Source organism: Myotis nattereri (assembly GCF_964212035.1).
Source record: "Myotis nattereri genome assembly, chromosome: 3".
Lineage (NCBI taxonomy): Eukaryota > Metazoa > Chordata > Mammalia > Chiroptera > Vespertilionidae > Myotis > Myotis nattereri.
This window is the reverse complement of record NC_138077.1, coordinates 94659626-94731714: the sequence shown is the minus strand read 5'-3', so window position 1 is coordinate 94731714 and position 72089 is coordinate 94659626.

Here is a 72089-nt window from a genome sequence, read left to right as displayed (position 1 = left end):
ATTTTCAGTAACACATATTTTATGCTTTTTTAGAAAAAAAAAACAAATGCATAAATTGTCTAAAAAATTTCTCAACACTAAATGAGGGGAATGAATAAAGCATTTAGACACATACTGAAGAAAAATACACAATACACACAACTATGGGGTTATATTTTTTCAATGAAATTTATAACAAGAAAATATTTTTATTTTAAATATTGTTAAAAATCACCATTTTGTCACTAATTGAGTATGATTTTCTAGGACTCAGTAACATTCATTAAGAGTTTATGAACTGTTTAAAAAACATTTCTAGGCAAACCGAAAAGGGCTATAGAACAAGACTTGTGGCTGCTCTGAGTGCTCATTAGTATGATTCAAAAAATGTCTGGATAACAAACCTTTTGGGGTAGTTCCTGAACGAAGTTCAAAAAAGTCCTTGGGTCCACTGTTAGCCAGTGTAAACTGAGAGAGATAAATAAAGGCTGACTTCATATCTGTGTGTGCTGTACCCATGGTACTCTGTAGTGCTAATGTATATCTTATAACCAGAAGATTGAAGTAGTCCTTGGCACAAGAGCAGATCCATCTCTGTGTTGAATTTCATCACCATAATGCAGGCCACGTTGGGCATGATGGTAGCAATGGAGCATCCAGATGGCTGAAATAATCTTAATGTCTCAGACTATGATCCACCAGCTTGCATCTCATGGTCATGCTCTTTTGGGCCTAGAAAATTGGCCTCTCGTGTAGAGAATGTTTTTGATCATGCTGTCTTGTCTCCTGACCATGCTGATTGTCCTCTGACTCTTTATGCATATAGCCCTTATTTTATTTACTCTTACAGTATCTACATCTCTCCCTTTTAGCAATATGAATTCACGATGAAATTTTTCCCATGCAGTAGTCATGCATTTTAGCCCTAAAAAGAGAAAAGGAAGATCTTTGTTTATCATAAAAAATGTCAATTACTAACTCCAGATCATACAGATGACAAGTTATGAAATAATAAGAATACATTTTCTCCTCTTATCATTGTTTTATATTCTACTTTCTATTTCAATTAGTTTTGGTCTTTAGAAAAGAATGGGTATATCTGCTGTTATCCACAAGATGACAAGAAAAAAATTTAAACATGTTAATAAAAGGAACCAAAATATACCACACTTCAAGTGCAAATGCCCTTTCAAGCCCAGAATATTCTGTACTATTTGAAGTGTACTCTTGTGAGTTCTATTCTATCTAGAGTAATTCAGCATTGGAGAAATATGTATTTCCCAGAGAAAGTAAAGCAACCTTGCACACAGAGAGGAACCTTTGGAGATAAGAGGTGTAGCTTCCTAAATAAGCCATCCTGCTGAGACTCTGTCTGATATGGAACATGTTCTTGAATATCTAGGCTTGTCCTTTTTTTTTTTTTAATTATGACAGAGGAATATTATGAATATAATACATTGGGAGTATGTCTTTGTGCACTTCAAACCTCTGGTCACTCTGTTCTCATCTGGCTTCTAATGTTGTGTGTTAAAGTCTGAGACCAGTCTGGTCCTTTGTTCCTAGGAGGTTCTTTAAAATATGTTAATTCTAGTGGAATTGTATTTTACTTATGCTCAAAATTCCTATGTTCACTAGATTGATTTTATATCTGAATCTCTTAATTATATCTTATACTTGGTAAGCTCTATATTCAGAATCTAGTATTTTTGTAAGTACAGGAATTCTGTCTTTTACTATATATTTAATAATTGAGTTTTTTGGCTTCTTTTTTATTTTTAGCATGAACACTAATATTATGAATTTTGGATTTCTGCTTTTATATATCCCTATCATCTCTTTTGTCATCATTTTTTATTCTTATGTTTTCCATTTCTTTAATTTTCAATGGAGTTTCTGTATTTTTCATCTTTTAGGGGAAATGTTAATTATGTGATTTATTTGTAATCTATAATAATACAAGCATAATATGCTAATTAGACCAGACAGCCAAACGACCTTCCAGACATCATTCTGGACATCCTTCTAAATGAAGCTGCAACCACGGGGGTCGAAGCAGAGGTGGTTAGGGGCAATCATGCAGGCAGGCAAGTGGTTAGGAGCCAGTGGTCCTGGATTGCAAGAGGGGTGCCCAACTGCTGGTTTAGTCCCAATCCCACAGGGATCCCTGCAACATCGGGCCAAAACTAGCAATCTGACTTTCCCGGGGGGTTCTGGGTTGCGAGAGGGTGCAGGCCAGGCTGAGGGACCTCCACCCCCCCACCCCCGCCAGGGGCCACTCCCATGCACAAATTTCATGCACCAGGCCTCTAGTTTTCTTATATAAACCCAACTTTCCCTAAGAATAAAGTCTGATTACATGTTGATGTTGCCTATCTGGTCTAGTAGGCGTTTGAGTTTAGAATCACAGGGTAGGCTTCCTATTTATATAAGAAGGTTCAGCAACTTTAATTATGATCCATCTGGAGGGTCAGCATACTCCATTCATCCAGATATATTTTGGTCTTATAAGTAGTTTAAATTTCTCCCAGATTTTAGCAAAATTGTGACCTTTAGTATTAGTGCTCAATATTATTCTAATCATGTCTTATTTTGAGATACTATAGGTTTTTAGTTGGAAAATAAATTAAGTAATAAATTGAAAAAGCATATTTGCACTTTGCTCTCCAGGCAAATAATTTGATTCCTAGAAATGCCTTTCAGTTCAATCTCTTCATTTTATGGGTGTGTTTCAAGGATTACTTTTAAAAGATTATATTGGTTGTTTACAGTAGACTTCAAACAAGAAGCCAATATGCTTTCCAAACTACTTTGCACATTCCAAATATTCCATATTGAACCTGATATTTTGTGAGTCTTTGACAAGATTTCTACTTTTATATTCTCTTCATCTTAATTTTTTTCTTGCCCTAAGGGCACTCATGAAAACCATCATTTGAAAATTCATATAATTCTGATAAAATAAAAATAATTTTAGACAGCCATTTTTAAAATTTTTAGATTTACATTCTAAACGCCAGTACCAACGTTAAGTAATGAATGAATGAATTAATTTATTTATGTTTACCTAAAGTGCCTTAGCATCCCTCTCTTCATGATCATTGAGATACTCCGTAGGCTGTCAAACATATTTCTCTTAAACATATCATCTTTACTCCTAATTTGTTTTCTAATCAGAGCATTTTGAATTCTTGTTTTTTTCCCAAGCACAAAGCTCCCACTTCTTATTTGTGACCTTCAAAATTAAACCATTCACTTTACTACTTTAAGAAATTTACAGAAAGTTTGCTTATAGCAACCAACAGTTGAATTTATAAAGTCAGAGGTACAGGAATGAGTCAATCTAAATTATATTTCTTTATTATTCTTAATTTTTGTAAAACATTTTTTACATTAAGAACTCAAAATTAAAAACATTTTAAGCTAATTTGTATTCCCAATACATCTTTGTTAACAACAAAGTAATTGAGATACTGTCCTCATAAGATAGAAACACATATACAGGAATTAAAATGAAAGCAATTCTTAATTTTTATAAGTTGAGCCTTTTCTTTATTTGAGCATATATGATGTTTTTCCCTCTAATGTTTCTGACAGCAAATTACTGCTAATATCTGTTTCCAAATAATGGGACATTTTGGGTGCTTTCAAGAATAATTGTCAACTTCATTTAAGGGCTTTATTGATACCTGATTTATTTTCTCTCTAGAGCAAGTGTCATTTTTAACCCATTCTTTACTGTTTAATTACATTCTTTGCAATAGGTGCATACTATCTATTTGTAAGCTTATTAAGCAGTAGTCTTAGATCTTTGAGGTTATGTGTTATGTCCAACATTTTAACATAGTGGTGAAAAACTCAGGGATACATCTTCAAATATGCTTAATTATTGGGATTGGTGTTCACAAAAGTGTTCATAATTAATTAGTATATATTTTAGTTCCACTAGATAGATATCTGGTTTCTCCAAACTAAGCTTAGAGAAGATGTTGATACTTTATATTATATGGAAATACTCATTGACTATTTAATCATTATGATATTGAGTATTACATCTCTTAAATCTACATGTACCCTAAGGCTTTGAATATTTTGAACTGATAGACTTTTGAGTGGGTAAAAGATTTGTATAGTATCCCTGAACTCTGCTATGCTATTCTTTCTTAATTTATTACTTCCTCTTAGCTACTGGAGGTAAAATCTGACAAGACTAAATTCTTAAATATCTATTGCAATTGATAGGACCAATAAAAGAGATGACTAGGTATTCATATACAGGTTACACCAAGGTCAAAATATAAATTACTTACAATAATAGATTTAAATACTCTATTTTTAATTTATCTACAGTTAAATTTCTCATTTATTTATGCTATTTGCTAAATCTTATGTTGTGAACTTTTAATAAAATTAGAAAAAAACTGGCCTTCTCCGTAGCTCATTAAGTTCATTCCATTCCACTCAGAGGTATCATTTAAATGTACTTTATACTCAATAGTATTCTCACTAGTTCTGACTAGTTCAACTCAAAGCCTGAGAGCCCAGGGCTTATTTCATAACAATTTCCCTCTGTCCTGCATTTGTATATCTCTATAAAGGAGTGTAGTTATAGATCCACAACTATGCTGCAAAGCCTTATTAGTATTTCAATTTTGCCTATTCCATTAACTCCACAAATGCCTGTTTTCACATGTTTGTATAATATTAAGGACATACTAGAAGTTATACACTCAAATAACCACTATAAAACAAAAACTTCCTTTTGTCCTAAAATGTATCTCGAGGCTTAATGATCAAATGTCTGTTGTACCAACCAGAGACAGACTGTAAGAAATATAACATTGTAATTGTTTTTTTTTTTTTTTTACTTCTTTCTCTCACCCATTAATACCAGACAACAAGGAAATATTTAGCTTCTACAGATTAACCTGGACATTAATGTGTCTTCAATTAAGAGTTTGATGGCTATCTGTTATATCACTAATTTTCAAAGTGGGAGTTAAAACCCTCTAAAACCTGCTGTAATTTAGATTTATTTGTGCCTCCCTAGAGCACACTCTTATCTCTGACCTCGAAACTATGCCTCCCTGTCTCTGGAGTTTGAGAACACTTCAATGTCATCTCTTTCAAAGTTGTTATTGCTCATGAAAGATCATCTAAAGTAAATTTTGAGTGATTTTCACTTTTTTTTAAAAAAAAATAATATGTGACAAATCTTAGACACTGTAACCTGGAATAATTAGGAAAGGAACTATTTATAGGGATAAAGTGTCTGTTGAAAAGAGCAGAAAGCAACATTTTTCCCCCTCGGGGGGAAAAATGAGTTATAAGAGAAAACAAAAGTTTGATTAATTTGATATACTAGAATAATCAAGGAATTTTTCAAATATAAAAATATTCCAAAAATTTGTAAAAATCTTGGAAATGAGCAAATGAGATTTAATGGGTTTTCTTTCAATTAAATTCTGGGTATGGTCTACTGAATTCTAGGTTTTTCTGATAATGTAGAATGTGTACCTTTATAGGTCTTTGACCAAGTTATATTATCTTATAATTCTATAGAGATAGAAATTAACTTGTAGAAAACTGAAAATAATATAATTTTTTCCTATGCATAGTAATGGAATGGTTCTTATTTATGCTTATACACAATCATTATTCTGTTAGAAAGTGTAAATATCTGTGATTCAAATCTTTATGTTACTGATATAAAACTCTTGCTGGTTCCCTCATCAATTAGTGAGTTAAGAAAATATTCAACATATGTTTATTTTATATTTGTATGAAGCTAATGGATTAACTTTTTGAAAGTTATACTTTAACATAAAAATTACAAAATTACATATATAATATATATTTAATAAAATTAAAATTAAGAAAGGTTCTATTTAGCACTTAGTGTGAAAAAGTTATTTGCCAAATCTTGTCACTATAGGCAGTCCAAGTCAAAACTGTAAACAGATAATGTTTGAGAAGCCCTGGCTCTAATGAACTAAGTTGTGCTATATTATAATATAAGTTATTATTCATATTGGAAGCAAAATTTAATTTTGTACATTATCTATTGCCTTTGAAATCTCCTTTCATCCAGTTTCCTTCTGTCCAAAGTGGTGCCTTCACAGTCTTTTTTTTCCCCCCAATATATTTTTATTGATTTCAGAGAGGAAGGGAGAGGGAGAGAGAGATAGAAACATCAATGATGAGAGAGAGTCATTGATTGGCTGCCTCCTGCATGCCCCACACTGGGGATAGAGCTGGCAACTCAGGCATGTGCCCTTGACTGGAATTGAACCCGGGACCCTTCAGTCCACAAGCTGATGCTGCATCCACTGAGTCAAACCGGCTAGGGCCCTTCACAGTCTCTATTGCTTTGATGGATCTGTGTCTGCCTGTGTTGAGGAAAGCTATTCAAGAAAGATGAGCACTGAGTGCCAATGTCAGGAAACAAGAGGAAGGCCATACAGTCTGGACTTCCAGTGGTCCTGCTGGTAGCCTTGAGAATGGTACCAAGTGTAAGACCAGTGGGGTCAGAAGGGACTTGAGTTCAGCAACTGTGATACTTGAGTTCTGGCTAGGAAAGAAATCAGAGCCAAAACTCAAACTGTAAGAGAACATTTATTTAGAACATCACAGAGGTAGAAGTAATTCATAGAAGAAATGGGCTTAGGAAACAAGTTATAGAGGCAAAAGAAGGGCCCTTGGAGCTTAGAAGTGAGGAAAGTCATGGTGACCTAGGGGGAGCAGGGAGGAAAGGCACAGGCTGGGTCCTCTGTTCACAGGGTTTTAAAGGTGCAGAATGTGGGGAGGCCACAGGGGAAGATTTCAATGGGATATTCAGCAGCTTTCTAGGTGTATCCTTCCAGGGTTGGTGTCTCCACTGATTGATTGGTCGACACCATGGCAGGGAGTCATTATTCAATGCAGCTGACCATAGGTCAGTCTTGGCTTCCATTATCTGGTTTTGCTGCTTTCTGAACCTGGAGCTGAAATGCAGCTGAGGCCTAGATGTTATCTCTAGGGAAGAATGGTCAGGGGGTCCAAACCACATGACTAGCAATATGCTAGGGGAGGAAAGATCACCACGGCCCATTGTCCTTGCTCTGCTCATATTTGTCTAACTGCCTACTATAGTCCAAAGTCAACTTGTTTTGGCAGATTCAAATGTATGCTCCAAATTTTGTTCTTCATTCAGTTTTATTTAAAGCTGGGAAAACAAGACTTTGAATAATGATAATAACGAAGGGAGCAAAACTTTTCCGTTATTTTCTGTTATTTGAAAAGGTTCGGTAGAAAGGAGGTACATGTTAGAATGGCTGTTGTTAAATAAGTGTTGGGGAGGATGTGGAGAAAATAGAACCCTCCTTGTGCACTGTTGGTGGGAATGTAAATTGTCACAGCTACTATGAAAAATATAGCAATTCCTCAAAAAATTCAAAAAAGAACTACCATGTGATCCATCAATTTCATTTCTGGGTATATATCCAAAGGAAATGAAATCAGTATTTGGAGGAGAAACTGCATCCCCATGTTCACTGCAGTATTATTCACAATCAAGATATGGGGACAGCCCAGCTGGTGTGGCTCAGTGGTTGAGCATCGACCTATAAACCAGTAGGTCCTGGTTCAATTCCCAATCAGGGCATATGCCAGGTTGCGGGTTCGATCCCCAGTGTGGGGCGTGCAGGAGGCAGCCAATCAATGATTCTCTCATCATTGATGTTTCTCTCTTTCTCCCTTCCTCTTTGAAATCAATAAAAAATATTATAAATAAAAATATATGGGGACAGCCTAAGCATTCCTCGACAGATAAATGGATAAAGTAATTGGGACACACACACACACACACTGAAGTTTTATTCAGTAAAAAAAAAAAAAAAAAAAAAAAAAGAATCCTGCCGTTTGTAACAACATGGATAAATCTTGAGAACATTATGCTAAGCAAAATAAGTTAGACAAAAAAATACAAATACTATACATCACACTTATAGTGGAATGTAAGAAAGTCAAACTCATAGAAACAGAGTATATCAGTGGTTTTAGGGGCTGGGGAGGTCGGGGGAAATGGGGAGATGGTCAAAGGGTACAAACTTTCAGTTATAAGATGGTAAGTTCTTGGGATCTAATATACAGCATGCAAAATATAATTAAAATACTATTTATATATTTGAAAGTAGCTAAGAAAGTAGATTTTAAATATTTTCACCATGCACACAAAAAGAGAGTAACTATATGAGGTGATGGATGTGTTGATTAACCTATTGTGGTAATCATTTCCAAATATTAAATCATCCTGTGGTACAGCTCAAGAATATATGATACTAGAGGCCCGGTGCACAAAAATTTGTGCACTCCGGGGGGTCCCTCAGCCCGGCCTATGCCCTCTTGCAGTCTGGGACCCCTCAGAGGATGTCCATCTGCTGGCTTAGGACCAGTCCCTGGAGGATCGGGCCCAAGCCTGCAGTCAGACATCCCTCTGGCAGCCTGGCAGCCCTTGGGGGATGTCCACTTGCCAGCAGGGAGCAGACCTAAGCTGCATTCAGACATCCTTAGTGCTGCTGAGGAGGCAGGAGAGGCTCCCGCCACCGCTGTGCTGGCAGCCATCAGCCTGGCTTGTGGCTGAGCAGAGCTCCCCCTGTGGGAGCACACTGACCACCAGGGGGAAGCTCCTGCATTGAGCATCTGCCCCCTGGTGGTCAGTGTGTGTCATAGTGGCCAGTCATTCCCAGTGGTTCTGCTGTTAGGGTCAATTTGCATATTACCCTTTTATTATATAGAGTAGAGGCCTGGTGCACGGGTGGGGGCCAACTGGTTTGCCCTGAAGGGTGTCCTGGATCAGGGTGGGGGTCCCACTGGGGTGCCTGGCCAGCCTGGGTGAGGGGCTGATGGCTGTTTTCAGACTGACCAAGCCCCCTGGCGACCGGAACTCCTAGACTTTCCTTTTTTTTTTTTTGTGTGTGTGTGTGTGTGTGTGTGTGTGTGTGTGTGTGTTTTAATTCGCTCCAGCTCCCTGGCCATGGCAACTGGGAGCAGATATCTGGGGTTTATTTACCTTCTATAATTGAAACTTTGTTTTCTTGAGAGGAGGCAGCAGCAGGTCGGGAAGCGTGACTTCTTCTATCATTGGGGCACCCAAGCCTCCTGCTCGCTCCAGCTCTGTGGCTGCCGGCCGCCTTCTTGGATGGGTTAATTTGCATATAGTTGCTCTGATTGGCTGGTGAGTGTGGCTTAAGGCGTAGCAAAGGTATGGTTAATTTGCATGTTTGTCTTTTATTAGTGTAGATATGTCAATTATATCTCCATAAAGGTGGGGAGGGGAGAAAAATAAATGAGGTGCTGTCCTGGCAGGTGGTCAGCAGCACCTCCTAGCAAAGTTAAGTTGGGCAGCTGGAGAGGAATGGGACAGCTCCTTTTCTCAGACTCCACTGACAACTGAAACATCACTGATGGAAGGAGGGAATCTCAAAGGAAAGCCTGCGGTTTGCCAGGTAAATATGGGTTTTATCCTTCTGATCTCTTTTGTTTTCATAAACTTCTAAGAGTGAAGGACAATCCTTGAGATTATGGCAAAGGCCTGGAGATAGTACTACAGGAGTCTATGTGCATTACAGTGGACGAGTTCCATAGACTCCTTTGATTTAAATAAAATAGCTTTTATTAAAAACCATTTCCAATTACTAATATTTTCCCTCAAAAGTTGTTTCTCTTATCCACTATCAAAGTTCCTATTTTTAGTTGCAGAGGTTCAAATCAATAATGTTGCTTTGTTGAATGTTTTTTGTTTTTTTCTTTCTATATTTGAGGTACATGAACAAACTTTTATAATTTTTAAATTTTTTTTTGTGTTGGGCCTGGTAGCATTTATTTATTTATTTATCCATTCTGAAGTATTTTTATTACTCAGCATGAAATCCAAGAGCTTGGTAGCATTTACGTGAGGGATGAGAGTAAGAGAGATAATGGCTTGAAATAATTTGAGGAATCCAAAATTGTAGGCAAATATACAGAATTAATATTTTGTTACATAAATCAATTTTATTTATTTTTATATTTTTATCCATTAAAAACTAAAATAACACAAAGTTTTATATCTGTATTATTTTCTTTAGAAAAAAATCATTTCTTGACCCCTTCCTGTGATAATTCTTAGGTTTAATTTTAGCTACATTAACAAAGAATTTAACTTAGTTCCAATAATTAAGTATATCAAGTTGCATATAATGGATAAGATATTGTGACTTAGATTCTTAAGTGAGTTGCTTCATATTTTTTGTGGAATGCCTTTTATATTTGCATTATATAAATAGCTGGCAAAATATATTTGTGATTTGAAACAAGTTATTTGCAATTTATGATCAGATTATTCATGTATTCACACGACATATTTTTATTAAGCTCTACTCTGCCAGGCATTTTTTCTCTGCCTGTGAGGCAGGGAAAAGGTAAGGAGAGTAGAAAAGTATGTAGTTGGGTCTTCAAGACCTTGTAATTTTGTGGTAAAGATGGAGATACATGTTCATACTGTATTTCAAACCATTCTGTGTGTAATACATTAGAAAAATGGAAACCAGAGTACTATAAAACTACAAAGAAGAAAGAAATTAATTCCAACTGGGATAATGTATAAAGACTTCAAAGAATAAAGGGCATTTTATCTGAGCTGTCAGATAGGAAAGAGCTGTGAATATAGTTAGAGATAGCAGAAAGGTAGGAAGGTAGATGAGTAGGCAGAGATATGGCACAGAGAGTGAGTCATAACAATACACAGGTAACAGAGAGATGAGTAAGAATTTCAGGATGGCTGGAAGTTGCACCTGTATATAATAAGAGGACAGATGTGGTGTGCAGTGCTATATGTGGCCGGAAGACTAGATTACTGAGAAATGCTGATAAAATTAGTGAACAGTGAGGAGCCACTAATCTGTTGTTCCATTGTGAAATAATATAACAGAGCCTCTCATTTGCATTGTTAAGAGGTTTATAATGATGGTATTATCCTCACAAGAATGAATGACTAATAATTAGAAAATAGTAAATGACAAAGTGGGTAGTAGATCCCCGATCTTGATTCTACATCAATTTTAGTCAAAAATTGTGAAAGTTTCTTAAGTACCAGGCATTTTATTTGGGTTTGTATTTTTATCTTTAAAAATAGGTTAAGAAAAGATTGTTGAGAATAATGTCAAAAATTATTTTAAAATGTATTGTTTTGGAGTTATTTCTTGCAGATTAATTGGAAGTGCTTACAGATAAAAGTGCAATAGAAATATTCAATAATACTGACAAGTACAATAAGAATATAATAAAATCCACCCTATCTATATATATAAAGGTCGCCCCATTGTAACCGAATGGACGACTGAATGGACAACTGAACAGGCTGAGTGGGGCGACAAAGCCGGCAGAGGGGTTAGTGAGGGATGACCAAATGACTGAGCAGCAGGATGTGTGAGGCAACCAGGCCAGCTGGGGGGTTAGTGAGGGGTGACCAAACAACTGAGCAGCAGGCTCCATGGGGCGACCAGACTGGCACGGGACGGGGGTTAGTGAGAGACGACCAAATGACTAAGCAACAGACTGTGTGGGGCAACCAGACTGGCAGGGGGGGAAGTGAAGGGTGACCAGGCTGGCAGGGGGGGCAGTGAGGGGCAACCAGCCCGGCATGGGGGGAAGTTAGGCAACCAGGCTGGCGGGGCTGTGCAGTTAGGGGCAACCAGGCTGGAGGGGGGAGCAGTTGGGGGGCGACCTGGCCAGCAGGCAGAGGTGGTTAGGGGTGATCATGCTGGCAGGGGGCCCAGTAGGGGCGATAAGGAAGGCAGGCAGGTGAGCAGTTAGGAGCCAGAGGTCCAGAATTGTGAGAGAGATGTCCAACTGCTGGTTTAGAAATCAAGGCAGTCGGAAATCCCCTGAGGGGTCCTGGATTGGAGAGGGTGCAGACTGGGCTGAGAGAATCCCCCCCGCCCCCCGCAATGCACAAACTTCATGCACCAGGCCTCTAGTTTTAAATAAATTGTCAAGTATATGAAAAGGTTATATTTAAGCATAAAATAAGTTTGTGAGTCTTCAAACTATTAGATATACTTAATATATATTATCTGCATTTTAAGTATACTAATTTATAACTTAATTTTCAATTTGCTAAAATGCAACACCCTTGGTAAAATTATATAACATATAAGTACATTCTATATAAAAAAATATCTTAACCTAAGAGTTTAGCTTTAAATTTTATGTTAGAACTAGAGGCCCAGTGCACAAAAATTTGTGCACTCCGGGGGGTCCCTCAGCCTGGCCTGTGCCCTCTCGCAGTCTGGGACCCCTCAGGGGATGTCCACCTGCTGGCTTAGGCCTGCTCCCGGGGGATCGGGCCTAAGCTGGCAGTCAGACATCCCTCTGGCAGCCCAGGAGCCCTCAGGGGATGTCCACTTGCCAGCGGGGAGCAGGCCTAAGCTGCAGTCGGACATCCTTAGCACTGCTGAGGAGGCGGGAGAGGCTCCCACCACCACCGCTGTACTGGCAGCCATCAGCCTGGCTTGTGGTTGAGCAGAGCTCCCCCTGTGGGAGCACACTGACCACCAGAGTGCAGCTCCTGCATTGAGCATCTGCCCCCTGGTGGTGAGTGTGTGTCATGGTGACCAGTCATTCCCAGTGGTTCTGCTGTTAGGGTCAATTTGCATATTACCCTTTTATTATATAGGATGAAAAGTTGTTAATAAGATATACCTAAAGTTTCTTAGGCATTTTAATGTTTCTATAAAGTCTATTATACAGATAGGTCTAAAGAAAAAAACAAAACAAAAAAAAAACCCTTCAAGCTAGAGTTTATGGCTATTTCCATCACAATGAAATGTCAACTGAACTACAGATTTGAACCATAGATATGTGTTCCCTACTTTGAAATAGTATTATGAAGTCTGCTACTATATCATTATGATGCTCTTTGACCTCTACATAAGCAGCCTTTTTGTGACAATAATATTCAATCTGCAAAACTAGCCCAGTCATTTGAAAGTGCTCAATAGGCAGGGAAGCATTTAAGTATTTTGTGTTGGTGTTTATAGAGGGCTTTGTGGTGACCAGACTGGGACCTTCCATTTTTCTCTTTTAGCAGTTGGGTTGTTGATCTCACAAATCATATTTCGGTTGGAAATGAAAGGTGCACCGCTGCCAGCATTTTGTTAGAAATAATGACACACTTTACTACCTGTAAGTGCTGACCGAGTGCTTCTGCCTTTTCTCCCCAAGGTGACTGTAACACAGATTGATGAAAGATTGTGCGGGACGACAAAGGTTAAAGATGCAGACCCGGAGCTGGAAGCCAGGCTGACACTGATGGAGTGGAGTGCAATGAGAATGCCCACATTATTGTCCTATCCTCTGATAACCAATGTAATATGAAAACTGACTGCAGAAGAGGGAACAAATTAAATCCATTAATCAAGCATATCTCTGCTAAACACTTGTTCTAAAGAGAAAACAAATGAAAAATTTACTGTTTGTTTTCATGCTCACAAGGATTGGGGAAGAAAATTAATTATAAGGTACTGATCACACTATTAGTTAAGTTTTTCTTGAGGAAACCACTTATTGCTTTGTCAAAGCACTAATGAACCTCATTACAGAGTTTAGTTTCAGTTGGTAGTTTTGCATTAAGACAAACTAATAATGCGCCCTTCAAAAGATACCCTAAGTAAAATTATGAAAACAGAAAATCCATCTTTTACCTCTTAATTTATAAACTGTTCAAAAATGACCATTCTATTTCCTATCATGAAACCAGAAGGAAATCGGATGTAGTTCCACTTTTCACTCAAGTGCCTGAAGGAGAACTATTTCAGCGTGGGCTCTTTGCAAGCCTTGTGATGATGAACTTGTGAAATCAGGGGTTATAGCTTGGCCACGCGTTTTGCTTTTATGTTGAAGCATGTCAAGCAGAGTTCCAGGCCAAAAGCAATTTTTGATAAGCTCTTATGAAATCCTTTTCTTTTCGAATGTTAAGTGCCCTGGACAAATAGCAAGCTGACATCTGGTATTCTGAATTCCCCTTCAGTCTACACAGTGCAAGGCGGGGAAAGGAAAGCACTGCTCTGCTCCCAGCCCTGTCTGGCCAGTGGACTGAGGCTCTGGAGCCAGCCAGTGAGTGCAGTTCAGCTTCAGTGTCCCTTTAACCTCAGCCTTCTGTGCAGGCAGCTAACAGGGGGCAATTCCAGCTCTGTGTGAGCAAGAAGTGCTAGGCCGCAGACATCTGCCTTCCTAACCCCGAGTGATACCAGACTCATCCCAGAGTGTATAAATCAGCTGTGAAGTAGAACGGCTTTTTCGGATTCAACTGACCTGGGCCAGATTCTAATCGCTGACCCAGAAAGGTAAGGCTCGGCATATCCCATTACCAATCCTGTGAGCCGTTGAAGACGTCCTCATCTAATTCTGATTTGCTTTTATTTATAGGAGTCTTGCTTTTGATTATGAGAATGCAAGCCAAATTGACATTCATTTACTATATTTGTTTGGTTTATTGGTTTAACTTCCCTAAATTTTCAGCAGCTTTAGGGGCGTGGCAGGTGAGCGAATCAGGTCAAAATGGCATCCAAGTTCACGGCTTCAGCTCCTAAGCTCTGTTACTAGGAATGATAGAGGCAGAGTTTTAAAATACTTTTCTTAAATAAAACTAAAGGTTTTCTTTATACATGTAATTTCATGACATCAAAAAAAAAAAAGTTTCAGCTTCTTTTTTCTTAAAGAAAGCTATAGGAATCTATAGCAGCATTTCCCTCTGGTTACCCTGCTGGCCTGTGCTGATTGAGGAGCTTTCAGAATTAGCTAAGGGCTTTCTTTCCTCAAAATAAGTGTGCCGCCTTGAGGTGTGGATCCAGGTTGTGTGGTGCTTTAAGGTTACACAAAATAGAAGGCCCTTTTAAGTAAGAAGAGTATAAATTTGCCAATACAAAACTAGATGTCTTAGTTTGGTTTTTCAAAAGCAAACTGGAGGAGAAGAGCATGGGTGTGATTCACTTCTGTGGTAAGTAACTGTAAGCACAGTGAGGAAGTGAGGTTATGATATGAAGAAGGGAGAAAGTAAATAAAGAGGCATAAGCAATAGAGTCACCACTTGGAACATTGGGGGCTCAACCTCGCCGCAGGTCTTCTGGGAGACGTTTTACCACCTAATGCCACGCTAAGCGGGAAGGGACCTGAGGTCTGTACCACTCCTTGTCTACATTGGTTGAGGGCTCCTCCCAGGGGCAGTGATTCTCTGCCATTTCTGCCTCCTCTGTGCTTATGTGTGTGAAACACTCAGGCAGCCAGAGGGAGCCCTCAGGAAGAGCTGGGCTTGAGGGGGCACCCCTGAAAGTAAAGGAACTGCTCAGCAGAGCCCCCTAGTGGAGCTCCAGGGTGAGCTTCCTTCAGGCTAGGAATACTGGAAGAATATTGACAGCACTAGACTAAGTACAACCGTGGGTATTTAATTTAGTGATCAAATAAGTCATGGCAAATCGCAAATTAAAAAGGTGACAACTATGGTCATTCCAGTGCTACCTAACATAAGAGTAAGTAAGACAGAGGGGCAGTCAGAGTGGAGTGGGAGGACAGTCTTAAATGACTGCTGCTAAGCATCTTATTGTTGCAATAGTGTAATTGCTAATAATCATAATAATAATGCCAGATCTTTCCCAACATCTCACAAGGAACTGCCTTTAATGAGGGCCGATATTTTCTTGGTAAATTGACTATGATTGCTATTACTGAATTTTTCTTATATTCCCATGTGTGTAGTCCAGAAATTAAGTTGAGCACCACCTGTCAAAATCTTTCTGAATGATAAAAAGAACAACAAAATTGGCAAAATAACTCAAAACACAAACATTTGAGATAATTGATAAACTGGGATTAATTACAGCCTGGCTTCACAACCATATTACTATTGAAACTATGGGTGGGATCATTCTTTGTGGGGGATGAGTTACCCTGTGTATTTTAGAACAAATTGAAAAAAAAAATTAATTTGCTCACATATCTTAAATCTGTGCCACTGTATGGGTAAAACAATCCTCTTATTCAATTTTTAAGTATTCACACAAAATATTTAGTTATTGTGTGAATGAGAAAATGTTCTTAATGACTAAACCATAAAATATTATTGAAGATTACTAGGAAATAAAGATACTTTAAGGAGCTATCTAGTCATCCCACATTATTTGACACTCTAGATGGGTAACATATCTCTTCTTTTTAAACAATTCTAGGGTAGAAAGCAAATGTTCTATAAATTATTTAATTTTTATGTAAAAATGATGGCAAAATATAAAATTAAACCTTTTTGTATAAGAAGCATTTATGATCTATGACACAGGTGCAAAAGGTGTTAAACTTAAGATATTGATTGATAAAGAATAACCTTCTTCTTAAAAAACCATAAGAGCATGGGAAAATTTCCATTCAATTTAACTATCATTTAACAAACAAGTACCATATACTATAAAACTTTGCCACACTCTTAAAGGTGAACAAGTATAAACAAGATAAACTTTTGCTTATAAGAATTGAAAATCAAGTAAAGAAAAAAATATATAGTAGATAATTGTTGCATAATTACTTAGTTAATAAGTGTAACAAAGCCATGTCAAATTATACTATTCCTCCCAAATAGTATGCTGTGCATGAGTAATCCTAGGAGAGATGAGGCAGTTTACACACATACACACAAGTTGCTTAATTTTGATAACTATTGGATGGTGTATTCCTAGAGACATCTACATCCTATATAATAAAAGCCTAATATGCTAAGTGTCTGGTCGACTGCTTGGCCATTCAACCAATCAAAGTGTAATATGCTAATGATATGCTAAGGCTGCTCAACCGCTCACTATGACATGTACTGACCACCAGGAGACAGACAGTCAACCAGTTGACCAGTCGCTATGATGTGCACTGACCACCAGGGGGCAGATGCTCTGACCGGTAGGTTAGCTTGCTGCTGGGGTCTTGCCTGTCGGGACTGAGCAAGATGGGCCAGACATGCCCTGGAGTCCTCCTGCAGTCCTTCCCCAGCTGGTCAACCTCCCATGTCCCTCCCTGGCCTTGATCATGCACCGATGGGGTCCCGCATCCTGGCCTGTGCCCTTTTGCAATCCAGGACCCTTTGGGGGATGTCAGAGAGATGGTTTCAGCCCAATGCCACAGAACAGACTGAGGGACCCCACATGAATTTGTGCACCGGGCCTCTAGTTATTATATAAAAGCCTCTGAAAGGTTTGTCAGGAAAAAAAAAACAAACCTATCAAAGTACACATAATCCAACATTTTACAAACCAATTTGTATAGAAAACAATTCTTTCACAAAAAGATCAAATTTGGTGGGGCATCAAATCAGAAAAGTTGTGTTAGATAATTTAATTTCCAACACAAAATGAGAACAAGCATAATAAAATGCAATTGAAGTGGGGGAAAGTTTTCCCATAGAGGAATGTGGATAGAGACCATGGAGGTATAAGAAACACCAAAAGTAAAAAATGCAGGTCATATCAGAATGCAGCCCAACTCAAGTAGAAATGCACGTGGAATCTGTTCCAGCAGATATAAAATCTCAGCAGTGCAGGGCAAGTGCTTCTGAAAGTTCAGGCTGAGGTCAATGGGTTCCTGGTATATGCACTTTGTTCTCCAGGCCATGTAGAGACACTGATGCTTTGTGAGTAGAACATGCAATCTGTGTAGCAATTTAAAATTGGAGGATGGAAAAATTAAATGCAAAAAATTAAAGTAGAAAGCAAGTTACATAGGTAAAGAAAGAATTAACAGCATTTATTCTACAACCATATCTTGAGAAATATAAGCAAGTAAACAGTTCCAACCAAATTTCTCACTGGCCCCTTTCACTTAGCCTGATCCATCGCCTAATATTTAAGGCCTTGAACTTGCCCCTTTCTGCTTATTTAGTAGCTATCCTTTTCATTCTTATCTCATATTCCTCTTTTTTTGTACAATTTCTACACCAGTCTAACTGAACTACTTTACTGTTCAAATAGTTTGGTCCACGAATCAGAAAGGAAATTAAGAATACAGATGTCGCCGAAACCGGTTTGGCTCAGTGGATAGAGCGTCAGCCTGCGGACTGAAAGGTCCCAGGTTCGATTCCGGTCAAGGGCATGTACCTGCGTTGCGGGCACATCCCCAGTAGGAGATGTGCAGGAGGCAGCTAATCGATGTTTCTCTCTCATCAATGTTTCTAACTCTCTCTCTCCCTTCCTCTCTGTAAAAAAATCAATAAAATATATTTTAAAAAAAAGAATACAGATGTCCACAAGAGATATAAATCAGTTATGTTAAATAATTCTTTCAAAAAGGTTACCACACAACATTTAAATATACTCTGATACTGACTCATAGCAATAATATCAGATATTATCCTGTTACTGTCTTGAAATTGCTAAGTTCAGGTGCTGGCTATCTCAGTGACTGGCTTTGTGAATCTGACCGGTCATCTAACCCTTCTGTTCACAGCTTCCTTGATTCTTAAATGGAGATTGTTACAGAATTTACCTCCAGGGTTTTTCATGAGGATTAAAGAATTAATTGATATAATATATTTAGTACAAGGTTTTGGATATTCTAAGCCAGCAGTCACCAACCTTTTGGATCTCACGAACTACTAAATCCATAATTTTAAATCCTGTGGACCACTAATATGATTTTTTTTAAAAAAGATAATACATTTGTAAAATAATGATCAGAGAACTTCCATTTTATTAATATGAAATGCACCTATTCAATATAACTATAAATACTTATTTAATCATAACAAAATCTTCAAAGGTTGTTTAATTGTAACAAATTTATTAAAATAAGTTTAATTTTATGAAATAATTGAAGCTTATTTAAGTATTACACATTTTGAGAGTGTGATGTTTGCTTGAAATAATTTTATGGATTTTTGGCTCCAATGACGTTTCTGCAAGACGGAGAGCCGTATTTCTTTCAAGCCTAGACTGGTACCGAGTTTTAATTGCATGACAGATGAAAATGTTTTTTTCACACAAATATGTTGAGAATTGAATAAAAATTTTCATTGCTTTTTCACTCAGTAATGGGTATTCACTTTTAATGGAGATCCCAAAATGTGGTCTTGATAAGGATGACTGGAATTTAGCTTTGAGACTGTGGTCGGATGAGGCTTTCTTTTTCATTCATGCCTCAATTGCTATTTTCAATGTTTGCTGCAAATGGATCTATTATCCACATGTTGCCATGCCTGGGATCTTCTTCCTTTGGGTAATGACGACCAAAAGATCCCGAGAGTGGTTGTAAGTGCTGTTGAACGATGGTTACCACCTGCCGGTTGACATCCTTCTGTCTCATGTATTCATCAAAGTTTGAAAACATCTGCGGATCTTCTTCAGCTAACCGCGTTTGCCACAGTAATATTTCCTTTTGAAAAGCATCCATTCTACCTCGTAGTGTGAACACGTCCTTAAGTTGTCCTTGCAAGAATATGTTTAGTTCATTGAATAGCAAAGAAATATCTGCCAGGTGTGCAAGCCTGGCTACCCACTCATCCTCGGGGAAGAGCTCTTGTAATTTCGGATTATTTTGCCGCAGGAAAAATATTTTCACTTCTTCGCGCAGGGCGAACAGTCGGGTTAGGATCTTGCTCCTCGACAGCCGTCTCAACTCAGCGTGAAGAAGGGGAGTGTACTGGGAGCCCATCTCTTTGCGAAGTGCCTCAAATATTCGAGAATTGAGCGCTTTGTGTCGAATTTCATTTATAATTTTAATAACATCTGATAATACTTGGTGTAGTTCTGGGGACATTTTTTTCGCCTCAAGTTGCTCACGACCTATAATGCAGCGTGTAGAGAACCTTTTCCACCTTTGCAACAGTTCCTGAAAGATGCCCAGTCATGTTCGCCGCACCGTCTGTACATATCCCGATACATTTTTTCCATTCAATTCCGTGTTCCAGGGAATAACTATTAAGTGCTTCAAAAATCTCAGAGCTCGCTGTTCCACCGGCATAGCTGAGCGAACAAAGTAGTTCTTCCTGTAGCTCACTCAACCCTCACAAAACAAAGGAGAAGTGCCTTGTTACTTATGTCCATTGATTCGCCAAATTGAATTGAATAAAATGGTGAATTTTTCACCATTTTTATAACTTGATTTTTTAAATCTTCAGCCATGTCTTCAATTCTGCGGTTGACAGTGTTAGCAGACATAGGAATTGCTTTCAGTTTCCGGGCAGCCTGCCTTTCCAAAAACCTCTTCACAGGCTTGTAACAGGAAAGGCTTAATTAATTCTTCTCCAATCATATATGGCTTTTTATTTTTCGTGATCTGAAGTGCTATGAGATAAGAAGCCTTTAATAAGGATTTATCTATAACAGTCATTTTTATTAGATCAATTACTTGCTTTTGCGTATTTTCACGCATTCTTTGAAAATATTCAAGTGTTTTTGTTATCTAAATCCGGGTGTGTTGATTGCAAGTGTCTTTCAAGTTTCAAAGGTTTCATGGCATCATTGGATAAACTCTCAGAATGCACAACACAAAGCAGCTGTGGATCCAGTTCACTACCAGGTTCTTGAACAAATACGAATTTCAAATAGTTCGAATCATGTTTTCTTAATACTTGGAGCTTTCTTCTCTTCACCTCCAGTTTGAATGTTCTTCCTGATGGTGCCTGACAAGGACTGTGGAGACTCTGATTCATTAATCAGCTCACTGTTAAGTGAAGTACACATATTACAATTGTTACTATTATCATTAGTTACACTATCTTTTGTATTACTAAAGAAATCCAAAATATTCCTTTACTCTTTTTCACTCATTATGGGTTTATTTTATTTGAATCTAAAACCAAACAAGAAATGATAGTTATTAAAGTCAAACTATTCGATGCCATCTATAATAATAAAAGCATAATATGCTAATTAGAGCCAATGTCCTTCCGGACGTCCTTCTGGACGACCTTCCAGACAAAGCTGATACTGCAAAGGAAGACTGGGTCTCAGGTGCCAGAGGGAAGCCGGTGCCAGAGGGAAGCCGGTGCCAGCAGCCAGGGAAAGGAAGGCCTACTCTTGTACAAATTTCGTGCATCAACCCTCTAGTTAAATATAAGAGTTAAAGAGAATACACAGTTACATACAATACACAAATAAAATAAAACAATTGGATGAGAATGGGTAATCGAGGAAAGAAGACTGCTGTAATAGTGGAAACAATACTGAAGGCGCTTGCACCTCTCTTGTTTCCCCCTCTCTAGTTGCTAGAAAGGGGAATTCATGAAATGTATTAGACTCTAGTACATTTCATGAATTTAGTGCAATGTAAAGGAGAAATTGACATTCAGTCAAAATATAAGAATTTCTTAGAATATTTTTTGTTTTATTATTTATTAAGATTAATAAAACATAAAAAATGCAAATAATATCCAAATTTTTCTATGGACCAAAATTTTCTCACGGACCGCCAGTAGTTCGTGGACCACCGGTTGGTGACTGCTGTTCTAAATAACCTATTAATGGAGTTGTAGAAGTCTGAAGATGATAGAAAGAATAAAAGGATAGTTAATCATTTTCTCCTCTACACCGACTCTAATCCTTATACACAATCTTATTAAAGCATTTCTTAAAACAATTTTTAATGTGTTTGTTTAGGCTCTGTCTCCCTATTGGCCTGACTGTATATTAGGGCTGTTACTATTCATTTTTCATCTTTAATTCTGAATGTAATGTTTAACATATTATCATGGCCTAATTAATATTTAGTAAATAAATGAATGCATGTATTTTAACAATTTCTATACAACTATTTTGGAAACATCATTTTTTCATTAACAGTTGGAGACTATTGGGACAAAATTGAATTATGTAAACATAAATTAGGTAATCCATATAGATTGTTTAAAATCAAATGAAGAAATATAATAAGCTAAGAGCATAGTGGAATTTTTTCCAACTTTAAGTGGGAGATCGAGGGTGCAAAAGGAATGTCCTCAATTGCCCTGTTCATAGGTATTTTGGAGAAAGGCTTTTCTTCCTTACACGGCTACAATTAAAACATGTTTTTATCTTAGAGAAACACAATGGATGATGCAAACTGATGATTATTTATTTCATTTCTGAGCATAATATTGGAAGTCATAAAATGCTTTCCCTTCATCAGGGGTGCAATGTGGCAAAATAGGGGTGGCAGTGCAAACTCAGCTCAATCTTTCCAGCAATTTAACTGGATGCCATTCATTCGGTACTGTCTCTGTGGAGCATTTCTCATAAGAAAAAGATTATTTTCTGTGACCTCCAATGCAGTGAAAACTATTTGGCTCAAATTGTATCTTTTCCTGAGGAGCAGATCTAAAGAGAAATTACAAAAGAAATGTAAAGGCATTTTTACTTCTTTCTGCTGGAGGGGTTTGCTTTTAAACTTACAATTTTACAAAAACCAATTTTCTTTAAGAGGCCATTGCCACTCAAATCAGCAGCATAATAAACTTGCCAGGATCATGCTATATGTTGAATAATGAAAAAAATCGCTACAATTTTATAAAGCAGAATGATTTGCTTTGTGGTATTACTTATTTATTTCACTATATAATACATGTTACAACTGAGATGAAATGGCTGTTTCTGGTTTAAGTTCAATGCTTGCTCCACAATTTGGTGAACACAAAAGCAGGTACTCTATTATACTTTCAGAACAGGTAGTGTTATAAGGGTGAATACTCAGACATCTGAGTCTGACAGCCTGGATTCAAACCTCAGTTCTGCAGTTTCCTAGCTAAATAAAATTATGTAGCTTCTCTGTGCCTCACTCTTTTTCTGTAAAATAACAATTATATATATATATATATATATATATATATATATATATATATATATATGTATATCTTCATATAAATATACATATACTCTGACATTTGTTGTGTGTGCGCACTGATACATCAATCCCAATTATAGTATATTCAGAAGCTAGTAAATATCCACCAGATTGGTCCACAGAGCCACTGGAACCACTGGACTTTGGCAGCTATAATTGCATAATGAAGAACTGAATTGAGCTGTTTGTCACCCATCTTCCAGAAAGAACTATTCTAAGAGGAGGGCCATAATGACATTGCAGGTTCAGGTTCAACTCAAATTCTGCATGTGGTAATTCTCCAAAGTATTGCTCTTTCTTTAGTGAACAGTCACCCGAGCAATCCCCTTTCACTCTTACCAATCACCTTGATCATGAACTAATTCCTTACTTTTACCTGAAATAACTGATTATTAAGGTTTGGTGAAAATGTGCTTCACCCTTTGTTTTCCTTCAACCCCAGAATCATGACTACCTCTTCTTTTCACTCTATTTTCTGGCTTCTATAACCTAACACCCTTACCCCTATGTTGCTCCCAAACCTGGGTTAAGTTTCCCAATCCTGGTTTCCTCTATGACGCCATGTTGCTCCTCTGCTCATGGTTCCAGTCCAAATACTGTAAACATTGCCAGCAAGAGCATGTCACATAAGAACACATAAAATGCCCGCCTTTCCGTCCAGTTGTTCTCTACTGCTGAGTGCATTAAGTGTTCCCCTGCGGCATCAATAAAAGCCACTTATGTACTGTGCTTACATGTGATTTTATAAAAGACATGCTCTCTTATGTTCTTATTTTCTCACTATCACCCTCTCAATTGGTCTTTAAGATTACCACCACCATCTACATTTTTTGCTCTGGCTGCCAAAACAAAAACTGGCTGAAAATTCACAATACTCTGAGGCATTAGAAAAATACATGACATTTAATTTTAACTGAATGCTAGTTTCTGCTCAAATATTTTAAGCCCAAGAATACTCCACTGGTGACTGTTTCATACCATTATGATTTTCCAAATCTTTTTATATGACATCATAGTCGCACAATGTACAGATTTAGCAGTCCATTATCTTCCTTTTGAATTGAACTCTATCATTATGAAATATCCCTCTGTAGATTTACTTATGTATTAGGACAGGCCTCTGTATTGGTAGGACTCCATCAATTTCTGGCATACTCTATTCCTAAGGCATTATCTTCTTTGGGGGGGCTTATTTTTAAATATTCAATTACATTTGACATACAATGTTATAGTAGTTGCAGGTGTACAACATAGTGATTAATATACCTTATGGAGTGATCATTCCATAAGTCTAGTACCCATATGAGCTGAGATCTTATGGATATTTATCACCTCATCACTGCAAGACTGTAGAATACTAGTCTTGCCCTTCAGAGTCTTTTAGCTCAGCTCTTTAATATTTTATGGTCCACAGCTTCAAAATTTGGTAAATGCTCTGAGGTAAAGAATGTGTGTGTATTTAAGGTCTCTGGTTTACCACTTTAGCCCCATATGAAGGTTAAAATGCCTCCTCATTCTCTGTCCCCCAGCTTGTTTTTTTTTTTTTTTTTTTTTTTTTTTGTTTTTTTTTTTACCAGAACCATTCCTGGGCTCTTAGGCCCTAAAAAGCCCCAAAATAAGTACGCACAGGAGAAAAGTAGCTCTAAGTCCCCATTGTCAGCTCACCCCTTCCTTTAATGCTATGTTATCTAACCTCTCATTCTCATGTTCCTTCCTCCAGGTGAGTAGGCCTTTCTTTCTAATCACTTTGAGAAACCGAATCATTTCACTTACCCTTTTGGATTCAGAAAATGTTTGGAACAGAAACTAACCCAGGCCCCAAGTCTCCAATTTCGTCACTGTTGTTACCCATACCACCACACAAACTTTAGGTGATTCAGTTCGGACCCAGCAGGAGACCTTAGCCTGGTCCATGCTCATATCTGCAGCCCATGCCCAGCACCAGCAAATGCTTACATGAAAAAATAGACCCTACCAACTGTCAGCTCACATGTGAACACCTCCCTTCTCCAGAATCCCTGTTCATTTTAGTCCTGCCACTGCTTCCTCTGCTCTTGGACACTTTAAAGATACAGTTTTTGGAACTTATCCAGGCTTCCCTAGTGGTTGTCAGAGAAAGCATTTTCCTGCCAAGACTAACTCCAAAGCAAGAGTTTTATTTTGTTTTAATGCACAATTTGTTCCATTTGTCCTCTAGTTTTCTTCCCTGTAAGTTGAAATTTCTATCTGATCCCACTTAATACAATCTCCAGTACCCATGAAAACTATCTTCTTTTTGGCAAGACTCACCTTCAGGTCTTCTATTTCAAATGTGGAATCAGTAATTCCACTAAGCCTGCTGGTTCTTTTAGTGAAGAATAGCATTAAGTCATTAGAAGCCAAAATCAGGCACTGAAGTTATATTTCAGATTGTTTCATGAGACGTTGGGAAAATTATACCAGAAACCCAATTGTTATGAAAAATTACCCCTTAACTGATGGATGCGAGTTATTTCTAAATTACTTACAAATATTATAATAGAGTTTATTGAACTATTTTCTCCTTTCCAATAAAACTGAATGTACTATTTGATGATATTATAATATACATTTAATTTACCAAATATCCACTTTTTTCTTTACTTTAGTTCTTGCATTAAGTGTCCAGGGGTTGCTTATAAGATAAGAAAGTAGATAACCATTGTCAAAATCACATTAGTATCAATTATCCAGAAAACAAAATATTTTCTAGTCTTTTCCTAAAAACAAATACATATTAACAATTTCACTAACCTAGCAGGTATATATTTCATATAAAGCTACAATTAAGGAAATAGACCAATATATGCTTATAAAACAGACCAATGTAACATTTTGTTTTCATTTTTTGTTTTCCTAAAACTCAAATTCTTTCTCTGACATTAATGCCATTATTTACTTAGTTAATTGCTCTGATATGATAAGATAACAAGCATTCTTTTATCTCCCAAAGATAGTCAAATAATTTTAGGCCAGACTAGGTCCCCAGATTAAGCTTCCAAGTGCCAAGAGATAGGAATGCTCTGTTCCTAGGTATTTACATTTCAAAAGAAGTACCTATAAACCTGAGACATCTCTAGATTACTGGAGTAGGCAAAAGCAGGTTTATAGTTATAATACAAATAAATAATATAATACATAATAAATAATAATACAAGAATAAACTAAGTGTTTTATGTACTGACAACTATAAACTTACTTTTGCCTGCCCCTGTATAAAAACCAGAGAAAGCAGGCGTAGAAAGATGTGTTTACATTCTGAAAAGATAGTGTAAGAACCCAAAATTGTATCTGTCAAAGGAGCAAAGGTGTTTTCATTCCTTCAGGAATATACACACACATCCTATATAATAAAGAGGTAATAAGCAAATTGACCCTCACACCCCTACATCCCAAGATGGCCGCCCCCCACATGGTCCCAGGATGGCCTCCCCCACATCATCACAAGATGGCCGCCCCCACGTTGTCACTAGATGGCCGCCCCATGTCATCACAAGATGGCCACCCCCACATCAAGACAAGATGGCCACTCTCATGTCATTGTAAGATGACCGCCCCCACATAATCACAAGATGGCCAGCAGGGGAGGGCAGTTGGGGGCAACCAGGCCTGCAGGGAGGGCAGTTGGGGCAATCGAGGCCAGCAGGAGAGTGGTTAGGGGGTGATCAGGCTGGCAGGCAGAAGCGGTTAGGGGCAATCAGGCAGGCAGGCCAGTGAGTGGTTAGAAGCGAGTGGTCCCAGATTGTGAGAGGGATGTCCGACTGCCGGTTTAGGCCTGATCCCTGTGATTATGCCTAAACTGGCAGTCGGACATCCTCCAAGAGGTCCCAGATTGGAGAGGGTGCAGGCCAGGATGAGGGAAACCACCCCCAGGGCATGAATTTCATGTACTGGGACTCTAGTATATTATGTATATGTGTGTGTGTATGTGTGTGTGTGTGTGTGTGTGTGTGTATGCTTATGCATGTATATGCATATATAATACATGCATACATATGTAAATGTATGTATATCCTATATAATGAAAGTCTAATATGCTACGAGTAAGTGTCCATTCATCCATTTGCCCATTCAACCAATCAAAGCATAATACGCTAATGATATGCTAAAGCCACTCAGCTGCTCGCTATGATGTGCACTGACCACCAGGAGGCAGACACTCTGACTGGTAGGTTAGCTTGCTGCTGGAGACTGGCCAATCGGGACTGAGCGAGATGGGCTGGATATGCCCTGGAGCCCTCTCACAATCCATCCCCAGCTGGCTAAACTCCTGTGTCCCTCCTCATCCCCAATTGTGCACTGGTGGGTTCCATCAGCCTGGCCCAGCCGTGGGCAAACGATGGCCTGTGGGCCAGATCCGCCCCGTTTGAAATGAATAAAACTAAAAAAAAAAAAAGACCTTACCCTTTTATGTAATGATGTTTACTTTGAATTTATATTAGTTCACACAAACACTCCATCCATGCTTTTGTTCCGGCCCTCTGGTCCAGTTTAAGAACCCATTGTGGCCCTCGAATCAAAAAGTTTGCCCACCCCTGGCCTGGCCTGTGCCCTCTCACAACCTTGGACCCCTCAGGGCATGTCAGAGAGCTAGTTTCATCCCAATCCCACAGGCCAGGCCGAAGGTGCATGAATTCGTGCACTTGGCTTCTAATCTATCTATCTATCTATCTATCTATCTATCTATCTAATCTCCTATATAATTAAGAGGTAATATGCAAATTGACCATCACTCCAACACACAAGATGGCCACCCCCATGTGGTCAAGGATGGCCAGCACAAGATGGCTGGCAGGGGAGGGCAGTTGTGGGCAACCAGGCCTGCAGGGGAGGGCAGTTAGGGGTGACCAGGCCAGCAGGGGAGGGCAGTTGGGAGGGACAAGGCCTGCAGGGGAGGGTAGTTGGGGGGGGGGCAAGGCTTGCAGGTGAGGACAGTTGGGGGGGCCAGGCCTGCAGGGGAGGGCAGTTAGAGGTGACCAGGCCAGCAGGAGAGCAGTTAGGCAACAATCAGGCTTGCAGGACAGTTGTTAGCGGGTGATCAGGCTGGCAGGCAGAAGTGGTTAGGGGCAATCAGGCAGGCAGGCAGGCAAGTGGATGGGAGCCAGCAGTCCTGGATTGTGAGAGGGGTCCCAGATTGGAGAGGTTGCAGGCTGGGCTCAGGGACACAACCTCCAGTGCACGAAATTTGTGCACCGGGCCTCTAGTGTGTGTGTGTGTGTGTGTGTGTGTGTGTGTCCTATCTAATAAAAGAGAAACATGATAATTGGACGTACCTCCACTACCCTTCCCATTGGCTAATCAGGGCGATATGCAAATTAACTGCCAACCAAGATGGCGGCCGGCAGCCAGGCAACTAATAAGAACATGAGGCTTGCTTGCTCCAGTGACGGAGGAAGCCAGGTTCCCCGCCTGCCTCCTCGCCTGCCGCTGCCGGCCTCTGAGCTCCTGAAGCAACAGCTCCAAAAGATACAATGTTTCAATTATAGAAGCTAAAAGATGGTGGTTAATTTGTATATACTAGCTGCGAGCGAAGACTGACGACAACGTGAAGGCCAAGCAGTACAGAAGGGAGCCAAGTAGAGGCCGCAAGGACAGAAACGGAGCCGCAGCCCCTGTGAGCGGGAGGGACAGTGGCTTGGAGGGGAAGGGGCAGCAGCTGGGAGCGGGAGGGAAATCCCAGCCACAGTGGAGAGGAAGGTGGCAGCGGCTGGGAGTGGGAAGACAAGCCCAACCACTGTGGCTGGGAGCATAAGGGGCAGTGGCTGGGAGCGGAAGGGGCAGAGGCTTGGAGTGGGAGGGGCAGAGGCTGGGAGCAGGAGGGCAAGCTCAGCCCCAGGGGATGGGTGCAGGAGGGCAAGCCCAGCCCCAGCCACTGGGATCAGAGGGCGAGCCCAGCGCCAGCAACTGGGAGCGAGAGGGCAAGCCCAACCACTGTGGCTGGGAGCATAGGGGGCAGCGGCAGTGGGGGGGGGGTAGTGGCTGGGAGCAGGAGGGCAAGCCCAGCCCCAGCAGCTAGGAGTGGGAGGGCAAGCCCAGCCACAGGGGATGGGGGTGGGAGGGCAAGCCCAGCCCCAGCAACTGGGAGTGGGAGGGCAAGCCCAGCCACAGGGGATGGGGGTGGGAGGGCAAGCCCAGCCCCAGCAGCTAGGAGTGGGAGGGCAAGCCCAGCCACAGGGGTTGGGGGTGGGAGGGCAAGCCCAGCCCCAGCAACTGGGAGTGGGAGGGCAAGCCCAGCCACAGGGGATGGGGGTGGGAGGGCAAGCCCAGCCCCAGCAACTGGGAGTGGGAGGGCAAGCCCAGCCACAGGGGATGGGGGTGGGAGGGCAAGCCCAGTCACAGGAGATGGGGGTGGGAGGGCAAGCCCAGCCCAGCAACTGGGAGTGGGAGGACAAGCCCAGCCCCAGCAGCTGGGAGCGGGAGGGCAAGCCCAGCCACAGGGGATGGGGGTGGGAGGGCAAGCCCAGCCCCAGCAACTGGGAGTGGGAGGACAAGCCCAGCCCCAGCAACTGGGAGTGGGAGGACAAGCCCAGCCCCAGCAGCTGGGAGCGGGAGGGCAAGCCCAGCCACAGGGGATGGGGGTGGGAGGGCAAGCCCAGCCCCAGCAACTGGGAGTGGGAGGACAAGCCCAGCCCCAGCAGCTGGGAGCGGGAGGGCAAGCCCAGCCACAGGGGATGGGGGTGGGAGGGCAAGCCCAGCCCCAGCAACTGGGAGTGGGAGGACAAGCCCAGCCCCAGCAACTGGGAGTGGGAGGGCAAGCCCAGCCACAGGGGATGGGGGTGGGAGGGCAAGCCCAGCCCCAGCAACTGGGAGTGGGAGGACAAGCCCAGCCCCAGCAGCTGGGAGCGGGAGGGCAAGCCCAGCCACAGGGGATGGGGGTGGGAGGGCAAGCCCAGCCCCAGCAACTGGGAGTGGGAGGACAAGCCCAGCCCCAGCAACTGGGAGTGGGAGGGCAAGCCCAGCTGCAGGGGATGGGGGTGGGAGGGCAAGCCCAGCCCCAGCAACTGGGAGTGGGAGGACAAGCCCAGCCCCAGCAACTGGGAGTGGGAGGGCAAGCCCAGCTGCAGGGGATGGGGGTGGGAGGGCAAGCCCAGCCCCAGCAACTGGGAGTGGGAGGGCAAGCCCAGCCCCAGCAACTGGGAGTGGGAGGGCAAGCCCAGCCACAGGGGATGGGGGTGGGAGGGCAAGCCCAGCCCCAGCAACTGGGAGTGGGAGGACAAGCCCAGCCCCAGCAACTGGGAGTGGGAGGACAAGCCCAGCCCCAGCAACTGGGAGTGGGAGGGCAAGCCCAGCTGCAGGGGATGGGGGTGGGAGGGCAAGCCCAGCCCCAGCAACTGGGAGTGGGAGGACAAGCCCAGCCCCAGCAACTGGGAGTGGGAGGACAAGCCCAGCCCCAGCAGATGGGAGTGGGAGGGCTAGCTCAGCCCCAGCAACTGAGAGCGGGAGGACAAGCCCAGCCACAGGGGATGGGGGCGGGAGGGCAAGCCCAGCCCCAGCCACTGGGATCAGAAGGGCAAGCCCAGCCCCAGCAACTGGGAGTGGGAGGGCAAGCCCAGCCCCAGCACTGGGATCGGAAGGGCAAACCCAGCCGCAGGGGATGGGTGTGGGAAGGCAAGCCCAGCCCCAGCGGATGGGAGGGGGAGGGCAAGCCCAACCACTGTGGCTGGGAGCATAAGGGGCAGTGGCTGGGAGCGGGAGGGCAAGACCAGATGCAGGGGCTTGAAGCGGGAGCGAAGCCGGCCTCAGAGAGTTTCTCTCCCTTCTCTGCTTTGCTCCAGCCACAGGAAGCCCTATTCTTGCAGGAATATTCCTGCAACGGGCCTCTAGTATATATATAAAAACCTAAGCGACCATTATGACCAGTCAACCAAACGACTGGTTGACTGGTCACTCTGATGCAGATGCTCAATGCAGAAGCTGCCCCCTGGTGGTCAGTGTTCTCCCACAGCCAACCTCCCCCCATGGTTCCTCTACTTGGCCAGCTGGCCCTGATGGGCCCCAATCACCGGCCAGGTCAAGAGACCCCACCTGTGCATGAATTCATGCACCAAGCCTCTAGCATGTATATAAACTGAGAAAATCTATTGGTTTTGTCCTTCATCAATGAAGTGTCTGGCCACCTATGTAGGACATTTTTATAGCTGGCTTTCATGATGTCCCTGAGGTCTGGGGCAGCAAGGGTTGAAGCACTTACTATTTGCTGTATGATAATTAGGTAGAAATCTGTCTCTGATCCAGAGCACACTCAATAATAAATACAGGGCAATTGCACTTTTAATTTCTAGTATATTTTATTTATAATTTAAAGTTTACATTATATTCAGGTACCCACAAATTAACAACACATACAAGGTCCTTGTCTGTGGTCTCTGCAGCACCATATTGTGACGCAACTGTTCTGATGCAAGGTTTCTCCATCAATCATCACCCTAAACCCTGAGCTCATAAGCTCATCTTTAAAACTCCTAACACCATTGAGTTTGAGTATGTGTGTCTGATATATATCACATATATCAGATCTATACTAATAATAGAGCAATATGCAAATTTTCCAGGACTCTGTCACAGTAACAACCAAACAGCAGGCTGTAGGCTCCGTGGGGTGACCAGGCTGGCAGAGGGATTAGTGAGGGATGACAAAATGGTTGAATAGCAGGCTGCATGGGGTGACCAGGCAGGCAGGGTGGGGGGCAGTTGAGTGCAACCAGGCTGGCAAGGGGAGTGGAGTTGGGGGCAACCAAACCATCAGGGGGCCAGTTAGGGGCAATCAGGCTGACAGGCAGAAGTGGTTAGGGGAGATCAGGCTGGCGGGGGCGGCAGTTCGGAGTAATCAGGCAGGCAGGTGAACAGTTAGGAGCCAGCGGTCCCGGATTATGAGAGGAATGTCTGACTGCTGGTTTAGGCCCGATCCCAGGGACATCCCCTGAGGGGTCCTGGATTGGAGAGGGTGCAGGCTGGGCTGAGGGGACCCCCTCATGCACAAATTCTGTGTATTGGGCCTCTAGTGTACACATACATATTTACTCTGCACAGTGTACCTATTTATCAGCCTCACAACTTTAATAATTCGAAACATTATTACAGGTCACTTTTTCCCCCAAAAAATGTTTGTGGACTCTATACCATGTGTCAGAGCAGCCAGAGCACAGCTGCACTGAGTCTGCATATTCTTCTGAATTCTGCTTGACTATGCCAAGTGTCAGGGCAGATTCCTTCTCAAACCCTGCTCACTATACTAACTGTTGGGTTTGAGCCTTTCTGAAAGGGGCTGGACCATCTTGGACACCAGGTATTAGACAGAGAAGCCATGAGAAGTTGTGGGTATATAACAGAGACTTTATTGTGGGATCTAGTGGCCCTATAGCCATTGCTAACAAGGAACCATCGACAAAACAGTTCTTCACAGTAAAGTCCCATACAGGCAACCGCACACTGGCTGGTTAACAAATACATCTCTTCCACAAAGCAGCAGTAGACTCTGTACCCACAGCCATTATCTAAGCAGCTGCGTGCTGCCTCTGGACCTATGCCTCACATAACAGCAGCACTTGAGCTCTCCCTTGGAGTTATAGCCTCAGTAGCCTCTCCAGCCTCTCTAACTTCTCTCAGCCTTTTTTCCCCCGTACCTGCCTTTTCTCCCCAGCACACTGGCTGGTCAGTAACTTACTTTAATACTATTTAGACAAAAGAGGTGCCTTGCCAATGGTTACATCAATCATTTTTGATACATAGGCATGAGTGCACAGTGTACTGTGAGATCGTTGTTCTGGCACCTGCATATGGTAACTTAGTCTTAAACATTCTGATTAAGATTCCCATGTTCAGAGTGGCCTTGGCTGTCCAGCATGCTATCAACTAGGTCTTTCATACTCTGAGTTGCCTTGACTATCTGGCAACTCTGACATGGTTCCCACACCATTCTACTATCCTCAACTTACTTCCTAGTTCAGATGCTCTCAAAGTTATAGCCTTTATTTAATTTAAACTATTTCATTGTTTATAGTCCTGAAGAGAAATGATTGTATAATTGCGTAAACCCTCTATTGTATTTTTAAACTAATAATGTCATCTTCCCCTAAAGAAAATTATAGTAGGAGGAAAGTCAATCAATACATTAGTTGTAGTGCTTTGGGACCATTTTAATTTTTAAATATAGTAACACTAGAAACAAAGACACTCGTAATTATCAATTTCTCAGGCATGGTTAGGACAAATATTTACCTATTCTACCTGGTCTGGCATCACATAGAACCATAGATATCTGTTTAAGGAAACTAGAGGTTTCCTTTTGTACATTTTATACATTTATTTATTTATTTATTTTTACTGTCAACTGAAGATGTTTGGAACATACCACCCAAAAATATGGTGGTCTGGTGTATTGATTATTTTGGGCACATGAAAGGCAACAAACGCAGGCAGATGCTTTCTCTGAACTCTCCTATCTGTGTGAAGTAGGATCTTCCAAAAGAAACTAAATTGTCATAAACCCTCTCCCAGAGAATTTCATTAACTGGGGAAGATTCACTCTTATCACAGGAGAGGAAACTAGAAGTCAATACCATATCTAGACAAGCTTTGTCACAAAGTATCATACTGCTCATCTATTCTTTTAAGGGCCCATTTATTTTTCCTAGAATTCATCTACTCTTCCCTAAGTTGTCTATATCCCCTTCCCTTTCCATATTGAGAGTATATTAGCTCTCAGATATAACTGTCTTTTTGCTATTGACTTTTCCACCCTGAGATGTCCCTTGCATGTAACATTACAAATTAATGTCTATACTTTTTCTCTTGTTAATCTGCCTGTTGTCAGTTTATTTCATAGATCCAGCTATTGAACCTAGGAGTGTAGAATAAAAGTCTCTCCCCCCCCCCCTGCATAATTGATATTAGTATCCCAATTTTTACTTTCATGCACAAAAGAGTTCAGAAGCTTCCCCGTGATAATAAAATAAAGTTTCTCAAGACTTCCTTAAAACCTGATTTGACCTAATTTTCTTCCACTCTGACCCTTATTCAAATAAAGAAACTCTCAGATCCAGTTTGATTTTAATATTCATTGTCACCCAAATGTACCAAAGGAATTGCTATATCCATATTTTCTCATATAGTTTTCCCATCAATGATGCCTTTCTCCATTATCTTACATGTTAACCTTTATATTTTAGAAATAAATTAGAGTGAACATTTGAACTTTTACAATTGCAGTACCCATTTTCCTTTGATCTTCTGGATGAATCTGTATTTTCCTTAGGGAATCAGCTCTCACTTCTTGTGAAAGGCACCATCCCCTGATGCATTGACCTGAGGAAGGTACTGGGCCCTGTCCTTTCCATCCACATGTCCTGCTCCCCTGACCACAGTTCAGAGATGGTCACACACCTCAAGGCGGTCTGATCAGACATATCCCTGACATTTTAGCTGGGAAATCTGAAGAAAATATTTTATCTTTATTTCTATGGACTCATGCCAGAAATGGCAAAGGATGAAACGTGAACGAAGCCTGTTTGGTACAATGACAGTGAAGAGGTATGCAGAGAAAAGAGCTGAAGAGAGAAAAAGACACAGTAAAGATGAGGGAGAGAAACCTTAGGTCTTGAAGACACAGTAAGAGCCCTAGAATCCAGCCTTGCTGGAAGCAGTTTTCTTGCTTAAACATGTCCATGATGTCCCACATCCCTTTGCCCTAACCCAAACCTTTAGGAGGAACAATTCCTGAATGATGTACAGACTTATCAAATTTGCCATATATCAATAAGTACAACATATATTTTAACCTTACAACATCAAGATCGCAATTTTGTTCTTACAGTATAGCTTTTTTAGAGACTGTCTTAAAACATAAATATATAATAATCCACTGAAATGATTATGTTGTGAAAGAAGTAGACATAATAGATTTTATTTGCTTTTTCTCTCATGGTTTAAAATTCCAACTGTATAATTACATTAACCTATTTAATACAGGCAGGCATATTTTATACTACTTTTTACTATTAAATTAATATTTATCTCATATTAATTTGGGGATGAATTTATTTTACTTTTTTCAAGGATTATTATTTATTTAGTGTTCTTCAAAATTACAATAAATATCACAACTCTAGGCACAAAAACTGAGACAATACCTTAAAAGAAATTATTTCATGTTTCATATTATAAAGTAAATAAGTATGTCCTTAAAGAAGAAAATATCCTATATAATAAAGAGGTAATATGCAAACTGACTGTCATGTCCTTGCACAAGGTGGCCACCCCCATGTGGTCAAAAGATGGCCAGCAGGGGAGGGCAGTTGTGGGCGATCAGGCCTACAGGGTAGGGCAGTTGGGGGGAACCAGGCCTGCAGGGGAGGGTAATTAGGGGTGACCAGACCAGCAGGGGAGGGCAGTTAGGGGTGACCGGGCCGGCAGGGGAGGGCAGTTGGGGGTTACTGGGTCGGCAGGGGAGGGCAGTTGGGGATGACTGGGCCAGCAGGGGAGGGAGGGCAGTTCAGGGTGATCATGCTGGCAGGGGAGGGCAGTAAGGGGTAACTGAGCCAGCAGGGGAGGGCAGCTGGAGGCGATCGGGCCTTCAGGGGAGCAGTTAGGTGTTGATCAGGCTGGCAGGGGAGTGGTTAAGGCAGTGGTTCTCAACCTTCCTAATGCCGTGACCCTTTAATACAGTTCCTCATGTTGTGGTGACCTCCAAGCATAAAATGATTTTCGTTGCTACTTCATAACTGTAATTTTGCTCCTGTTATGAATCATAATGTAAATATCTGATATGCAGGATGTATTTTCATTGTTAGAAATTAAACATAATTAAAGCATAGTGATTTATCACAAAAACAATATGTAATTATATATGTGTTTTCCGATGGTCTTAGGCGACCCCTGTGAAAGGGTCATTCAACCCCCAAAGGGGTTGTGACCCACAGGTTGGCGACCCACAGGTTGAGAAGCGCTGGGTTAGGGGGTGATCAGGTTGGCAGGCAGGCGAGCAGTTGGGAGCCAGCAGTCGCGGATTGTGAGAGGGTGCTGGGGTCCAACCCCAGTGGGTCCAGGGGTCCCCAAAGGTGTGGACGGAGTCGGCGAAGAAGGAATGACACGGAGACAGCGTTCAGTTGATTAGCAGCCTAGCCAGGATCTCCAGCAAAGTTCTGGTCTGGATCTCCAGCGAAGTTCTGTTTAGGATCTCCAGCCAGGTTCTGTGTCCATGGTCTCTTGCTAGGTTCTCCAGCCAGGTTCTCCAGGTTCTCCAGCCAGGTTCTGTAGCCATGTTCCCTCGCTAGGTTCTCCAGCCAGGTTCTGTCCAGGTTCTCCAGCCAGGTTCAGTCACCAGGTTCTAGTCAGGTTCTCTTGCCAATTTCTGTAGTCAGGTTCAGTCCAGGATCTTTTGCCATGTTCTCTCGCTAGGTTCTGTCTCTAGGTTCTGAGGCCAGTTTCTGTCCAGGATCTTTTGCCATGTTCTCTCCAGCGAAGTTCTTCTGTCCCTAGAGAACGTTCTGTGTAGGTTCTGTGCCTAGGTTCTGTCTCTCTCTCTTTTTCTTGCTGTCTTGTTACACCTGTATTTATACCAGTTGATTCAATCCTATCAATCTCTATTACAAAGGTTAGGGCGTTTCTTATCTCCATTCCAGGGAGTAAAGATTATGTAGCTTAAGCATGATTGTTCATAGTTAAAGTGATTAATTACCCGCCTGGCACTTAGTTAAGAGGTTTTATTCCCTCCCTAACTTCAGGGGAAAATCCCTACCTGGGGAAACAACCTTTCTCAGAGACCTTGGTTAAAACACATAGTGCCAAGAAGGTGAGCAAACATATTAAGAACAGTATGCCATATATGCCAGGTCCCTTGAAACAGCAAGCATGGACCGGCTCCCGGCAAAAGGGATGTCCGACTGCTGGTTTAAACTGGCAGTCAGACATCCCCCAAGGGGTTCCAGATTGGAGAGGGTGCAGGCTGAGCTGAGTGATACCCCCTCCAGGGCATGAATTTTGTGCACTGAGCCTCTAGTGTTTTATATAAATAGGATAATTAAAAAGCAAAAAACATTTTTTATAAGTCTTTTATTTTTTAAAATATATTCTACTCATGAAAATGATAAAAGAACATAGAAGTTTAATTTCTATTTCAATGAAAATTCCACTTTCACTGTTTCTTAAATTAATATAAGATTTATATAAAATTTTTGCTATTTAGATTTTTAGTCCTATAGCCTATGTTAAATTACTTCATGTATAACTGTTAGCCTTAGTATTAGTAGTGATTGTGCCGCAGGTATGATTATTTGAGAAATCATCTAATTAAAGTATTTCTCTTGCTCTGTCAGTGACAAAAAAGACAGATTATTCAATTATAATATAATTCATAAAATTTTCATCATTATAATACAAATGAGCATTTAGATAGGTATATAGATCCTGTTACCTGATAAAAATGTCATATAACTTCTAGGAGCTATTGTAAATATTTTATATTATAACAATAAGGTTTTTTTCTATGTACATTAATTTCTTTTACTATACTTGAGGCAATATTTTCATTGCTCCCTAAATAAGAATATGAGAAAATACATTATATTCAGCAACAAGCCTAGACAGGATTAAGTTTGACTAATGAAGTATTCTGTAAAAAATGCATTCCTTTAGTGGTCCCAATTCTGCACACTAAAATATTACTTCAATTGTGATTTAGGACCCATTAAGTTGAATCACCTCTCTGTAACAATATCAGTAAGGGAATTTTTGGTAATATGCATTTTTTTATTGTTTTCAGAGAGGAAGAGAGAGAGAAAGAGAGGGGGAGAGAGAGAGAGAGAGAGAGAGAGAGAGAGAGAGAGAGAGAGAGAGAGAGAGAGAGAGAGAGACATCACTGATGGGAGAGAATCATTGATCGGCTGCCTGCTGCATGCCCCATACTGGGGTGGAGCTCAAAGCCCAGGCATGTGCCCTGACTGGTAATTGACCATGACCTCCTGGTTCACGGGTCAGTACTCAACTACTGAGCCACACCAGTTGGTGCAGTAAAGGAATTTTTTAAAGAATTTATAGAGACAGCTAAAACACTAGAATGTGATGAATAGGCTTACACAAAATCATGAAAATACATATAATTTGCTCCACAATTAAAGCATAAAATAATCGAAAAAGCTAAAATATTTATAGGTAGCTTATCTTAACTATGCAAATGCATTTTCTTCACTGTGTATTTGTGGGGAAGCATGAGACTTGGTTGGAAAGCTTGTAAGGAGGATATTCTGAGAAAAGGGAAGTGTGCGGAAGGCCACCTGCCCTGTTTATTGGAATTCTGGCTTAGGGGAGACTTAGGGAAGTGTCGAAGGCAGCGCCCCTAATTATTCCTTGACCTTTCCAAACAAGCCTGTGCATGTGCAGACCCCCATGTATTTATTGGAATCCTTATGCTTAATCCCTGAATACTCTTGACTAGAGGACAATGTAAACACGTGTCCTCCCAAGATTACTCACCCTACTGATTGTATCGAAAGATAAAAATTCCAATAAATGCCTAACGAGGCAGGCAATCCAGGTTGCCTGGCTCCTTCAGCCAGGCCGTCCCCTTATCCTCTCCTTCACAGCAAACATTGTGTCAGAGTAATCCATTCATCCATTGCTCAGGGGCTGCTGGTCAGCCCCGGCATGTATTTAATATGCAGTAGGAGCTTTCCTGATGTGTCAGCATACGGGAGATGCAGCAAAGTAAATATATCTTTTCAGAATGTCAATTCAGGGACATCATTCTGTTCAATGGGGGAACATCTTTCTGGGATATGAATTTTTCCGGAAAAATCTTAAATCCCATAATCAGTAACTATTTTAAATTATTATTAATTTCACCTGGGTTTTTCAACTTCTATTTGTTTTTAAGTACATAATACATTTGTGTAATACAAATTTCATGAGATTATTAAAAATGTTGGTCCTACCTTTGCCCTTTGTCTGAGACATATATTTTTTTAAATATATTTTTATTAAGAGGAAGGGAGAAGGAGAGATAGAAACATCAATGACAAGATAGAATCATTGATTGGCTGCCACCTGCACGCTCCCCACTGGGGATTGAGCCCAAGACCCAGGCATGTGCTCTGACCCGGAATTGAACCTTGACCTCCTGGTTCATAGGTCTATGCTCACCATTGAGCAACACCTACCAGCTAAGACATATTTTTAATGATATTTCTATAGAAAACTATCTTGGAAGTTAGAGTTAGTATCACCTTTAAAGCAAAGAGCAGATATGCTTAGGCCATGATAAAAGATTTGGGTTTCCAAAGCTCAGGACTCCTGAAACTCAGAATTCCTGCCCTGTAACACAAACCACTGCATATACATTGTATCTAAGCCCTTTCTGTCATCTTTGTCAACTTGGAGAGAAGAGAAAGTTGACAGAAATATGTAGATGTACATGTTGCTTGCTCTGATTTTAAATATAAAGTCCTTTACCCCTGACCTAAGAGTTGAAGGTCTTCTGCCAGCATTGATAAAAATTAGAACAGGCTAACTTGTTAACTTATACGTTGGGTAAAATCTCAGCACTTTCATAGTTCTTGACAATTCTGCAATAAGGACAAAATCCAAACATACATGGTTTTCTGGGAAAGGAAAGATGAGGGCTCCACTGGCTGGTTCGGGTTTATGAGAAGACTCCCCATAATCTGGGTGTCAATAATCTTGTCTAAGTTGTGGGTGAGGAGGCTGAGAAATAAATCATCCATTGTGCTACTTTCCAATGAAAGTTCAGAGGCAAGGAGGTGGGAGGTAGGATTGAAACAGTTGCCCAAAGGGTGTTTTGATTGTTGTTTCCTCTTTTCTGTGTTGGGAGAAGGAGAGATGTCTTTGTGATGTGATCTAGCATGTTCCACAGCCCCAACAGATTGCAATGTGAGTGTGAAGGTTGTGACCCCACACCTTCTTCTCCATGGACAGGGCTCCAGAGAGTCAAGGACAGTTTCTTTTGCATGGGAGGGTCGAAAGTGGACTTTGGTCACCTTCCATCAGAGATATTTGCGTGGCCCTATCATTTGTCATGGTTTGATGGCACAGGATTTGGCTACCAGGGGCGGCCATGGTGCCAATGTTCCATTGTGTTAATGATGTTGTGCTAATCTCTGACTGTCTTGCAGAATTTAAACACAGTTGCCAGTAGTTATTGCAGACCTATATTGGTCTGCAGACTTATGTTGGTCTTTTAGGGGGTATTGTTGAGTGTCCAGTCCCCACTTGGCCATGTGTCAGTTTTCTTGGGATGGGGTAATGTGGGGTTGAACCCCAGAAGTAGAGAAGGGTACCTAACTGCCAAGAGGGCAGTCACCCAAGAGAAGGGTACCCATCAGGTTTTGGTTCCAGTTATAGAAGAAAACTGGGAGCCAATACTCTTTTGGTGAGAGACAGTTGGCAGCCATGTGTGCTGCCTTACAGGCCTGTGTGCCCACACCCAAGTCAGGAGTGACACAAACCCCAACTTTAGCAAAGTGGGGGTCTATTTGGCACAGAGGGCAGCAGTGAGTACCAGCCCTCTGTCACGGGAATTGTAAACCCTGTTGGGTCCTGTGACTTATGAGACCCTGTCAAGGGATAAAACTCCAATGGAGGAGGTACTCCCTAATCCGTTCTGAGAGGGTATGCCACCCCTCCCGGAGACCATGTAGTGTAGAGATGGGTCTAGTAAGGAAGAACTATCTACAAGGACAGCTGTGACTTTGATTGGATACTGACAAACTATGTAGTTTGACTCCAATACTAGGCAAAATAGCCCTTTGGCCATTAGAGCAGACAGCTGGGCTTTCTTTACAGGCTTAAATATATAGTTGCCATGATGGCACAAGCAGCAGTGGCTAATAGATCATCACCTCATGGGGAGACAAAAAACAAATATGAGATCAGAGGATTCTGCTTATAGTGAATAGTTAATAAAACTTGGAGATGGCAAACTTGATAGCAGTTTTCATTTAGGAATGGATATTATTGAAATCACCTGTGAAATGATTTGTAATGGATCTATTATTAAAGCTACCTTTGGAAATAGTATATCTATAGATAATATTAAAAATATATCTAAACATGAAATTCTTTGTCCAAAAAAATGAGCACGTTCAAAAATAAAAAGAAAAAATTTGGATATACTCGATGGAGATTTTCACACATATTTGAGTGATGATTCCATTGATTCAACAGATGATGCTGAAAAGGAAAATTTTGCCATTGAATTTCCTAATATTATTACTCCTTCAGGAATGCTGTGTCATAAATTAAAATTGACAGTGGTGCAATCATCATGCTATTGAGAAATCTTAATAGTAAACGGGGTCTTTGTAATGGTACCAGATTTATTATCAAAAGATTATGACCTAACATTATCAAAGCTAAGTATTAACAGGATCTGCAGAGGGAGAGGTTGTTCTGATTCCAAGAATTGATTTGTCCCTGTCTAACACTGGCCTCCCATTTAAATTAATTCGATGACAGTTTCCCATGATGCCAGCATTTGTGATGATTATTAATAAATCACATGGACAAACTCTAGACAGAATAGGCATATTCCTACTTGAACCCATTTTCGCACATGGTCAGTTATATGTTGCTTTCTTTCAAGTTTGAAGAGCATGTGACGTTACAGTTAAAATTCGAAATACTTCATCACAAGGGAAATTAGTCAAGCACTCTGAAAGTGTTTTCACTCTTAATATGGTGTACAGGGAGATATTAGAATAAGTTTAATCACTTTATCAGTCATTGTTTGCATCACTGTTGTTTTTATATCATGTTTTTGTTGTTTTCATATCATGTTTTTGTCATTTTCATATCATGCCTCTGTTGTTGCTATATTCTTTTGTTACTGTTTATTTACTAATAAATTTATATATTATTTTCATATATATTTTACTAATTTCCTTTCATCTCTCACACTTCTATTATAGAGGAAGGGAAAATAGCAATATTAAAATATCTCCACTAATTAATTCCCTTTTTAAAAAAATATGTATTTTATTGATTTTTTACAGAGAGGAAGGTAGAGGGATAGAGAGTTAGAAACATCGATGAGAGAGAAACATTGATCAGCTGCCTCCCGCACACTCCCCACTGGGTATGTCCCCACAACCAAGGTACATGCTCTTGACCAGAATTGAACCCGAGACCCTTGAATCCGCAGGTCGATGCTCTATCCACTGAGCCAAACTGGTTAGGGCAATTAATTCCCTTTTAATGTGCATGAATTTCATGCACCGGGCTACTAGTTTTTTATAATTTGCTTTAAAGAACATTATTATAAAATTGCTAATCACACTCTCAAACACTAATTGGAATAAGAGAACTACTGGTTTTCTTTATTTGTGTTTGTAATTTATAATTTTATTTTTTAAATAAATCTTTATTGTTGAAAGTGTTACATATGACCCTTTTTCCCCTGATTGATCCCTCCAGCCTGCCCACATCCCCACCCCAGATCTTCAGAACCTTATTGTCTATGTCCATGTGTTATGCATATATGCATACAAGGTGTTTGGTTGATTACCTCCAACCTCCTCTCCCCCATCTTCCCTCTGAGATTCTGCACTCTGTTCCATGCGTCCATGTCTCTGGATCCACTCTGTTCATCAGTTTGTTTTGTTACTTAGATTTCACATATGAGTGAGGTCATGTGATACTTATTTTTTTCTGACTGACTTATTTCACTTAGGAAGGTGCTCTCCAGGTCCCGCCATGCTGTCTCAAAGGATAAGAGATTCTTTTTTTCACTGCTGCATAGTATTCCATGGCATAAATGTACCACAGCTTTTTTTATCCATTCATCTACTGATGGGCACTTGGGCTGTTTCCATATCTTAGCCATTATAAATTGTGCTGCTATCAGAATAGGGGTGCATATATTCTTTCTAGTTGGTGTTTCAGGATTCTTAGGATATATTCCTAGAAGTGGGGTCACTGGGTCAAATGGCAGTTCTATATTTAATTTTTTTTAAGGAAACTCCATATTGTTTTCCATAATGGGTGCACCAGTCTGCATTCCCACCAGCAGTGTACTAAGGTTCCTTTTTCTCACATCCTCCCCAGAACTTGTCATTTGTTGATTTGTTGATGATAGCCCTTCTGACAGGTATGAGGTGATATCTCATTGTCATTTTAATTTACATCTTTTTTGATGATCAGTGATTTTGAGCATTTTTTCATATGTCTCTTGGTTTTCTGTATGTCCTCTTTGAAGAAGTGTCTATTTAGGTCCTTTGCCCATTTTTTTTTTTTGTTAATTGATTTTTTAAAAAAGAATTCTTTATTGTTGAAAGTATTACATATGTCCCCCTTTTTCTCCTCATTGACCCCCTCCACTCCCCTCCTCCACCCCTTGCCCCAGGCCTTCGGCACCCTATTGTCTGTGTCCATGGGTTATGCATATATGCATACAAAGTCTTTGGTTGATTACCTACCTCCCACCCACCCACCCTCCTCCACCTTCCCTTTGAGATTCTGCACTCTGTTCATTTTTTAATTGGATTGTTTGTCTTTCTTTTGTTAAGTTGTATGAGTTCCTTATATATTTTGGATATTAACCCTTTATCTGATGTATCATTGCCAAATATATTCTCCCATACAGTGGGCTCCGTTTTGTTGATGATTTCACTTGCTATGCAGAAGCTTTTTATTTTTATGTAGACCCATTTGTTTATTTTCTCCTTAGTTTCCTTTGTTCTAGGAGATATATCTATAAACATTTTGCTACATGAGATGTCTGAGATTTTGCTGCCTATGACTTCTAGGATTTTTATGGTTTCACGACTTACAATGAAGTCTTTTATTGATTTTGAGATTATTCTTGTATATGGTATAAGCTGATGGTATAGTTTCATTTTTTGTATGTATTTGTCAAATTTTCCCAACACCCATTTATTGAAGAGACTGTCTGGATTGCATTGTATGCTCTTGCCTCCATTGTCAAACATGAATTGAGCATAATGACTTGGGTGGATTTCTGGGTTCTCTGTTCTGTTCCATTGGTCTATATGCCTGTTCTGTGTCTACTAGTTTTCTTTGGATAACACTTATTTTGTCATTTTATAAATCTTGCCTTCATTATTTAAAAAATTCAGTATTCATTTTGCTTCATTATGTCATATTTAGGTCCTAGCCTTTTGATAATAAAAATCAACAAAGTGCCATTTACAAACATGTTCAGTTTCCTTCATTTTAGTTTTTTTGCTGTATGTATGGTTAGTATTCATTTTTTAGAAATTTGTTTTCTCAAGAATATTTCCAAGATGTGACAAAACAAGTGTTACATAAAACAATTATGTAACATGAAAGAGGTACTAATTGTTGCTATAATGGTGGTTATATAACAATATATAAATGTATCAAATTAACATGTTCATTTTAAATTTATGCAAAGTTTATTTCAAATATATTTCTGAAAAAGTGAAAAACCATAATTATTCTTTGATTTAATGATTTAACTTAATAAAAATCTCTGCTGAATCATTTTTCATCGGCAATATTTTGTGCCTTTCACTCTAATGACTATGTCATAATTGGTAAAATAAGGAGCACTATCTTCTGCTGGAAGCACTTTTTTTTCTCAAACCCAAGTTGTGTACTCTTTCTGGTACCTTACAGAGGAGAGCTCAAATGAGTAGGTACTTCTTTTGCTCATTCTTATCCCCGTCAGAGAGTGCTCCTTCGCTGTCTCCAGGCATTCCTGAAGTTTGTGTCTCTGAGTGCAATCCAAAAACAACTGAAAACATAAGGGGAAGAGCATAGTCACTTAATCAAGCAACAAATAGTTTCTGATCTTCTACTCAGTACCTGACAATAGGGATACATCAGTGAATAAAATAGACAAAAACACAGCCTTCAGGGAACGTTTTCTATATGCTCTGCTGTCCTGTACCACTTTCTGTGATAATGGAAATGCTCTATATCTGCACTGGCAATACAGTAGCTGGCCATTAGCCTCTTGTGTCTACTGAGCACTTGAAATATGGCTAGTCTGACTAAATATTAAATTTCTAATTTTATTTAAAGAAACAAATTTAAATCTCCACAGGGGACTAAGAGCTTCTGTAATGCACAGCAAGATCCCATAGTGTTTTTATGTGTGTTTGCTGAGGTGGTGTGAGAGAAGGGGGAGTTGCATGAAGATGGCATTAATTAAAATGAACAAGGAAGGGAAAGGTCAAAAGACACCTGTTATTTCAGACTTCCTAGTCCTTTTTAAGACTTAAAGTCTGATTAAAGTGATTCTGAAAGCCACAAGATATATGAGTGCTTGAAATACATAATTAAGTTGCAAAATTGTCTTCTTACTGATAGGTAATCATGTTGATGTTACAATTAATGCCTAATTACCAGTTAATGTCCACATAGGAAAGAATAATTATGAACTGTCATATATTAGGGTTTTTTACTGTTCCATTGTCAAAATTAATTGCCTGGAGTAAGACGTTCGCCCGTGATTAATAAATGCAAGGCCAAATCATTGAAAGCTATTCTGCTTCCTAGGCAAATGCTTAAGATTCTGGCAGGAGTGAACACCAGCTCACAGCGGAGTTCTTGTGCTCTGACTGCGTAGGCCGTACCTTAGCATCACATCAAAGGACAGTTCATTGGATTTAGGTTATTCAATAGATGGTGATACCTCAGTGTTACATCAGGATAGTTCATTGAATTTGGGGTATTCAATAGATGGTCTAACCAATGCCACTTTTTCTATAAAGATGCAATCCTTTTCAAAAATAGAATCTTCTATTGTCCAAGCACTGCTTTTATTTTTGAAACTTTAACTAATTTATATATATAAAAACCTAAGAGACCGAACAACTGAACAACAGGTTGACTGGTTGCTATGATGCGCACTGACTACCAGGGGGCAGATGCTCAATGCAGGAGCTGCCCCCTGGTGGTCAGTGTGCTCCTACAGCCAACCTCCCACGGCCAGCCAACCCCCATCAGCCAGATTGAGATGAGATGGCCCCAATCAGCCCCAATTGACGGCCAGGTTGAGGGACCCCACCCATGGACGAATTTGTACACTATTTGTGCACCGGGCCTCTAGTGTGTATATAATGTAGATTTCTTGTGAGAAACCTAATGCCTTCTTGGTGCAGATTCGGTTTGTTTACTACATTATTCAACAACATATCCACCTTAATTCAACCCAAGATTTTTGTTTGGTTGGATTGGATGCTGCAAAATCCCAGATGCACTTATTTACAAGGGACTTGGTGTTGGCAAGGCATCTTAACAGCATTCAGCAGCAAAGTGAATGCTATCACCGATCTCTCTAGTTATAATTCCCTTACCCTTCTTCTGAGTTTTAAAAGCTTTTTTTCATTCCTATTTAGCACTTTAAACAAACTCCTTCTGCTATTAGAATATTTTTGATGCCTATTTGTTCCATGTAACAACTTGAGGATTAGGATAGATATCAAAAACTGAAAAATTTTTCCAAACCATCAATTCAATACAAACTCAATGAATAAATGAGTGAGCAAATGAACAAATGAATCCCATGAGGAAATAGAATCCCATTTGAATCTCCCATGTGTCTTTCTATAAGAACAATTGAAGCATGACTAACTTTATATAATTTTGTTCTCACCAATGAATTATTACACCGTTCAGCAGAAAAATAAACAGAACCCCAATCCAACAATTAAAAATGGCATTCCCCTAAGAGTGGCAAGTGTTATTCAAAATTTTATTTCTAGCCTTTTACTGATTATCAGTAGTTTGTAATAGTTGATGTGAAAATATAGATAAAATCCCTTTGCAAGGGGAGGTCAGAACTCAAATTTAAGAATAATTTCCTAAACTATTATCCATCACTCCACTGTCCAGTGGCAATAACAATAAAAAGCACTATTTGTTATAAGTAAAATGGAAGGTAATATATATATCTGCTTAGAATGTATATATTGCTTTCTATGTATAGCTGTATATTTTCAATCTATCTATCTATCTATCTATCTATCTATCTATCTATATATATACATGTATATATATATATACATGTATATATACATGTATATATATATATATATATATATATATATATATATATATAGATAGATAGATTGCTTTTAGCTATTCACTACATTTCAGAGTATATATATATATACTCTGAAAGTTCTGTCTGAATACCAAGATGAGTATAAAGAGAATTTTCTGCATTCCTGTACCACTTTTTTTTTTCTTAAATCATTTCAGGACCTCCAAAAGTTGCCAAAACAGAATTACATATGTAAGACATTGGCTCAGAGTGACCAGGGTAGAGTAAAGCCTCCGAGTGGAAGTTAGATGAATCCTGAACATACAGCATCGGGAGGCTGTTAGCCACTCCCCTCCACAGCAAGGCTTCTGTGTCAAGGACATCTGAGCAATGCCCTCCCACCATGGCTGCAACCTTTAACCACCCAACTATTTCCACTTACAATATTCAATAAGTATTACTATAAAATCCCATATTAGAACTGTTGCAGATTACAGGCGATTTATGAGATATAATAAAAGTTAATTTGTCTTTCTTGTTTGCATACCGATCTTAATGAAACAGTTTAAAAGTAAATAGCTATAAAAAATATTTGGGGAACAATTAGTAACATTTAAATCTGGACAGAATAGTAGATAATCTTCAGGAATTATTTTTAATTTTTTTGGGTTAATATTGTGGTGACATAGGAGATGTTCATATTTATGGATAAAATGCCACGATATCTTTACTTATAAATAAATCAGCAAAATATGTAACAAAATAAGTCCAAATGTTAACAGTTATTAAATACATTATGATTATATGTATGTTTATTGAACATTTTCTCTAGTTATGTATCTTTATAAATTTTCTAGTTTAAAGAAAAATAGAAACCAATGTTTACTTTTAAAACATATTGCAACAAAAAGAAGAGTTTATAATAAATAATGAAGTAAAAGTGTACTACTCTTTATTCTTTGTAAACTTAGCATAAAGATATTACTAAAGATATTATTTCATCTATGGATGAAAGCTATTTTTAACAAGAATTTTCACTTTATTGGAACCACTTTCAGAATCACATAGTTAATTACAATTAGCCTACTTCTAATATGGATGGTCCAGGCATCAGGGGACTCACTCCTCCGATATATATTTTTTTTACATAAATGGATACTTATTGTGAAAACTTTTTTAAAATGCTAATTTTTTATTAATGCATCTTTAAGCAATAAACATTTACTGAAATGTGAGTGGTGAACAAATTGGCAGGTCCTATATCTCCTGACTCGGGGGCTATCGCTCTCATTTTCTGTGATTACCTCTCTGGTCTCAGCATTATTCTACTTAACATATAAATGCAGTCAGGACATGAGATTAGAGTAGACCTCTAAAATTCATCATATATTACATAGTGAGAAAATTACTTTAGTATATCTAGGTATTTTTTTTAAAGCACTAACTTTTGCAAAAGTTAATATTGTGGTAACAAAGAATGGTTTTACCCAAAAGAGGATTAAACGTATTTCATATTCAGCACCATCACATTAATTCATCCAAATTAATACTTAAAGTAAATAACCTGAATTCACGCATCCAATAGAGATCATTGGTAAGTGATGATCTAGCTAGGAAAAGTCAAAATTCTCTGAAATTCTACAGAGAAATTAATGTAGTGAATAGCTAAAAGCATTTTTCTTCATGTGCTTTCAGTAGAAGTAGCTTATGTAGCTTCTGTGTATGACAAGGAAAGACATTTTGTTCACCACTCTCATTACATTGCAACTAAATTATCAACCATGCATCTCATATCTAATTTGAATTTTCACTTCCAGATAACATGATAGATTTTTAATAGTAGCTATGTTTCAGGGGTTGTAGTTTTAAATACCATTTGAATTGATGGAGCATCAATTTTTTTATAATGCAAACTTCCTTATGTCATCTTAGCAATTATTCTTTGCTATGCTACATTCTACCTTTCTGAATGGGATCCACATTTCTTCTGCAGTACAACCTAGCAGTCAAATACTCTCTAGTGCTTCGATTATTAGAAAACACTATATTTTTTCCTACACTGGCAGAAATAATTACCATTATAAAATATTTATTAAATTATTTTTTTGTGTATTCTCTCAGTCTTCCATGCCTTCACTCAACATTGCAATATTACACAAGCTTCCAAGGATGTAAAAATAAATAAGGCACACTCTCTCAAGGATTTATATAAAGAAACATGCAAACTATCAATTTTAATATCTTCAGGTAAAGAACCATCTCTGCAAGCAGAAAATTTCTGTAATATTTTGTTCAAGAGTTTGTTAGAGTCCATGGCATTTGTTATCATTGTTTTCATGTCATAGCATGTTTCAGGACAGTAGATCCATTATACAACAACAGCAAACAATCAAAATATACGTATCCGTCATCACTCCCTCTAATTATGTAATTCTGATTCTTTTGATTTTATATAAGTTCCCTGTTGTTTATTTTCTGTTCCTTCTGAAGACATAGCAATAGTGATATTTTTAAGTACCTTGATTTGTTACATACTGTTCTATTCATGAAGGATATGTTCTAACCCACCCTCTCACTTCAAGTTTCTTCTCCTCCCCCACACTCTCTTCTAACCAAGACTATCTTCTCTTTTCAGACTGTGTTTGTCTTATCTGTATCCGTATTCAAGACAGCTAAAAACGTTATGCAATACTTTTATGCCTACTGTAACCTTGAACAAAGAGGCTCTCTTATAATAATATAGAGGGTAGAGTGGCATCTGTTTGGTTCATCAACCATTATGGAACACACATATAGAGCTATGGTAACAGAAAGGTACAGGCAACTAAATTTTCTGTGGAATTTAGGAGCTAAGGATGAGTATACCAAGTTATAAAACAAACTTCCAAAGACAAAACAACATTTTTTTCTAAAGAAAGATAGAGTGTGTTGCGTATTGGAATCACACATAATTTGTGATTGCTAAAGAGTTTCAAAAAATTAATCTAGATAGGTAGCAAGTACCCACTAATGGAGGACTTTGTACTAAGCAAAGAAGTCTGGGTTTTAAGCTACATATGAGAATATACAATTTATAATTTATACAAATTATTTTAAGGAGAAAACATATTTAAAAAGATCATTCTTACTCAACTATAAGGAATAATCAAGAGTAGTTCAGAATATATGAAAATAGAATTACTTAGTATTGAGATGAATGAAACTTAGAATATGATTTTTCTCATTTTTCTTCTTACAATGCCCCTGTTAGATGTAATATATGGATCTATGACTGTGAGACCCAATGGGAAAGAATATTCACAGCAAAAACAATGCAACTGTTATCAATGAATTTGTGTGTGTGTGTGTGTGTGTGTGTGTGTGGGTGTGTGTGTGGGGGGGTAATTTCTCAGTATCTAACACCCTGACTTTAGACTTAATCTACATCATCAGACAAGTCTATGCATCCTTTTCCTGACAGACATCTAACGAGCAATCTCCCGGCAGAAAGTGACTAAGGATGGCAGAAATGTTCTCTACATATTCTAAAACTTTCAATTCTTTTTCAAAAATTATTTGTTTAAAGTGTCACATATGTCTCATTTCACCCCTATTGACCTCTCCCTGGCAACCTTTACCCCAGCACATGTCCTCACCCCCCTGGTGTCTATGTCCATTGGTTATGCTTATATGCATGCATACAAGTCCTTTAATTGATCTTTTACCCCCCTCTCCCCCTCCCCTGCCTTCCCTCTGAAGTTTGATGGTCTATTCAATACTTCTCTGTTTCTGGATCTATTTTTGTTCATCAGTTTATGTTGTTGATTATATTCCACAAACAAGTGAGATCATGTGATATTTATCTTTCTCCAACTGGCTTATTTCACTTAACATAATGTTCTCCATGCCCATCCATGTGAATGGTAAGAGTTCTTTCTTTTTTACAGCAGCATAGTATTCCATTGTGTGCATGTACCACAGTTTTTTAATCCACTCATCTGCTGATGGGCACTTAGGCTCTTTCCAAATCTTAGCTATTGTAAATAGTGCTGCTATGAATGTAGGGGTGCATATTCTTAACACATTATTGAAGTTTTGTTTAATGAATATAATAGATAAAGCATAACTATAGATTAAAAAGTTTTCAAAACATATTTTGTCTTTATTTTTGCTTTTCAGCTTTACTTACCTATTTAGTTTTTTTTATACCCCTTTTAATTCCTCAACATATGGGAAACTCAACATCAGGAAAAGTATAAACTCAACTGTGAAGTCAAAGTCACAACTGACAAGGGGAAAAGGCAGTGTTGTGGACAGGAGGAGTTACAGTAAACAATGTGCAAGACTTAAGGCCAGCATGGATGCTGGAATTGACCTATACTTGGATCTTAGCTCCTTGTTGATCAAATAGAGAGGAAAATATTACTAGTTAAAAAAAATCTCATTGCTAATAAAACACATTTCAGGCCAGGTGGTTTGGCTCAGCTGGCTGAATGTCATCACATGCACCAAGAGGTTGCTGGTTGGATTCCTGGTCATGGCACATTCCCAGGCTGCAGGCTTGCAGGAGGCAGCCAACTGATGTTTCTCTCTTATTGATGTTTCTATCTCTCCCTCTCTCTTCCTCTCAGTCTAAAAAAAATCAATATAAGGATTTTAAAAAACCCACAACCTCACATTTTAATTTCTTAGAGAAGCAAAGCTATTCCTAGTACATGGTTCTAAAAATAATTTCACATATGCAATGAAGAGTCAGAAATTGCTCAAAACATTTGTTGCTTTTTGATAAATAACTGGGTTTATATTCAGTTCATAACCTTAAAAATGTTACTCTTTTTATAGTTGCTTAACTGCTCTGAAAGAGAGTAAATCTACATGTTAAAGGGCAAATGTTTAATCTAGAACAGTTAAGTAACTTTTTGATTTGCAAGGCAGGGTTGAGAATATAATGTAAGTTTTACTTTGACTGCAAGACTATCTTTAATAAGACAAATACTATTTCAGTAACATATTATCTATGAAGATAAAATAACTCACACAAATCTTTAAAATGTTTACTATATAAATACTATTTTTCCAGGTTAATTGGTTATTGTATGAGTAAAACTGAACACTTAACATTGCCAAGGGTTTTGATACTATGAAAAAGTGAGGTGAATAAAAACATTTTTCTCTTTATCACACATGAAGAATGGGTACAAACGAGAGTAGTTTTATTCACTTTGTCTTTGAAAATCATCTGTTTTTAATCTTGCATTAAAATAATAATATTGGTAAAATAAAAACAACTAATATTTTTTAGGAATCACAAAACACATAATATCATGACATAGGAAGCAATAAATGTTAGAGAGTCTACATAAAGGAAAATCAATGAGAAGTCCTTCATAATAAAATAATATTCATATGTGTTTACATATGTATGACTTATCTATTAAGGTGATATAATATTTTAAAAGAAGTTTGAATTAGTATTAGTATCCTTTTACTGCCAATTCCAAACCATTTGTCTCTTCTGAGCCAAGCTATGGGTGAGCCTGGAAGGCGAGTGTTGCAAGAATGTACAGTGAAGGTTCAAAGTCCTGTTTTGAGTCCCAAAGAAAGGAAGTATTACTAACCTTCCTACCGATAGCAGGGGGAGATGCTGAAAAACTCTGAATAAATGTGAGGAGAGTTTAGATCACAGATCTGTGGAATCCGGGAAGATAGTTAACCTGTCTCCTTTCTCTAGGACCGGCATCACTGAAGAGACCTCAAAGAACTGAATTGGTGGTTGTGATTCTCTCTCTCTCTCTCTCTCTCTCTCTCTCTCTCTCTCTCTCTCTCCCTCTGTCTCTTTGTCTCTCTCTCTCTGGAGCACTCCCTACCCCCTCCTTTCTCCAGGGCATTCTTTCTCTGGAGCCCACCCTCCTTCCTGCCCCCCCCCCCCACTCCAGGCACATTCTGTCTGCCTCCCGCCCCCCTCCTCCCCCTAAGCTCCAAGGACCCTTCTCTTGCCTCTGTAAGTAGCTTGTACCTGAACCCATGCAACTCAGAAGAAGAACTAAATTTTCTCTAATGTTAAGAGTAGAAAAGTAAAAGCAGGGAGCAGGATAAGGGCCTTTGGCCTTCTGATGCCTCTCTAAGACATTGACAGCAGACTTGCTAATATCTGCTAGCACCCCAAGAAGGGGAACTCTACCACTCTGTAATAATTTATATATAGGCTAGGTCAGGCACCAGAATACAGAATTTTCAAGGAATATGATATACAAAAGGCATTGATAATAGTTAAAAATAAAGAACAGAAAAGAACAAAAAAGCTTGTGCCAAAAGTAATAAAAGCACTTAAGTAGACCAGATTAGCATTCAAATTAAATCTGATGAAAATTATAAAAAAAAAAAGTTTACTAAATGAAAAATCAGTTGAATTGGCAGAGACTAAAATATAAATTAAAAGTTTAGAACATTAAATTCAAGAAATGTATTAAATAACAATACCAAAATAACCAAATAAAAAATATAAATTGTGACTCAGAGGATAGATACAGGAGACAAAATATGAGATAAATAAAAGACTCTAAAGTATAAAAACAAAAATATGAAGGAAAGAGATGGAGACATGATCCCATACACTTTAGAACTCACAGAGTTCTACTTATGATTGACTGCTGTTTTAAAAAATACAACTTGATAAAATTCCAAGACTATAAGCACAAACAGGTTGCATTACAAACAGAAAACATCAGTCTGCTATATACAAAGAAATAAAACTCTACTCACACATTCCATCTGAAAAAAAAAATGTGGCCCTAATAAAATAGTGAAATGAATAACCACAGAGATCCTAATAAAGTCAAAGATAAAGAAGAGATAAAAGACCACAAATAAATAAAACCTTCTGTATAACTTCAGCAAAGATACAATTTTAGGAAAAGAGAAGAAAAGCAACCCAACATTCTTATCATTTGGGAAAGAAGGAAAACAGTATCAGGGTTGAGACATGAAAATATTGTCAAGGGCTTACGCGATTGTGAGTGAGAAGAAGATAAAAAAGGTCAGGGCACATGCCCGGGTTGCTGGCTCAATCTCTCATCATTGATGTTGCTATCTCTCTCTCCCTGTCCCTTCCTCTATGAAATCAATAAAAAGTATTAAAAATAAAAAAGCATATTTCTGGGGCAAATGGTTGAAATTTTATTTCCATATAAGAGTAAAGAATTATGTGTTTGATTAAGAGCACTGATAAGCAGGCATTAACAAAGAGAAAAGCAAAAAATGCAAAATTTCCAAATTAACATGGGGGAATTAAAGAAAGAGCCACAACATTATTAAACCATATAAAATAAGGAACAGAAAAAGGCAACATCAAAATAAAATAAACCATAAATATAAATTTAGGTGGAAGAAGTAAACTCAGTTATCGCAGCAATTGAGGCAAGAGATAATGAGGACACCAATAAGATGGAAACCTATGAGAAGAAAGGGAGGTAATATGAAAGAGTACTTAAAAATAAGTAGTTTAGCCCTAGCTGGCTTGGCTCAGTGGATAGAGCATTGGCCTTCGGACTGAAGGATCCTGGGTTTGATTCCTGGTCAGGGCACATGCCCGGGTTGTGGGCTCAGTCCCCAGTAGTGTGTGTGTGTGTGTGTATGTGTGTGTGTGTGTGTTTGTGTGTGTGTGTTTGTGTGTGTGTGTGGGGGGCTGCTCAGGAGGCAGCCAATCCATGATTCTCTCTCATCATTGATGTTTCTAACTCCCTCTCCCTTCCTCTCTGAAATTAATAAAAATGTATCAGAAAATAAATAGTTTACTTGGTGACTGACAGGATGAACTGAAGAAAATGCCATAGACTTTAATGCTTTAAATCATAACAAACGCCAATTATAGATTGTTGATCATTTCTAATGGGATACAATTTGTGGGTATGTGATTAACTGCTTGGGATTTTGCATACTTTTAAACCAATGATATTTTCATCAGAATTGCCTACTGCGTCAGCAGAAGCTTTTGCCTTCATTTCTTAACTGGAATTTGCTCCTTTGTCCACTCATACCAACTGCCACTGTCACTGCTCCTTGCTGCTTGACTACCTCCATTCTGAGCCCCAACCCCCTGATAGGCCCTGCTCTGTGCCTGATAGCAGGGAGCTCCCCAACCCCCTGATCAGCCCTGCTCTGTGTGTAACAGGGTGCAGAGCCCTAACCCCCGCTTGGGCCCTGCTCTGTGTGTGACGGGGTAGAGCCATAACCTCCCCATCGGCTCTGCCCTGAGTGTGACAGGGCGGAGTGCCCCAAACCCCTGATCGGCCCTGCTCTGTGGGTGACAGGGGTGAGCTCCCCAACCCCCTGATCGGCCCTGCTCTGTGTGTGACAGGATCCCCAACCCTCCTGATGGGCCCTGCTCTGTGTGTGACAGGGTGCAGCGCCCTAACCCCCCCCCATGGGCCCTGGTCTGTGTGTGACAGGGTGCAGCGCCCTAACCCCCCCATGGGCCCTGCTCTGTGTGTGACGGGGTGGAGCCATAACCTCCCCATCGGCCCTGCCCTGAGTGTGACAGGGCAGAGTGCCCCAAACCCCTGATCGGCCCTGCTCTGTGGGTGACAGGGTGCAGCGCCCTAACCCCCCCCCCCCCCATGGGCCCTGCTCTGTGTGTGACAGAGGAAGCTCACCGAACCCCCTGATTGGCCCTGCTCTGTGTGTGACAGGGGGAGCTCACCGAATCCCCTGATCAGCCCTGCTCTGTGTGTGACAGGGAGGAGCTCCCCAACCCCCTGATCGGCCCTGCTCTGTGTGTGACAGGAGCCCCAACCCCCCTGATGGGCCCTGCTCTGTGCATGACAGGGGTGGCGCCACAACCTCCCCATAGACCCTGCCTTGAGTGTGACAGGGGGCAGCGCCCCAACTTCCCAATCGGCCCTGCTCTGAGCCCAACCAGGGGCTGCATCTAGGTATTGGGCCTGCCCTCTGCCACCCAGGAGCAGGCCTAAGCCAGCAGGTTGTTATCTCCCGAGGGGTCCCAGACTGTGAGAGGGCACCAGTGGGGCTGAGAGACACCCCCCAGCCCCAGCCAGTGCACATATTTTTGTGCACCGGGCCTCTAGTATATATATATATATGAATCTATAATGCCTTCCAACACTTTGAACATAATAATGGGTTGATGGAATGAGTGAATCAGTTTTTAAGTGGTCCCCAAATTAAAGGGTCAGCTTTGCCGGAACCGGTTTGGCTCGGTGGATAGAGCGTAGGCCTGCGGACTGAAAGGTACCAGGTTCGATTCTGGTCAGGGGCATGTACCTGGGTTGCGGGCACATCCCCGGTGGGAGATGTGCAGGAGGCAGCTGATCGATGTTTCTCTCTCATCAGTGTTTCTAACTCTCTATCTCTCTCCCTTCCTCTCTGTAAAAAATCAATAAAATATATTTTAAAAAAATGTATAAAAAAAAAATTAAAGGGTCAGCTTTAAGCAAATTTGCTAATTGATTGGCTAATTCCTGAAATTTCATAAAAGTGATGCTCCCTAAAAGCTTTGGCATACTTGTATTGTGGATATAGAGTGTTGGCACACTTGATATTGAGTGTTGAATTAGCAGTTTTGATCTAAGAGTGAAGGAATACTGAAGTGGATTGCAATTGTGTTGTCAGTGGAAGCATTTATTTCATAACTGAAGCTTTGTGATTCCTGTTGCTTATTTTTCCTAGAAAAAAGAATGGTTAGAGGACTTTAGTAATTCTTTATAAATGTATCCCTACATTTAAATCTCAATGAGAAACTTGGATTAACCTTATCAATTGGTAGTGTGATTCTCAGTCTTTTAATATAAATGCCTCTTCTTTGCTGTCTGAATTTAGAAATCACCGATATTTAGGTTTGCTTTGGTTTCCTGTCTTCCGGCTTTTCTGAAAAGGCATTGCATCCAAACTGAATAACTTTTAACTGTTTTCACATTTAAAAAGACATCATATTATTTCATTTTATTTGATTTTGTGTCTAGAAGTTCATAAGAAAAATATGGAGACAAATTTACTTTTACTTAAATTTCAAGATATGTAGAAAGTCTTAATTGATGTTGTCCAATAGAATAACCTGCAATGATGGTGTTGCTTTATATACTGTAGCCTGTGGCAGCATGTAGCTATTGATCACTTGAAATGTTGGTAGTGCAATCCAGGGGCTGAACTTTTAATTTATTTAATTTTAATTATTTTTTAATTTTAATTTTAATAGTTTTGATAGTGACTGCCATATTGGATAGTACAGAAACAGTACCTGTTCAACTTTTAAATCTTCTTGTTTTTCTTAGTATTTTACTAAATTTATGCAGATATTTTTCTGATTAGTATATCAACATTACTATGGAATATATAATAGCTATTACCACTATACATTTTTAAACTTAGAGTTTGAACTTTCCAATACTTTTTAATATTTTATGAAGAACCAAAGTTCTATTTTCAAATAAGTGACTCAAATAATGATGAGCATAGAAAGACACATATAATTATGTTACCCAAAATAATTTTCTTCCATAATTGTTTCTTTTATATGATCACTGCTTTCTACTTTTAATGGCATTTCTTTTTTTAAATTAAGGCCTTTTCATAAAGACAACCATTACACTTTCTAGGACCAATTGACTTCTTGCTGAATGCCTGCTTTTAAAAATACATTTTCAAGTATTTATTTCAAGTCTTTTAATGATGAAGACTTCACTTGATTAAGATACACATTTAATTTGTTGGTATGTTGGAGTGGCAGGCACAGTTTTACATAGCTAAAATAATTTATAAAACCTGTCACAAAATTGAGATATTTATTATTGTGTATCCAAGGAATTTTCTATCATAGGAATTATCCCAAAGTGCCTCTGGACTATGGATAGAGTAATTGGCATGCTATTATTTTGAGCATATTCCCAATATTAATTATTGATGGTATATCTTAGATAAGATATAATAAAAAATAATTTAAATTTCATCCTTAGAGCTTTTAGACTACATTTTCTGTGTTCTGTGGTTTATTGTAGTCATGTTATAATATGCTATTGCTACCCTATTTTATTCCACTGACAAATTCTAATGTTTCTATTTCTAAAAGATAGAAACACAAGGAAAATAAAATAAACTTATTGACTCAAAGGTGGAAAATATAGAATCACTGTTTTAAGTTATGTTAAAGATTTGTATTAGATACAGAATTGCTGTTTTCAGTATATCATATTATTTTATTTGTCTAAAATAAATATATTAAATTGAATCTAATGTTGGAAAAGTTTATATTTGCTATTTTAAATAAAACATTATCTATTAGTGTGAAATATTTGTATATATTTTAAAATAAAAATTATATATGTATGTTGTACTAAAAATCAAATATGGTGATTTGATTTACACATACATACTGAATTGATTACTACAGTCACATTATATATTTTAAGGGCAAACATGTAAGTATATAAACTATATTATATACATGTTATTTAGGATACAGATTGACTAAAAAATATTGAGAAAGCTTGCAAATAAACATTGATACAATGTGTATAAGAATCATTAGAAATACTGCAACCTATACTGTTTCACTTCATGCTGTTTAAGTATTTTCAGGTAGATTAGTATATTTCTTTAGCATTAAAGGCTAAATCTTCCATGTTTTAATTTTACAATGACAAATAGAAGAATTACTCACTGCTATAAAATGTCATACTATTATAAAATTCAATATATTAGCATTAATGAATAGAAAGCAGTCATTGATCCAGAAAAGTAAACCATATTAAGTTGGACACACATTGATATTTAAAAATAATTATCAGTATTCACAGGTTTATATTAACTTTTTTTCTAATTAAATACATACAATATTCAATTATAGTAAAAGATTAGTCTTATTTATTATTATTTTCTTTATGTAAGTAGACATTCATTCTCTGTAGATAGGAGTTTGCAAGATTAAAATACTCATTTTAAAGGTCATGTGCTAAATATAGGTGAAGGGTATTATACACCAGATTATATTTCTAATATAGGATATATATTTGTGTTGTATATAAAGGATGATAAATGAGAATAAATACACTAAAACCACTAAAAATAGACATTTTAATGATTTTTTTCTCTTCTACATTTATCAAAAAGGGGAATTAAATGCAATCAGGCAATGGAGAAATAATCAAACCAAACTTTGGAGTAATATGATGAAAAGCATTTTAATAACATATGTAATACATATTTAACATGTAATACTTTAATTATCAATTTTAATATATTTCTTATATGTGTGATTTTTAAGCCATCCCATCTTTGCTGGTTACATGTAGAACTTGAAGTTGCATACTTATACATTTTCTTCCTATATCTAAAAGATTTACCACAGTGTGAAATATGTATTCACATGAGCAGAGCTTACAGTGGGAAGCCTCATGTTTCTGCAGTGCAGTTTGATTAATCCTTTCCTGAGTCCAGGGTGTTGCATAAAGTGGATTATGAGAGTATGGATTGTCATGTATCTTTACTAAAACACAATTTTATCTTTTGTCTTAAATGTTAAAGCCATTTTATTTACAACAAAGGGGAAGCAAAGGATTTCAAAAACACTATCACGGGAAAAGTAAGCGAATAGTGGAAATAAATACCAAAAGAAGAATCTAGAAGCTAAACGATAGAGTAGAAAATTTAACTCAGTAGGAGTACACTTGAGCACAAAAAAGGAAAAAAGGGAAGGTCAATACTGGGAAGAATAAGATTGGATTCAGTTGACTTTGATAAATTGGAGAAGTTATGAAAAGCAAGTGGAACTGACATTCAATAGGAACAAGTGTAGCATACGTAATTAAGACAAAGAAAGGAGTTGTATGAATACTCTGAGCAGTAATATAGATTGCATGTGTAGCATTCATAGCATTCTCAAGTAGGAAGGGAAGGCAAAGGTCATTGGGATATAGAGGAACAAGGAGCCTCCACAACTCATCAGTGAAAGGAGTAGGAATCTTGTAACTGTAGTCTATCAACTTAGTGATTTCCCTCAATACCATATTGCCCCTAAATCTAACAGGAAATAGTCCAAGGTTCATCATAATTGATGAACAGAACTGACTCTCCACTCCACAATCTATATATATAAATGCCTAGCAACTGAACAGGACGACTGGTTGACCAGTCACTATGACACACACTGACCACCAGGGGGCAGATGCTCAACACAGGAGATGCCCCCTGTGGTCACTGCATCCCCACAGCAGGAGCAGCCACTCAGAGTGTGGGTCCACAGCCGCTTGGCTGACCAGGATGACCGGTGTTCCCAGTGGGCAATCCCCACAGGCCACACCCCCTACCAGTGCACGAATCTATGCACCGGGCCTCTAGTATCCAATATAGCAGCAAATCTTCAGCACCACTGAAAATGTATTTTGAATTTCTTTACTTCTCTCAATTGTAATACTTATTTCTGTCCTAGGGCAAGATATCATTACCCCATCCTGCCCTAAGATCCATTTTCTATATGGCAGACCAAGTGATTCCTTTACTGGATGAATCATACCATGCTACTTAGTTTAGAAATCCTACCATGGCTTAATTGCATTCAAATGAAAAACAGACTTCTGAACATTGGCAAGGGTTTTCACATGACCTTGCCCCTCACTTCTGCTGCTCTAAGTCTGCTCCATCTTTCCTTTTTTCAGTTCCTAGAAGCAGCTATGCTCAGATCTGCCTTATGATGATATATTTCTGTTCTCTAATTAAAAAAAAAAATACTTAAAGGGCATGAAAAATATCTAGCATGGTCTAGGAGTCTAGTAGCATCTTTAAAGTTTTGCATATTTTGATAAAAATATTTTCAGGTTTGATGTGAAAAAATAACGTACCCAAAAGTGTTTTAAATATTGAAAATGTAAAATAAATTTATAAGAAAGCACAATTCCTGTGTAACTATGCTCACATCTGAATGACTGAGAAGAAAAGACAGTTTCTTTCCCCAATATAAATACATCTGTATTCAAGGTCACATTTTACTTGAGTTTTGTCACTTTTCACATAAAATTAATTTTTCTTTGCTGACTATTGTCATGATAATTGCATGTACACTCCATGGAAAGCAATTCTCTGATGTCCCAGTCGTACATCTGCATTTAAATAAAAACTTAACAGAGCAGAAAACAGAAGGGAAATGTGTGCACTGAGGAGGTGCTGTATGTTGCCCTGACAGGGTGAGCACATTCGGCAGAGTAGCGTCAGCGATGCCTACCATCCCTTTGGTTTGGTGCCAAAGGTGACAATTACGGGGAACCATTCTTTTTTCTGCCTCAGACTATTTCTTTGCTTAAAGCCCTGGAAGCTGCTCAAAATAGTACAGATCTGGGGGAGCTGAGCAGGATTCATTATGTAACCAAAATCCTTCATTAAACATAAATGGAATGTAGAAGGGTGGCTGCAGGCAGCTGAATGGTCATGCTTTGCCACAGCCAGGTTATTTTAAAGTTGGTGTAAAGTAAGTTCCTTTCACGGCAGTATCTTCTGGGCCCAGGCATATTTCAAGAGGGCAGGAAAGTAATTAATTTTGAATTCTTACATATTCAATATACCTGTGAGCACTACTTTGGAACCATTTATGGAAAAATATTTTTATTCTTTTCAATTGGGTGGGTGAGTAACATCATTATAGACCTATAATTTCAGTAATGGATTCAAACAGAATATTTATATGCATTTTGAAAATGTATTAAGTATATCACTAATTAATAGAATATAATAAATATTTTGGCAACCATACTAATATGTTTTACTAGAAAGTTTATTTATTTACTAAAAATGAATGTTAAGTAAAATTGGTGAGCAGATGAATAAGAAAAGAATTGCAGGGAAAAAACTGTTTTGTTTTGTTTTTGTTATGAGAAAATAGGTGCCCTCTTGCTTAGTCTATATTATTCTGATATGTTGCTAAATGTAAAAAAAATCTGTAGTTTGTGATGAAAAATAATTGCAATAACTATCATTTAGTACAATAAATTATATTATGTGAAGTCCCAAACTCTGAGTAAAAAGAAACACAAAATTGTCTGCAGGTAAACAGGTTTTGGATATTTGGGCTTAAACCACGTAAACTGGTTTATCTAACACATGGTTTCCCAGTATGTTAAGTACTATGATGCTCATTGGATCAGCACTATTTCTGAAATTGAGGGACCCAAGTTTTCATATAATCAAAATTTAGTCAGTAAAATACTGATAGATTATAAAGCCCCCATTATACAGTAAAGGAAACAAGGTGCAAGGAGGCTAAATGGCTGAGCTAAAGCCACAGAGGAGTCATGCCATGTCTTTAGTTTACAGAGTTCTACTCTTTCTACTCAACTACTTTACTTTTTATCAACTGCAGTGATCAGAACTTTGCCTCAGCACACAACCTCTTCCCCACTAAACTTAAATACCATGCCACTCACAGCAAGAAGCAGCAATGTAAGCCAACCTCTCCCAGGTTTTGATTTGGACAGTGGAGTGGATATGCTTGTCAGCTGCCCTAGGTGTCTAATTGGTTATCTCTCTGGTGACAAATATTTTATATAAAGTTAGAAATAACTTTTAGCTGTCACATAAGATTCATCGCCAAAGATACAAAGGAAATTTTTTATTTATTTACAGGGAAGAATTTAACTTCTATGGCAATTGTCAAATACCTTCTCTATACTCTCTATGTTTAGACAGGCACACCACATGCACACATAAATCTTCTGCAAGGAAGTAGGACATAAAAGTCTCTCAACAGATGGCACAAGGACATTAAGAAGATTCTACAAGGATGTTCCAGAGATATTTTTTTTACTCTTCTGAAATACTGATTATTTATTGTTAGTAACTATATACAATATTGAACTGTCTATATTTTCTTGCAAAGCACATATCAAAGTCAAATTCACTAGCTTGTGTGTTTTGCTGGTATTGAAGTTAGAAAATTAAGCATTGTTTTCTTATAGCAAAAAAAAATTATTTAGGTTGTTCTAAATATAAACATAGTTTATATGCCAGATGAAGTTGGATGCATTTCTATTTTGTAGAATTTTAAAACAATTTCTGGTTAAATGATGATTTCATAAATTACAAGGTGATATTTAAATGAATAACTTTGTTGACTATATATTGTCATATTAATATATCAATGTGATAGTGTTCTTTGATAGTAATTAACCTGACCTTTATTGTTAAGCATTTATGTTATTATAAATAACCAGTGATTTTTTTATACAATTACTATTATTACTTTAGTCATGGACTATAATTGACTTTTATTTTTGTAGTTCCAATATATTTCTGATATCTCAAGGTCTATAACTTTTTCTTATATATATTTCAGTAAATGTTCATTTACTTACCTTTACTGGTGATTGTTATTTGATGCTTTAAAAGCACAAAAGCAACACATGTGAAAGAAGGTAAAACAATATAAAAGTGTATAAGGTAAAGGCAAATCTTATCTCTACTGTCCTCTCCAACTCCCACAACCTTTTCGTAGGAAAGGTTGATATTTAAGCCCACAGACTTCAATTTTCTTCTGCATACTCACACACATATCGTTGTAGATGCATGGGATATTGTAACATATGGAGTTTTGAACAATTTATTTGTACTAAGTGTTTGCCCTTTCTCTTTATAATCAACATCTTTCTGATCACCCAGTAATAATGCATGTTAATATATCTTTCCATTTTTCTCTCTATTTCTTATAATTGCTCCTTCTTTCTTTCAAAAGGTTTTACCAATCAATGAGAGTTTGGCATATAATTTTCTTTCTTTGTAGTGTCTTTATCTGATTTTGGAATTAGGATAATGCTTGCATTATAAAATGAGCTTGGGGGTCTTCACTCCTCTTAAGGATTTTGGAATAGTTTAAAAAGTAAAGGTATCACTTCTTTGAATGTTTAGTAAAGTTCTTCTGTAAAACTATCCCGATTAGGACTTTTGTTTGTAGAAAGTTGTTTTTATTTTTTATTACTGTTTCAGTTTCCTTAGTTGTAATTAGTATGTTCTGATTTTCTGTTTCTTCTTGTTTCATTTTTGGTAGATTGTATATTTCTATTTCATTTTGGAAGATTGTATATTTATCATTTCTTCCAGATTGTCCAATCCAAACCATAAAACTCGTATTAAAAGGTATAGGCAGTGGCCTGGCCAGCGTGGCTCAGTGGTTGAGCATTGACCTGTGAACCTGGAGGTCCCAGTTTAATTCCTGGTCAGGGGCATGTTCGCGGGTTGTGGGCTTGATCTCTACTGTGGGTCTGAGGGAGGAAACCAATCAGTGATTCCCTCTCATCATTGATGTTTCTGTCTCTCCCTCTCTCTTCCTCTCTGAAATCAATAAAAAATCAAAAAACAAACAAACAAAAAATATTAGGCAGTGAAATCTCAGATGTTTCTCATAGTAATATTTTTTCTTCTGATATATCTCCTTGGGCAAGGATAATAAAAGAAAATTAAACAAATGAGACTATATCCAAATAAAATATAGCAAAGGAAACCATCAACAAAAAGAAAAGATAATCCACTGAATCAGGCAAGATATTTACCAAAAATATATCTAATAAGGGGTCAATATCCAAAATTTATAAAGAACTCATACAACTCAACACCAAAAAAGCAAATAATCAAATAAAAAATGGGCAAAGGACCTGAATAGACACTTCTCAAAGAGGACACACAGATGGCCAATAGAGATATGAAAGGTTGTTCAATGTCACTAATCATAAGAAAAAGGCAAATTAAAACCACAATGAGTTATTACATCACAACTGTCAGAATGGCTATCAACAAACAGCAAGTGTTGGTGAGGATGTGGAGAAAAGGGAAACTTTGGGCACTGTTGATGGGAATGCAGATTGGTGCAGCAATTATAGAATATACCATGGAGGTTCCTAAAAAATTAAAAATCAACTGCCCTATGATCCAAAAATTCTATCTCTGGGTATATATCTGAAGAAATCCTAAACACTGATGTGTTAAATGCAGTATTATTTACAACTAGGTGCCCAGTGCAAGGGAGAGGGAGAGAGAGATAGAAACATCAATGATGAGAGAGAATCATTGATGCTGCCTCCTGCATGCCTCACAATGGGGATCATGCCCTCAACCCAGACATGTGCCCTGACCAGGAATCAAACTGTGACCTTTTCTTTTTTTAATAGGAAATACATATTCTAGTTAAGAGATACTAGCTGTGATATTAGAAAGAAATATATCCATCTAAAATACAGAAAAATATACAGAAATTTGTGCATTGGAGGGGGGAATCCCTCAGCCGAGCCTGCAACCTCTTGAAATCTGGGACCCCTTGGGAGATGTCCGACTGCGGATCAGGCCTAAACCAGCAGTGGGACGTCCCTCTCGCAATCCAAAACCACTGACCCCTTACTGCTCTCCTGCCTGCCTGATGGCCCCTAACCATTCGCCTGCCTACCTGATTGCCCTTAAGCACTCTGCCTGCCTGATTGCCCCTAACTTCCTCTGACTGCCTAATCACCCCTAAACACTCTGACTGACTGATTGCCCCTAACTGCCTCTACCTGCCTGATCGCCCTTAACCACTCTGCCTGCCTGATCACCCCTAACTGCTCGCTGGGGGATGGCTGGCCAGTGTGAGGGGCTATGGTCATTCTGGCCTCTGGTATTCTGGTCGTTCTATCATTTCAGTCACTGGGCTTTTATTATATAGGATAGCCAAGATATGGAAAGTGCCCATCAATAGACAGTAGATAAAAAAGTGGTGGTACAGCCCTGGCCAGGTGGTTCTATTAATTTTAGTGTTGTCTTGTATACCAGAAGGTCATGGGTTTGATTTCTGGTCAGGGCATATACCTAAGTTGCAGGTTCAATCCCTAGTTGGGGTGTTATCAGAGGCAATGGTCAATGTTTTTCTTTCTCCCTCTCTCCTTTCCTCTCTCTCTAAAATCAATAAAAATATATCCTTGGATGATGAATTTTTTTAAAAGTTGTCTTACATTGATTAATGATATCAAGAAACTATCCAAAGTTATACCATTATTTTCACTGTATATCTGGTATTGGCAAACTGTGGCCCATGTGCCAAATTTAGCCAATTGCCCGTTTTTGTAGTTTTATTGAAAAACTGCCCAAAAAATAAATAAATAAAAAGTGGTGATACATATATACAATGGAATATTACAGCCATACAATAGAATGAAATCTTACCATTTGGACATATATACCTAGAAGGTATATGCTAAGTGATATAAGTCAATCAGAGGAAGACAAATAAATACCGTATGATTTCATGTATATGTGGAATCTAAAGAACAATATAAATAAAAAAACCACAACAAAAACAGACTCACCAATACAAAGAATAGACTTATGGTTGCCAGAGGGGAATAGGGTTGGGGCTGGGTGAAAAAGGTGAAGGCATTGAGAAGTACAGATTGGTAGTAACAAAACAATCATGAAGATGCAAAGTACAGCATAGGAAATAAAGTCAATAATCTACATATATAAAAGGCTAAGAATCCGTCCTTCCCTCCGACCAGTAGCTATGATGTGCACTGACCATCAGGGGGCAGATGCTCAAAGCAGGAGCTGCCATGATGCGCACTGGCCCTTTAAAAATAAACGGCACCCCGGACCTGGTGCCGACAAACCAACACACGGTTTCCCCCAAGCGGGACACAGGCCCCGCCACCACCCTGGAGTGACACACCACCAAATCGCAGCCAACGCTGCCAAGACCCCATGGCGCAAAATGTGGTGCCCAGCCCATCCCAGCCCAGAAATGGTTGCTGTGGGCACCAGGTAATGATGTCACATAACAATGTCTGGCTTCCTCTCCCTAGCAACTAGCCTCCTTGCAGTTTCTTTAGTCCAGGAACATGACTTGCTTTATAGCCAGGAGCAAACATATTACAGTTCAGCCAAATGTTCATGAAGCATTTTCACATGTCTCATCTCATTTGATCCTCACAGAAGTCCTAGAGTAGGTAGATAGGAGACTCAATAGAATCCTATTTTCTTTTAATTAGCAAGACAATGGAGATTTAGAAAGTTTAGAAACTTGACCTGACTGAAAAGAAGTAAGAAATGGTGTAACTTGAAAATGATTTCAGGTTTTCTCACTGTGCAAAATATAGTTGAACACTGCTACAGTTAAATATTTTACCCTTTGTCCTCCCTGCGTGATCTACAATAATAGTCTGCTTTGTGTTGATATTTACTGCTGTGTTGCTGACAATTACCTGAAAGAGAAGTTGGGGTGTTTCACTGGGCTGGAAAAAGTTTAGCTAAATCAGAAAGCAGGTCTAATTAAGCAATTTATCTATATATATAAAAGGCTAAGTTGACTCAAGCATGTGCGATGCATATAAAGCTCTTGGCGCCAATCGCAAAGTCAATCGTGAATTTGGTTTACACTTCTATTATAGAGAAAGGGCAAATAGTGATATTAAAATATTTCTTCTAATTAATTTCCTTTCAATGTGCACAAATGCGTGCACTGGGACACTAGTATTATAATAACTATGTATGGTGTCAGGTGGGTACTGGGACTATTGGGGGAACAATGTAAAGTAAATGATTGTTTAACCACTATGCTGTACACCTAAAGCTAATACAGAATAATATTGAATGTAAACTGCAATTGAAAAACATTTAATTAAAAAAGGACAAAACAAGTACTATCATCTTTTATTTACTAAGGAATATGTTAGCTCTACTGTACCTCACCTTTTTATACCTCCTTTTAAGAAGTGGATATCAGCCTTGGCCAGTGTGACTCAGTTGGTTACAGTGCCCTATCTTTCACTGAAAAGTCTTAGGTTCAATTCCTGGTCAGGACACCAAAAAAAAAAAAAAAAAAAGAGAGAGAGATAAGAGTGAAAGCAAAAGGAGAGCCTATCTAAACTGAAGTATATTTTTCGGTATTTTAGATGGATATATTTCTTTCTAATATCACAGCTAGTATCTCTTAACTAGAATATGTATTTCCTATTAAAAAAAGAAAAGGTCACAGTTTGATTCCTGGTCAGGGCACATGTCTGGGTTGAGGGCATGATCCCCATTGTGAGGCATGCAGGAGGCAGCATCAATGATTCTCTCTCATCATTGATGTTTCTGTCTCTCTCTCCCTCTCCCTTCCTCTCTGAAATCAATAAAAATATATTTTAGAATATTTGTTTCCAATCCTGATCAAAATGCAAATTTGGATCAATAAAGTTAATAAAATTGCTAGTGGTTATCAACATAACTATCTTTATTTAGTGATTTTTTAAAAAATTTTCTCTAAGATTTTTTTCTCCATTAAGAACACAAAATGTTCTTGCAAAATTTGTGTCAATGTATGAACATAGCCAAAAAGATTAATAGGAGAAAATATTAATTTGAATAGAAAACAAAGTTAACTTGATTTGTTAAAAAGATAAGATTTTGGTTCACTTTCTCTTTATAAAGTAATTTTAGTAAACATTTATATAGTGACTTAGCAATGACAAGCTAACAAGTAAAATAAACTGTATAAGAAAGAGGACATGCAATTAACTCCAATATATGAATAAGTAGAGGTCTGGTGCATGAAATTCGTGCACTGGGGGGGGGGGCGCGGGGGCCCTTAGTCTGGCCTGTGCCCTCTTGCAGTCCTGGGCCCCTCACTCCTTACCACTGGGCTTGCTGGTCCTTAGCACTGCCGCGGGGAGGGAGAGGCTCCTACCACTGCCGCTATACTCCCATGAGCCTGGCTTTTGGCTGAGCAGTGCTCTCCCTGTGGGAGCACCTGATCACCAGGGGGAAGCTCCTGCATTGAGCATTGAGCATCTGCCCCCTGGTGGTCAATGCCCATCATAGTGACTGATCATTCTGCTGGTTGCTCCACTGTTCACTCGATTTGCATATTAGGGTTTTATTATATAGGATAAGTTAACAAGATATAAATATCACAGCAAAATTCTGACAAACTGAAATATTTTGTTTGTTTTATTCTGTAATTGCATAGTTAAAAAAAGCTTAAAATAGAATTCATTTGCTTTAAAATCTGATTTTGAAAAAATAATTCCATATATATTACTTTATCTTTTCCTTCATTCTAAGGTAGTGGTAATGAGCTGAGAACTTTAGAATTGGAAAGACTTGGGTTCAAATTAAGGCTTCATCCTTTACCCAGTGTCTGAACTTACATACTATACTTTTATTTCTTACTCAGTGGAATTCTAAAGTAAATGCCCTTGGTCACCCTGAAGTATGGGATAGGGAAGAGTGGGGGAGGGACATGAGTTGGTAGAGGAGTGACATAAGAATAAATGTTCTGCCATCTTCAATATATAACTACAGTGTTGCCTGGATACTGCTCCCCAGTAAAAAAGAGCATGTAAAATCAAGTGTGCAAGTTATTTGTGTCAATCACCTATCACTTCTACTCATCTTCCATCAGTTAGAATTGAATTCTGTGACTACACCTACCTATAGTGGAGTCTGAATTGCTGTTTGGCTATGAGGCTAGGAAGAATAGAAAATGAATTTATTGACTAGAAGTCTCTTCCACAAGAAAATAGAATACTTCCTACCACACAGAGCTGCATTGCAGATTAAATAACAATGTAAAATTCAGTATTCACTATGCAGTGGTTAAAAAATTGCTATTATTAATATCAGTGTTACCATTCTAAACTTTATTTTTTATTATGGAATTATAAAAGAGATTGTAAATTGGTTAAATATATACTCTTTACTAGATAGAGCCTAAAAATTTCTTTCTAACACTTTTATACAACCTTCTTTTTTTGATATAATGGAAAAAGAATAAACTTTGGAGTTATACTGACAAGAGACTAAACTTCTAATTTCCCACTCAATACCTAGGTAACTATGACTTAACAAGTGCTATTGAATATCTACAAAGAGTTGGCCTTTCCTGTGCCCTAAGAATGTAAAGAAAATTAGAGTTTGGTGGGTTAAACAGTAAACATTGATGATATTTTCAAGTGAATCCAATTACATTGATAAATTTAGAGATCACAAGTAATCACTGTGAAATACAGTCTATTTTAGAAGACACCCAGTAAGGTTATTGTGCTAGCCCAGCAAAGAAATATGGGACCTAACTTAAGCTGTGGCAAAAATAGAAATAATAAATAAAGAAAAGGTATATAAACAAATTTTTCGATGTGATTAAGAGTACTTGTTTTTTCCCCCTCTTTTTTTTCTTTTATATATATACTAGAGGCCCGGTGCACAAAAATTTGTGCACTGGCGGAGGGGGAAGGCGTGTCTCTCAGCCCCACTGGTGCCCTCTCACAGTCTGGGACCCCTCGGGAGATAACGATCTGTTGGCTTAGGCCCACTCCCATGTGGCAGAGGGCAGGCCCAGTCCCTAGGTGCAGCCCCTGGTTGGGCTCAGAGCAGGGCCGATTGGGGAGTTGGGACTCTGCCCCCTGTCATGCACAGAGCAGGGCGGATCAGGAGGTTGCAATGCCACCCTCAGTCATGCTCAGGGTAGGGCCGATTGGGGGGTTGGGGTGCCACCCCCTGTCACACTCAAGGCAGGGTCGATGGGGAGGTTTGGCTGCCGCCCCCTGTCACCCACAGAGCAGGGCTGATCAGGGGGTTGGGGCACTCCCCGCTGTCACACTCAGGGCAGGGCCAATGGGGAGGTTGCGGCTCCACCCCATCACACACAAAGCAGGGCCCATGGGGGGGTTGGGGCGCTGCACCCTGTCACACACAGAGCAGGGCCGATCAGGGGTTTGTTGAGCTCCCCCCTGTCAGGCACAGAGAAGGGCCTATCAGGGGGTTGGGGCGCCTTCCCCTGTCACGAACAGAGCAGGGCAGTTAGGGAGGTTGTGGCCCCGCCCCCTGTCACACACAGAGCCGCAGGGTGATCAGGGGGTTTGGATGCTGCCCCCTGTCATGCTGTTCCATGGGCCAGGAGGCCTCGTGGCTCCGCTGATCCCGGTGCTGAGAGGCCCCATGGCTCCACTTGACACAGGGCCAGTGAGGCCTTGCTGCTCCGCTGATCCTGGTGCTAGGAGGCCTCGGGGCTCTGCTGATCCTGGTGCCAGGAGGCCTCGCAGCTCCTCTGATTCCAGGTTTTGGAGGACTCACGGCTCCACTGATCCCGGTGCCGGGAGGCATATTACCCTGTTACTATATAGGATAGAGGCCTGGTGCACAGGTTGGGGCCAGCTGGTTTGCCCTGAAGCGTGTCTTGGATCAGGGTGGGGGTCCCGCTTAGTTGCCTGGCCAACCTGGGTGAGGGGATGATGGCTGTTTGCAGCTGGTCACACCCCCTTCATGTTGGGGGTCCCCACTGGGATGCCTGGCCAGTCTGGGTGAGGGGCTGAGGGCCGTTTTCAGGATGGTGGGTGACTGAAGCTCCCAACCTCTCATTTTTTCCTTTTTTTTTAATTCTGGGATTTATTAACCTTCTATGGCTGTCAGTGGAGCTGAGAGCCGGCTTTAGCTGTGAGACCTCAGCTACGAAAAGCAGGTTTCTGTGCTTTGTTTACCTTCTGTATTTGAAACTTTGTTGCGACTCCACCTCTGAGATCCCAGCCTGCTGAAAGCAGGTATCTGGGGTTTTGTTTAGCTTCTATATTTGTAACAATGTTTCTTAGAGAGCAGCTCAGAGCCCAGCAGCGGCAGGAGGGGAACCTTGGCTTCCTCCGTCACTGGAGCAAGCAAGCTTCCTTTTTGTGTCAGTTGCCTGGCTGCCGGCCGCCATCTTGGTTGGCAGTTAATTTGCATATCGCCCTGATTAGCCCATGGGAAGGGTAGCAAAGTTATGGCTAACTACCATGTTTCTCTTTTATTAGATAGGATATATATATATATATATATATATATATATATATTGCTTGAAGTATTACAAAGAGTATTACATATGTCTCCTTTCTCACCCCCCGCCCTTGACATTCCCTGGCCTCCCCTACCCCGTAGCGGCTTGTGTCCATTGGTTATGCTTATATGCATGCATACAATTCCTTCGGTTGATCTCTTACCCCTCGCTCCCACCCCCAAACCCTCCCCAGCCTTCCCGCTGTAGTTTGACAGTCTGTTCGATGCTGCTCTGCCTCTGTACTTGTTTAATAATTAAAAATTGGAGAAATAAAGAAGAAAATAATCAAAGGTATTTTCAGGACCCATCATCTAGTGGAGATATATTATTACCTAGTCATAGAACACATGCAAAAATGTAGGTGTAGTCAAGAACATAATTAAATGAAGTCTTAGGTGTATAAGTTTGAGTTTCCTAGATGAATAACATTGAAAATGCCTTCATGAATATTAAAATTTGTCTGGAAAGCAGAAA